We start from the raw sequence: 61,917 nt of genomic DNA, 5'->3' as shown, positions 1-61,917 counted from the left end.
TAGTTTAACTTGTAGTAGTAATTAGTCATAATGCCTGTGTGATTAGCTGGTGGATCTGAATTAACCGAGGCATCTGTACGGAGCAGTACCTGTACTGGCCCCATTTCACTCTGCTGTCTGCTGGGTCACTGACCTACCTGCACACACGCGTGCATGCATGCATGGATCCACGTACCTGGACACGGGCAAAAAAATAAATCGCGGAACCCGACAAACAAAATAAATCGCGGATCCCGGCCAGTTATTTGTTAGTACTACATCCAGTGCTCCGAGGCATCCAAAGTACTCCTGCTACTACGAGGGATTAACGCGACACGCGGAGTAAATTTACCCTGTTTCGCTGCTTGATGAACAGGGAAGAAATTTACCCTGTGGTTAAGAGAAGGGATAGAAGATCAGAAGTTGACGAACCGGGCAATACAGTTCCCCTGTGCTTGCAATGGCAGTGGCAGTGCATCGCCTGTGATCAGGACCACCATACCGTTGCGACGTCCTCGATCTCGGAGCTCGCCCCCATCTAGCTACTGCATCAGCAGCACGGCTCCATCGATGCCGCTCGCTTTCGCACGTACGGCCGCTCCGCCACCACCTGTCGTACGTGGCGGTGGCGGCAGGCAGGCAGTGTCGGCGCGCGATCCGCGGCGAAGTTGCCGTCCACCGAAAAGCTAGCCGGCCCGCACCTCAGCTCGGCTAGCCTGGAAAGATCCGCCTCACCGACGACGAACTGATGATGACCGAACCCATGTACTTGTGGCTTCTGTTCGTGTGTGCACTTGTCAGGTCATGGCGGCCATGGCACATCGTCGAGTGAGGCCCAGCTGCCGATCATCAGCTCGCTCGGCCGCTCGGTCCAACGTTCGTACGCGATCGAATTCCTCGGCGCTCATCAGCAGCTGGTAGTTGGTAGTTAGTCGCCGATTGGAACTTGGGGCGCGCTACACTCTACAGACTTGTGCCCGACGTTCACATGCAGCTCGTTGGCGCACGACTTGCTGCTCCGTTTGTGTACGTTGATCCACGCATGGCTGCTGCTCGATGAAGGGGCGGATCTAGTTAAAAATTGAGCGGATATGTACTAATAACCGGATCTTTACAACTAAACACTACGTGAAAAAAATGCTAAAATTGATAGATCATAACAGATATAGATAACAGGTAAGGATCCATCATCAATAAAATTATCGGTGATAGGTGGTAATCGTGACCCGTCACCTATAAACGCCTCCCATGTACTGGGGTGACAGACATAAGTGACGGGTAACTAGTTTATCCGTCACTTATATCTGGCATCCATGTGCTAGAGAATAATATATAAGTGAGACGCAACTTAGTTACTCGTCACTTATGTGTAGGTTATCATGCTGGATTGATTTGCTTCCTCGCTGCATCCTAGAACGTAGCCATGATTTAGAAATCGTCTTCTCCATACAAACAACAACAACACATTCAAATTCATATCGATAAACAACAGGTCGAATAGTATTGATCACAGAATCGCAAATGTTACAAAGTTCCAATCAATTCATTATAGAATCACAAATATTACAAAGTTTCGATCAACTCATGTCGCATAATACCTCACAACCTAGGGGTTCTATAATGGAACACGCCGTGTGGACTGATGACTTCAGATACCAAGAAATCGGCGATCCGCCGTCGAATCTCCGGGAGTGCACCGTTGTTAAAAAAAAGAGCATCAAACTTCTACATAATTTGTGTCATATTATCATGGAATTAAACTAATTACTAAAATTAGTTAAAATAATATCGTATTGAACTTACATCGAAATATTTAATATCCTTCATGCGGAGCGTGAAGAGCATGTTACATGTAACATAAATCTGCATGAATATATACCCGAACTTCACCTAAGACGATATAAGTGACATAACTCGTCACTAAATTATATTTCCTTTATTTATTTAACACGTAGTGTGATAATAAAAAACATCTAAATCCTTTCAAAATAAGAAATTGAGCGAAGGCACGTGCCCTCGCTCCTTAGACACGGGTACGCGCATGGCTCGATGTAACAGCCGGCTGGACGAGGTCCCAGGAGAGATATCGAGTTTAATGCCGCCCTGGCCCGAACAAGATTCGGCGACGTGCATTTCCCAATCGGGCGGTTGGATGAGTCGATCGGCTGCCGTGCAACACCCCAGTACGTACGTCCATGCAGCTCGACTCGACCGCCCAACCATCCATATGTACGATGCGTACGTGCGCCCGCGGCCGGTCGCTCCTGTGCTACTCCTGTTCTCTTCAATGCCGATCAGTTGGAGAGCTCAGCTCGCTCGGTCGTCACACTGGTATGCCACAGTGCGATCACACAACCACCGCCTCTGGGTGTTGGTCCATTCTGAGAACGACTTTGATACGAACGGATTAGAAGCAATTTTAGGTTATTTTAGCTTAGCTATGTGTGAAGGGTCAGCTCAAAGATCGAGCTCGATCAGACTTAGCTGGCGTTAGTTCAAGCTGCAAATCAGACGTCATCTCCTAGCTGGGAAGTTCCTGCGACGACGGTGCCTGCCGTGCGTGGATACGTGCATGCAGAGGATCAGCGATTAGGTGCACTGAGCAATCGACCAATCGATGGTCAATGATTAGCGGTGGTTGCAGCTTGGAATTAGAAACGAGAGCCGCTGCGGTTCTTAACTGACGACTATTTCCTGGGGACCTCTGGGCTCTACAAGTTTCATGTCGATTTGCAACTTGCTGTACGGCTGGAATCTTGCCGTGAACTGGTTTTTACTGCTCATTTTCGATCGGATCTCATCGTTTATCGGACTTGTACCCTAACGACAAAAAAGCTAAAGGGAAATAGTTCTTGATAGGTAATATTACTGCTACTCTCACAATAAAAAGGAAAAGAGACGTTTTACTGGTACCACCAGACGTCGCATCTGGAAATTAAATTCAGTGATGTTGCCACTTGCCACCCATAGCAAGCACTACTGCAGCAGTGCATATCAATCAGCCCAATCACCGGCCGTCACCGGCATAAAGGAAGGAACACGTAAATCCCAGCTACAGTAGTGCCAGATTGACACGCGACTCACGAGTACTTCTGCAAGGATCTGGTCGCTCCCGAATGCAGTGCCCGGGCTCTTGAGTGCGAGCCTGAACGACGGCGTGTGAGCCAAGCTGGATTATTTGCCTTTGCGCGGCCGACCTGTCGGTCCCGAACCGAAATACGCGCGCACTGGAAAAACGTCCACCTCGCCGGGAAGGACGATGGACCTCATAACCCCAGCAGCCGCTCTACCGATCGAGCTACTCCACTGCCGCGCCGTCCCGCGCCCGAGCGCATTGAAACCCAACGGGCAATGGCCCTCCTCTCCTTCTCGGCCGCTAGCTGGTCACGCCTGCACGGCCCATGCCGCGAGACAGCCTCAGGTAGGGCAGGGCAGGGCATGGCATGGCCGCCACAGTGCCTGGCCCGTGCAGCGCGACGGAACAACCGACGAGACGGGGGGCTAGCTGTAGTGGAGACTGACCCCGGGTCACAGGGGGCGGGAGGAGGAGCATTGCCATCCGGGCTCCGGCCCGGCCCTCGTACGTCCCGCAGCGATTCAACGCGCGCAGCGCCGAGCGGCCGACCGGCCGCGCGGTCCCCGTCCCTGCCTGCCGCGGCCAGCTACGGGGCTAGCTGGCTCCCGGTTCCACCTCCCGCCCCGGGGGCGTACGCGCGCGTACGGTACGGCGGTGGCGTCGGCGTCGGCGCGCACGGGCGCATTCAACCGGATCTGGGTCGGGCAAGCGCACGCGGGATCCTGTGGCGCCGTGGCGATGTTGGCTGGTGTGGGCGCCGTGCCGATCCACCGACCGATCGATCTGCCGAGCGAGCGGACGCGGACCTTCTCCCCGGCTTCCGCGCCGCGCGCACTGTTTCCGTGCGTGCGCCGCGGCCCATGCGCGGGCGCGTGAGGACACGTAGTGCCGCGCTCAGTGACGAATCTGCAGGGGAGTGATACAGTAGATTGTTGCGTTTAGCGAGATCCGTGTCGTACGGGCTGGAGGGATCTTGCGCGGTAATGGTCGGCGCGGGGCATCTCGGCGGTAGGCGTACGGAGGCAGTACATGTGCGGCCTGCCTGCACGGGCAGTGCCAGGCGAATCAATGTGGGTGTGGTGTTTTGGAGGCATGCGTTTTATTTACTGGCAAGTACGACCGGCGGTAGGGCAGTAGCATCCGGTACACCACTCCTCACAACAACCATGGGAACCGGGCGCGGGAGGAGAGCTGGATGGGTCGCCTGCCTCCGTTCTGCTGTGCCACACACACCACGTCAACACGGCGTCGCTACTACTCCATGCAGGCGCGGTCGGTTCCAACGATCCGAGCTGAAAAGCGTGAAAGGTCGCGGTCCCGCGTGCGCGGCTGGCTGGCACGAGAGGAATCTCGGGCCGGACAAGGACGGGTTGGTCGGAGCTCTTCACGATCGGACGGATGGCCCTTGCTCGCTGGCGGAGTGGAGTGGCGGTGGTGGTCGACCGTCGGCTGATCGAGCCAAACACGTCGCGGGGCGGAGCAACTCGCCTCGCGTTAGTTGCGAAAAGGGGCGCCGCTGCTGGTGCATGGTGTCACGTCTCGGCCTCGCGTGCGAGCCGCGAGTGCGCTGGCCGGCGCGCACTTCGGCCACCGCCACCGCCGCACAGGAACGCGTCGCGTCGCCGCACTGTTTGTCCTTATTCGGCTCCAGGCGCGGCACGGCGACCTGCGCCTGAGCCGTCCCTCTCCCGCGAACTGTGTGAGAGAGCCTATGCTCGAGCGCTGCACGTGAACAGGCCACCACCGCCCACATGTTTCTCACATCGGCGACCAGCTGGTCCGGCTCTGTTGCTCTCGGTTTTCGTCCCAAAAGATCGCGGTGCTGGCTGTTCAGGACCCACGCCATGATTCATCCCTCAGTCACGGCTGCGGTGGCCGGTTCTAAAGTCCGGACTTCCGGTGGCTTCTGGCTATGAACGGGCCGTCGTGTTGGCCCATCTGGTTTAGGCGTCCTGTAAGCTGCGCTACTGCTGCTGCTTGATGTTGGTTCGGGAGTTCAGCCCATGGGTGGGAAGATGATGGAGGTGGCCTGAGCCCAGATTCCTCTAGGCCCCTCGGAGCATACTAGTGGGTCGAAGGCCTGGCGGCTGGGGGTGCGCGGGAGCTGCGACTTCGAACAATCCGGGGATTTCGCGCGGGCGGCCCACGCGGCGCAGGCTTACGAGTTTTTTTTTTACTTTTATATTTTTTAACATTAATATTTAAATAAATAGACCTTTGATGAAAAGATTTATATAAATAGACACATACCGTCCTGTAACCTATTTAGAGAGCGGTTAGCAATGCTATGGTGGCAATGATACTTCTTACCCCACAGCGCCCGCTTACCGCTTTCTGAGATAACGGTTAGTGTCCTTACCATCCTCTCAAAAGATGGTTAGCCTAGTTTTACTATGAAAATAATAAAAATCATATAAATGATCTAATATAAAAGTAGCAAAAATCTCAAAAAACATTAAAATGAAGATATAATAAATGCCTATAAGTGAAATAAAAAAAATCACACTAAATGTTAGATAGAATGTGTATATGAGATGAGTACGTAAAATTTAAACATTACTAATAGTATGTAGGCTACATTTAAAATACATACACAACTTAGATAATGTATTAAAAATGATATAACCACCTTGAATTCAACAAGTATACCATTTAGTAGCATAAATATTATGAACGAAATGACCCTTGAAGCTATCTGTGGCTTATCTCTAGTTCTAGCCAATGTTAATCGTATTCTGTGGATTTTGGTCTACGTGGTACTGGTATATACGGAAAATAATCAAAATTAGGATCTAGTCATCTGCACTGTCGTCAGATAATTCGTAACGGCGTGAAGTTCTCTGAGGAGTAAGAACGAATTATCATCATCGAAACCAACCCATTCGGTTGTGACGAAAATGGTAGAAGCACATCCTTTTATGATTATTGTCGAATGACCAGCTCTTTCACGATGGCTCAAACCACCACCTCCTTCACAACGTCGTGAAGGTCTCAAATAACCACCTCTACATCTCCAATTATATCTAGGTAGGCAGCCATCAGCAAATAGTAGATACAGCCTAAAAAAGTCCATGATAGGTTTGTTCAGCAGCTCTTCATCACAAGGGAATATCTAGTATAAAAACGAGTATACGGAAATATAAATGTGTCTTAGAAGTGCAATATAATAATTAATTGGGATATGTAATAATGATGAACGTATCTTAATTTGCTCATCGTACTGCTGAGTTGTATAAATATCGTGAATACTTGCTTGCTAAAATACTTTGCTATGTCAGCTAGTTTGCACATCTTAATATATCTCTGACGGCATTCTAACAAGTACGTCATTAGATACATGGAGTACATAGAAAATAGACACATCTAAATATATAAGATTGATTTACGAACATACTATTAGTAATATTCAAATTCTATGTACTCATTTCATATACATATTTTATATAATATTCGGTGTGATTTTTTCATTTCACATACATGTATTTATTTTATTTTCACTTTAATATTTTTTAAGATTTTTATTATTTTTATCTTAGATAATTTTTAAATTTTTTGTTATTTTTATAATAAAACTAGGCTAACCGCTTTCTAAGAGGACGGAGCACGGGGGGCTTGACATGAGCACTAGATGCTTATTTGTGTAAACCTTTTTATCAGAAGTCTATTTATTTAAATATTAATATTAAAAAATATATATAAAAAAAAAAACTCCAGGCTTACTGCGGGGGAGCGGCCGCAGGAGTTGCCTTGGCGGTGGACCGGGGAAGTAGGATAGGGCCTTGGCAATGCGGAGCCACATCTTCGTCGTCGCCATCGTCGTCTTCTTCATCCGTCCTCGGCGGCGTATGAATGCATCTCAGGATGGCTTCATCAGCCTGGGACCTGATCTGTTACGTTTGGTCTGGCATCCTGTGGCAACTAGCAACCGCTGATTACAAACTGGCATCTTCAGAGAGATGGGCGGATAAGTACAACTCTAGCAAGGAAGCCATGGGTTATTATCCAGATATCCTCACCGTACACACACCTACCATCATGTGATGTAGAGGATGAGATAATATTTATTCTATTATTAAAAAAATGCACACACACTGCTGGAAATATATCTCTTCACGCCGAAATCATCGAATCTTTCGTCATTCAGAAGCGTACGTCCAACAGCATGCCATGCACTTGATTACGGGTGTTGCACCGACGAAGAAACGCCCGCCACACTAGCTCATGCATGTTATGCTGATGTATCGGAAGTGATCTATATCTTCTGGTCACATATGACATACGTGGAGAGTACAGAAAATAACCGCGCAGAATGGCTAGCTTGATCTGAAATATATGAAGCCAGATTTGGGTAACAAGCAAGTGGCCACGTGGCTGAAGAAGATATTCTCTCAACTCGATCCAAAGTATGAACTAAAGACGTCCAAATTAGCCGTGTCTATTGGGCCGGCCCGAGACACGGCACTGTAGGCACGGTACGGCCCGATCACCGACAGGCCGGGCCGGCACGGCACGAGACCACGGGCCGTACCTAGGCCGAGCGTGCGGCACGACGGGCCGGCACGGCACGGCCCAGCCCGGACCGGCACGGTCCGGCCCAGCACGTATTTTCTATTTTTTATATATATTTTTAATTTTTAGCTATTTTTATCTATTTTTTATATTTTTATCTATTTTCTATATATTTTTTATTTTTTTTATTTTTTATCTATTCCGGCCCGTCGAGCCGACCGAGCTGTTGGGCCGAAATCGTGCCCGGGCCGATCCGGCACGACACGATCACCGACGGACCGTGCCGTGGGCCGAGGGGAAGGCACGCGAGCCGGCACGGTACGACCCGTTACTGTAGATGAGCCGTTTGAGCCGTACCGTAACTGAACCGTGCCGAATTGGACCCGTACCGGACCAGCACAAACGGCCCATTTAGTCATATTTAGTATGAACTGCGAGGCATCCATCCATCCATCATGCGTGTAGGTGTGCGTCAAGCGTCATGATCAACTCGATCCAAAGTATGAACTGCATATGTAGGCCCGTGCATGTTTCCTTACCACCTATAGTGATCATGTGCATCCAAATTAACTAATCAAGCGCCTGTTGCTCACAAAAGCCGTACGTGCATGGTCAATCGATCGAGCTCTGCAATAAATTAAAGCCCGCAAGGTAGATCGAAAAAAGTATCGCGCGCTTCCTCACTGCTCGCCATGATTTGGACGTACGTGTTGCTTGGCGAGGAATAATTTGATTTGTGATAACGAATAAAAGGAGCACGCGAGGTGTGTGTCTCTCTCTATATCGTGGCACGCTTTAGAACTTGTTTAATAGGAATTTAGCTCTCAGCTCTACATTAGAGTTTAAGTTAGTAGGTTAAGATAAAATAATTTAAGTATATATTTTTAAATTTAAATTAAATAAAGACAAAATGGTTCATCTTAAAATACTCGATGTACTAACAATTCTAACTCTATAAATTTCTAATCTAAATCTCTGCTAAACAAATTCTTATCTAAAGAAAAATACTGTAGCAACACAGTGCAGTGGCTTTCAGTGTCAAGGACAAAGGGGAAAGGTTATCTCATCTTATCGCACTCCGCACGTTACGACTTCATATCATCCTCCAAATGAAACATATGCTTTCCAACACTAGGAAGCAGCACGTAACCATCGATCGGAAGTGGCGAGTTTTCGGTGCATCACAGAGACGTGTTGATTACTATACAGAGCTTTGTTTCAAAGTGAAAATGATTTTAATTAGTGAGACGACAAAAGGTGTTGCAAAGCATTCTCCGACAGACCTGGTCAGGAAGGGCTCCCTGCCAAGAGGTTTCCGCGTAATAATAACACACTGCTAACTAATCCATTGTTTATGAGAATTTTATGTTTATGTCACTATCAATTACAGTTTCAGCATTTATCATTATTTAGAATATTTAGGATAATAACACTGATTTTAAAACTTGTTAGCTCACACCACTAGTTAGATCGAACCGAATAAACCGAACAAATTTTTTGATCCAACCGCATCAACTAATAGCAATGACAGAATAAGTTTTCAAAACCAGTGATACGTATCTAAAATTTTCATTGTTTATTCAGGAAATAGGCTTGATTCTGCGAGCTGGCAGAGCTGTACCGGTCAGGCGAGCTCCACATGGCGATACGATCGATTGAGGCCAGATGGCCACAAGCTCCAGCATCAGATCCCATTCCATTCCCAGTTTTCCACAGACCACGAGCCGCCGAGCGAGCTCAATCTGTCAGCCGATCGTCGCACGATATATGTCGGTCTCGTTGTTTAAAGGCATGCTTTTGCGTGCCATTACGAGCGCCTTGCGTGTGCGGCGTTTTCGTGCCATGTATTCGTGCACGGGGCCATCAGCCGCGGAATATATAGTGTGCGAAGAAGTGGACCTGTCACCTCACTTGCCGCAAACTGGCAAGCGGAAACCTCCTCGCACATCGTCTTCCACTTTTTAGACCATGGCCAACGAATTTTTTTTGACGAAAACCCTTTCATCAAAAGAATTTTCGTTCGCGCTCTAATGATTTTTTTAATAATTTTTGTCATAAAAAGATTATTAAAATTATTTTCTTTAGGATAAAATTTTCTCTATTTTCCTTTTACGATTCCTTTAAAAAAAATTATTAAAAATAAAAAAAATAAAAATAATGAGAACGAAAAAGAGAATCGAGAAGGGGAGAAATGAATGAAATATGGTTGAAAATGGTGAAACTCGTCGGTTCTGGAAGCGACCTTACGGGCATTTCTCGCTGCTCCTGTAGTCCAGCCGTCGCGCACTAGGAGAGGAGAGGAACCGCCGCCATTTCTGAACCCTGCTGCGCTCGGCTCCTGACTTTCCTGCCTGCCCTGCACGGGATGCACGCTGCCCCGTGCGTGCCGGACCTAACCTGACACGAGCCTCGCACGCCGCTCGCTCGGTGGTTGGCCACGGTCCACCGAGAAAATCAGCCTCCCCGGCTCTCTCGTCCACAGCGCCGGTGCAGGTATAAAGCGAAGGGCTAGCTTCCACTTGCCGCAGCATCTCGCTCGCCGGTGGCCGTGGTCACGTCCCGTGGAAGAGGAGTCCCTTTTCGCCTGCGCACCTCCCACTCGCGGCATATTTTCTCCTCCGCCGAGGAAGGTGCAGGCGTTGTTTTCAGTGAACAAAAAATTCAAGGCTTTCAGACGCCTTTCGTTCCGGTCCAGTGGCTTAAATCGATGGACTAGTTTACGATAAAACTGAGCTTGCAAGGGGCAGCTCAGCACGCTTTGCCGATTATCAGGAGCCCCCCTGTTAAAAATAAAATTATCAGTAGTCTCTGCTTGATCACTGGACCTGTTTGCCAGAGTTTCAGAATTCTTAAAGTTATTCATCTTAGGTTTAGAAATTCTTAGATTTGAAGCTATAGACAGATCGAAGGGTTTTTTTTACATCTTGTTTTTATTTTGAATTAAAAATATATATTTAAACTAGTTTATTTCATTCAAAAAACTTCAAATCCTATATAGATTTTGGAGATAGAATTCTACCAAACAAGTTTGTTACTGGATCCTATAGTTTTGTATAGACTATAAAATAATAACAAGAAATATGTGCATATTTCGAGTAATAGTATTATGTGTTTTTCTAAGGGCATGGTAGAGCTTTTCATGCAAGTGTGTATCCAATCATTTGTGCACATCCAGAAGTGGGATTTACAGAGCGCACTGTGATAAGAAGTAAAAGTGAGGGGTAAAGTGCAAGAGATGCACTGGCCAAAGTGACCCTTCACCTGCCCGGACCTCTGTCTCCGGTGCTCCCGAACAAGAACACCACCAGCCCACGGCCACTTGCGCGCGAGCTCTCTCTCTCTCTCTCTCTCTCTCTCTCTCTCTCTCTCATTGGATTCTGGCGGCTCTCCCTCGAAGTCATCGAATCCTACATGGAGAGCCCCGAGGGGCCGGCTCCGGAGTCCGGCGAACGGGCGGTGAGATTTCCTCGCCGTGCCTTCTCCCCCTCCCCCTGGGATTTTCCCATTTCTAATATAGTTTCGGTGATGCTCTGCTAATTTCTTGCTTTCCGTGCGGGGATTGCGCGGTACTGATTACTATCTGGTTCTTATTGCGGGTTTGGATCAAACTATCAACCTATTCTGCTGCTCGAACTCCAAAGATGCGAGCTTTGTGGGCGAATTGTGGTGGAGTTAGTTGAATCTTTGTGGGAGCTCTTTGCGTTTCTCTTTCATTTTTCTTTTTGACAAACTTGATTAGGACCGGAAGATCGAATCTTTCCTGCTTTTACTTCATCGGGCAGTTTCCCTCAGTTGTGATTAATTCTCTTGTTCGCCTAACTTGGCTCGCGTGTGAACTACAATTGAACTAGCTTCCAGTTCCTGCTTTGCTCACCCTTTCTGATGAAACTGCTGTATTGAATTATTATTGCTTGTTAGTAAATTAGGCAACAGATTGATCTACAGATACGTTGCACATGATTACAAACGACACTGAAGACATGATATTTGTTAACGAGCTTCAGCTGAAGCCTACACCTGGGTATGACTACGGGCGCTCCTCACTAACTAGCAACATTGACCGCTTCCCGGGTTCCCGTTGCCATCCCCTGCGAACCTGTTGCTATATCGTCGTATTTATAATAGTGACCCTCATCTCATATTTATGAGGGGGCTTGGTTACAGGAGTCCTACTATGATTCTACCTGAAATCATACTCTAACTACATCATGTGTCGCTAATACAACTTCAAGTCATATATATAACTAACTCCGTACAATTATTCAACACATATCCAACAAACTCCGCCTTGACGAATAATCTGCCACCTTGAAGCCGATATGCACGAACCTCCATGTACAACTTGAGATGTCGTCTTTGCCGCTCAACGAGAGCTACCCGATGAGTTTTACTCAGACTCACAACCTTCCAGAGACACTGCTTTACCTACAACTTCAGACTCCATGACTCTACCTTCAACTGAGCCCCTTCTCTTTTATCAGCACAATTTCTTTGAGCGAAATCATATTCGTCTTTAGCCTTGACATATGACTGACTCCCTGAAACACACAACTCTATTATAGATCTTGATTTTGATAGCACCTACTCCAATAGAACGGTAGCCCACATCGTCACATAAGTAGATAAAAACAGAATCACCAGACTTCATGAAGACAATTGCTCCCTATTGGGTGTCACATGGAAAAAGCTAACTGAATCCGATATCAATGCTCTTGATTGACTGCATTCTTGATACTGAGAATTTCACTGTTGCTTTCCGAGTCACATAAGAAATTACCACATTAGCATTGCTCCTTCACCCGACTGTTAGGTTACGATTCTATGACGTTTCACATCATAGCCTCCTGCAGTCCCAAACCAATCAGATTACTCCAGTTGCAAGTAAAGATCTCCGTAATCTCTACTTACTTCCAATTTAGCTCTTGATGCATCTTCACGCCCTTCGATCCACACTTTAGAAACCCGCATGTGCTACTTGAAGCGATCCGCGCCCTTGCAGATTTGGAAGCACGCAAGCCCTCTCAAATGCAAACCTGCATCTAAGCCCGCACCACGTGTTTTCCACACCACAGAGAACAACCATCACTAGCCCTCACACTACTATGTTGTTATTGCTAGCCTCTTCATCTCTAACACCCACGGTAACGGTATGACTATTCTGTCCGTCCTGCACCATGGTATGTTCACCCTCCAAGTGAATGTCCATCAACCTTCCTTGGACTGTCCGTCATGTGCCAGCAAATTGTCCGGCCACCACTGTCGAACTCTTATCAGTCGCCATGTGCATCATGACCAAACACCGCCGACACCCTTTGCTCATCACCGAGCACCGCAACACCGGCTTGAGGTCTAGCCAGTCGGCCGACTGCCTCTCCTCCTTTGCCTGTTGCAACATTCATTAGCGTCTCTGTGACCTCCTGTCGCGCTCCAACACCCACGCTTCTCGTGCACGTTTGCGGGACACACCTTGTCACCTGGACGCCAATCCCTCCGACGCTTGACCGAAACTTCGATCTTGCCTCGCCGAATACCAAACTATTCACCCTCGCTGCGAATTGTCTGCCCGGGTCTGTCACTGAACCCACCTGTCGTCGTTGAATTTCCCTGTGTGCCACCTCTGAACTGCCTTGTTGAGCTCTCGTGCGCTACCAACTCTAGGTCACCACACATGCTTCGGCAGCCCACCTGGCCTCCACCTGCCGTCTCCACCCTGACTTGGCCTCCACCGGTCGTGTCCATGTCCACCTGGGTCGTCCACACGGTCCACCTCCCTGCTGCTTTGCTGGCCCTCCTGACACCTGGCCGAGTTGGATGCCAACCAGCTTGCTCCAACAGTGCCTCTTGCGTCGACTGAACCTACAGCCAACAGGCCACACTGTCTCTTAGTGAAATGGCCCGCAAATCAGCCTAAGCCTGCCTCCCGCGTAAGACCAATCCCATGCTTGGGCCGACCTCCACGCGAACACCTCAAAGCCCGACCGCCCGCAGGCCACCTGGCCATCTCCTCCCGCACACCAGTAGATCGGCCTCTCAGGCCCAAGCTCGCTTGCTCCTACCACATGGGCCACCTAATCTGCACAACCCTGGTCTGCATAGTGTCGCTCGCACGTGGCCGAAGAGCCCCCCACACGGCCACTAGGCCTTGCGGACCGCCTGGGCCGCGCACCACTGACCAAGCCAGCCCTGCTTGGGCTGACTCAGTCACCGTTAGCCCACCTGGACCGAACTACCAGGCTGTCCGTGTCTGCCCTCCGCCTGCTTAGGCCGGCCCCACGCACATAGCCTGCTACTCCCGCTTTATAGCGTTGCGCAGACCCAGGCTGCGCTCACGAGAGGGGCCGTTGCACCCCTAGCCTCGTTGGGTCACCACTTGGGTTAGCCAGTCGCTCACCTAGGTGCCCCTCAGGCATGTTGTCGGACGCGCCTCTTGGGCCACCGTCGTCTGGGCCATCTCGGCACCCCATGGCCTACCTGGATGCCCCATGATGCGCATTGACGCCTCAGCCGCCCTGGCTATCTGCCGCCTCTGAGTCGAAGTTGGACTGAAGCAGCCAGCACCACAGCCGAACCACCAACATGCCACGGACTCCAATTGCCACACGGCTGCTCCGCTCGTCGCGCAACTGAAGCACCAACACGACCCACCTTGGCCTATGCTGTTAGATCCCCACGAGTCGACACCAGCCCGATCCTGGCTCCCACATGCCAACTCGACTGAAGCATGCACTCACACTTCGCGCCCCACATCTGTGACTCCTCGACAACATCTGCGTCGCCCATAACGACGCCATCCAGTTAGCAATCCTATCCACCGCTGACTCTCACATCGACCCGCCACGACCGTATGCGCACCGCCTTTTCGCACCGGCCGCCACTATGCTCCACCTTGCGCCGTGTCCGTCTTGCATCGTCCGTGCGTTGAACACCTTGTAGATGCATAATCCTCACGCCTTCATGTGATCTTCCATCCACCGTCTCTAAATCCAATCAAACCATGACTTTGATATCACTTGTTAGAGTATGCAGCAGCTTAGCTCAGCTCGCTATACCTACGAGCCGACGCCCCTAGCCCAGGTCTCAATGTGCCCGCTATACACATAGGCTCAACCGGAGCTACGACCAAGGTCCTAAACTAATTCAACCCAAAAGACTAGCCTGATAGGTGAGGGACCCTCCACCTTTTATGTCATGCTCACTCGTCACCAATTTCTGATGTGGGACTAAATCCAATAATCTCCCTCATCACACATCGGGTCCCAACAATCTCTCCCATCACACAACCCATGTGACCCCGGAGACGTTTCAGGTTCACCCGCAACTGTGCGACCCTGGAGATGCTCTGGATTTACCGACATTGGATTTTAATACCACCTATTAGGAAATTAGCCATCAGCGGAAGCAACGAGTCGATCTACCGAGACGATGCACGCGATCACTGACGACACCAGAGACACAATGTTTGTTAACGAGGTTCAGTCGAAGCCTATATCTCTGGAGCATGATTATGGGCGCTCCTCCCTAACTTGCAATACCGGTCGCTTCCCTGGATTCCGGTAGAACCGTTGTCACCCCTGCGAACTTGTCGCTATGCCATCGTTGTTACAACAGCGGCTCTTCTCTCATATTTATGATGAGGCCTGGTTACAGGAGTCATACTAGAATTCCACCTGGAGTTCCACTCTAACTCCAGCATGTACCGCTAATACAACTTTAAATCTTATTTGTAACCAACTCCGTATAATTTATTTGACACATCCTACATTGCTATATATCCAAGTAATTTTGTGATTTCCTAGCAAAAAAAGAGAGTAATTCTGTGATTATGTTGTCACATGCGTGATTCTAAAATTGCTTGCATAATTAGCTGAATCCAATATCTGACGAATGGAAGACCAGATTCAATATTGGAAATGGAAATGGTATGAGCAAACCAGCATTGAAAATGGTATGATCAATCTGTGGTTCTGCAGCAGTCGGAAAATAGGTATTAAGATTTAAGAAAGCCAGTAGAGATCAGGATTGTGTTTCGGTTAGGCATCTGAAGGAAGTCTGTTCCTTTGTCAACGTGTAAATTTAGACTCCATGGAAGTGTGAAGGGGCTCATGCAGCTGTGTCAGAAGGAGAAGCCTGATGTTGTCATTCCATGCGTTCATAGTTGAGATGAGTCTCATGAGCTTCACGAGGTGTAATGACTAACGACTCATGAATCATTATATGGTGCTTCCTTTATCATGGAAAGAATGGTGTCTTCCTCTTCTTTTCAGTTCATTCGTTTTGGCAAGCTTGATCCAACTTATTTAACATCGTTTGCTTGATTGTGTAGGCACCGGACCAGGATGGCAATGCCCAAACTGCACCTGGGCATAATTCGCGGAGGCCAAACCTTTCTTTGCAAATACCAGCTAGAACCTTGGATAACAATATTCCTACTTCAACAAGAATTAATATATCCTCCAGCCCCAGTTCGACGAGAGCTGGTTTGCCACCAAGACCTAATTCAACGAGAACAAAATCATCTATCAAGAACATCATACCTCAGCACAGTTTCAGGGCAAGGAGTTCAGCCCAGGAAGGTGATCGGGTGATCCTTCTAAATCCTGGGACATCATCTGAAGGGCAGCAGGATAACCCAACGACAGCAAGATCGTTTTCTTTTAGAAAGGTTATTAACTCTTTATCGGCAAAACGGCCCCATTCTCTTCCAGTCACACCCGTAGGAGCTACCGACAAGTCTTCATCTCCGGGAAGTCAGATAGATAACGTGCCAATTACGGCTGTAAGTATGCACATTTTTTTAGCAAAGCTGTATCCATATAAATGCTAGATAACATTCTTTTACATGGAAATGCTGAATAGACTTTTATACAGTGTATTAAGATGTCCCCCCCCCCCCCCCCCCCTGAAAATATGCTTTACGCTACTAGCAGAATCAAGAAGCTGAGGCAAAGATTAGACGTTCACTTTCAGTACCAGGAAACCGCAAAAACAGAAGTTTCAGGAGGGCGGATTCATTAGGTGTCATGCGTGTGATCTCAACAACCCCACGACCTGTTCCAGTTGACGCGACCATATCGAGTGATGGCATTGAAGAAACAATCGATGGTATATACTCTTACAAGTCTCTACTCTGATTTTTTTCATAGATCTAATCTTGTTTCACAATGCGCCATGTGCTCATTGAAGTGCATCTTTGAGTTCCTGGCAGTTCCTGAAGATGGAGGCGAAGATATTCCTGAAGAAGAGGCAGTCTGCAGAATTTGTTTTATTGAACTCAATGAAGGAGGGGAAACACTTAAAATGGAGTGCAGCTGCAAAGGAGAACTTGCCCTTGCACACCAAGATTGTGCTGTCAAATGGTTTAGCATCAAGGGAAACAAGATATGTGATGTCTGCAAACAAGAAGTTCAGAATCTGCCTGTGACTTTACTGAGAATACCAACTCAAACTGCGAACAGACGAATAGCAAATGCTGCTCAGCAGAGAGCAGCTCAACAGTACAGGTAAAGATACTTGAGAGAAATAGAGAACAGATCGATTCTATCATGGCACAATAATGGGCCTATGACGTATAATTGCTACCACGATACGGAGATAGGAGTGTCTGTTTTTATTTGTTCCGTGATGGTGTTGCATGTTCAGCGTAATCTGAATTTAAGTTTTAACAGATTTTGGCAGGACATTCCAATTCTGGTGATGGTTAGCATGCTTGCGTACTTCTGTTTCTTGGAACAACTTCTGGTTTGTGTTCCCTTGCTTCTTTTGTTACCGGTGCATTTGAGTGTTCTACCACGCTTCTATTTTGGTTTCGGTTTTGTAACATCGACTTTCATTGGAACAGGTTACTGATTTGCAGTCAAGTGCACTGGCAATTTCATTGCCTTTCTCATGCGTGTTGGGCCTCATTTCTTCCATGATAGCATCCACTATGGGTAATTAATTGTACTCTCATCTTTTCCGTTCATGCTGTTATGAGAAATACTGAGTATCATAAAAATAGCTATTTTGTTGAGAAAAGTAAAAGTCCTTTCGGTGTTTAGTAAGAGGCTGGAGATCTACTGTGTGGTAGTTCACTATTGCCCAACCTGATCTGTAACCCCAGTGCAAAAGAATCAGTAGAAATATACTTGATTTCAGTGTCTGCAGAAAAAAAATAGTTTTGTGATTGCAATTTTTTTCTTCAAAAAACTAAATTCTACTACCTGTTTGCTTAGGTTTTTCTTTGTTATTTGGTGACCTTTTTTTTTTCTTGCCACCATTAAAGTCCATCTTCTTTTTTGTTCCTACAGTGTCAAAAAGCTATCTATGGGCCTATGCTTCATTTCAGTTTGCTATTGTGATCCTGTTTGCTCATATCTTCTACAACGTGGTATGAAACTCTTCTCACTGATCACATTTGATGCGCATAATGTGTGTGCCACACTGATTATTATGTTCTGATCACTTGCAGTTGAGAGTGATTCCAGTCCTTGCGGTCCTACTCTCCTCGTTCACAGGGTTTGGGATTGCTATTAGTACGAACTCGCTGCTTGTAGAGTACTTGAGGTGGAGAGCTAGGAGAAATCAGCGTTTGGCTCAGCGGCCTTCCAACGATGGGCAGCGTTCAGAATCTGAAGATAACGGTGCAGATGAAAATAATGGTGATAGGCAGCAAGGGCGTAATCCAGATCCTGGTAACAACGCTGCATGATGATTCAGGTTTGTTAACAACAAATTTAAGCAGTTGCTTCTCTTTTCCTCGAGCAGTGAAAACTTCCACTGATCTTTAATATGTTCATCGCTTCTCTGTTTGTGTTCTGCAGATTAAGAAGTGTAACTGGTGTGAAGAGCTGGCTTTGATATGTGCAGTGGTATAGATTGTCAGACTTCAGTACCATGATTGCAAGAACAAAAAGCTGGAAAGAAATCGTCATATGGCAGCGTAGGAGGCTATATGCCAGCTGGAGGGTGCCTACAGATATATTTAGGCAACGCATAGAGATGAACAAAAATATTCAATGTTCATGCTATTAGTCTAGTAGTTTGACATCAAATTTGTGCTTTGGTCGGTGTAAACTTAATAGATATTGAGAAACGAAGTAGATAAGTGTCTTGGTTTGTATGTGATGAGGCATTGATAATGGTTGATGTATCTGGAATTTGGTTAGCTTATGTTTGTGGATATTTGTTCTTGTTCTTGTCTAACTCGAGTTGGCGGTGTTTGGAACTAACAAATTTTTCTATACGTAGAAAAATTATACACATCGAAAGTTCTAGTGTGAACATCGGATGTTTCGATGTTTACTGAAAGTTCCGGTGTGAGCAATATGTACTCGTCAGATTATTTCTTGTAGAGAGTAATTTTTCGGACGAAATTGGACATCAATGCACCGGAATGTCTGATGAATATGGTGGCTATATTGGAGGGTATTACCGGAACATTTTCAGTGTTAAAACAGAAATAAAAGCAAACACCGGATGGTTCGGTGATGGACTTTGAGAGCGTCGAAGTATTTTTTGCAGAGATGAGATTTTTGTCACTAAGTTTGATTATGTACGTCGAATAGTCTGTTGTGGTAATTGTGAACACCGGAAAATGCATTGGACTTTTTATTACAGAGAGGTTGCAGGAGGGTGGTTCGGTGGATTTGCACACACCGGATTATCCGATGATGGGCATAAGATCACCGAAAGCTTTCAGTTGATCTTTTTTTGCAGAGAGCAAAGTTTTTCTGGAACAGATAGTGTTATACTCACTGGATGGTCCGGTGTTCAGGAGCAAAACACACCGAAACATCCGGTGTTCACATTTTCTGCAGGATATGCTCTGAGTTGAAGTTTTTAATTTTGTACTAACCTAGAGATGTTTTAGACTGTGGAGAAATGTGTTTGCTTGTTTCAATATGTGTAGGTGACAGATGCAACTTGACAGTTAACGGTGTGTGATCGGGGCTAAGCGGGTGCTTGGTGCCGGACGATCAAGGAGAGTTAGACGGAGTCAAGGGTGATCCTAGCTGTACACATGAATGTTAAGCAAAGCATGAAACGGATAATGAAGATGGTGTGTTGATAAAATCAAGCGAATGGGATGCCGGTGCAAGTGACAAGGCAGCTCGAGGGATCGGGAGCGAAAGAGACTTACCGGCAGTCAGGTGGAAGCAAGTGACAGCTAGTTACGCTTTAAGAAGCGTGCTAGGGTTTCACGGTTTTGCCTCAAAACGTGGGAGGACTGGAGGAGTACATGGCACCATCACGAAGCTTGCGTCGAGGCGAAGCTAAATCATAAAGTCGCCACAGCCATCTGATGAATAGAGAAGAAAATAGATTAAAATACCCTCGGTGGTAGGTAAAAGTGTACTACAAGAGAGAGGTATTTTGAAAAATTTGACCTCTAAGTTTTCTAGACATATAAATAGAGGGGTAGAACTATATGAGAGGGTGAACCAGCCATTTAAACCCCTTGTGCCACCCATATGAAAGCATGGTGCTAGGGTTTAGTGGAGAAGATGATGTGTGCTTAACCTATGCAATAGGTGAGAGTTTTGAGAGGTAAATCTTTATAATCTGCTTAAAATAGAGCTGATCTTTTTGAGTAATGAAGTTTATTTTGTTTAATATGCTTGAATTCCACTCCTTCTAGTTTTCCTCTCTTAGTTCCCTTACCTTATGTGCAAGTTTTTCCTTTCCGATTTTGATTTTCGTTTTTGTTTTTGGGCTGAAATTTCAGCATCTTGTGAAGTCATTCTTCTTGTTTCTAGAGCCATAAAATTCATATACACACACTTATGTGATGAGGTATTAATTCTCTTACTTCCAGACAATCAACTTGGTCGTTGCTCGATGTTAATCTTTTCTTGTTTCTTTGCTAGTTGTGACCTTTTGAGTGCTAAGACACATTGATTGATCTTAAATGGAACCTATGGTTCATATATCATCTGTGGAGTTGTGTTGTCTTGATTTTTTCTTGTTAAAACTTCTCTCGATTTTTTTTTGCTTGAGTTTTGATGTGCGTTAGGTGATCGACATAGGAGAAGGCAATCGATTTTGCAAGAAATTTATTGATGTGTCTATTTACCCTCTTCTAGTCACCAATCTCGTTCCTACAGATTCGATACGGCAAAATTGCGTCACTATTAGTGAGTGCAGCTTATAGTTGTGAATGTACCAGCAACATAGAGACAGGTAAGTGGAATATAGTTTACCAGTATTGAGAGCTCCTAGTCTACGCGTGGGAAACATTCAAATTGTGATTTAGTCTGTTGTTTGTAATTGAGAATTGGGCTCTGAGGCACTGGAAATGTAAGGCCCCTTCACCAAAACTCATCTAGATGGAGAGCCATATGCTCCCAACCCCTATTCTTTTGTGGCACGACTAATCCAGTACTCTCTGCAGCTACCGAAATTTATGCGAGGATGGTTGTGAATTCAAGGACTTCTCATGCACATTCCGCCACTACTATGCTGGCAAGGATGAAGAGTTATCTTGTAGCCATGTCAGCTAACTGTTGATTTTTTGCCACTGCCCAGAAGTTGTTTCGCGTATTCGCAACTCTAGCTCACAATTATTGACTCAAATAGACCCATATTATTTTTTTTTGCTAAGGGTGGATGGATATTCATTGAAGCACAGAACAGTACATCCTAGAAATTACATAAAGGTCATCAATAAAGATAGAAATTACAAACAGAGGACATATCATCGTCCTTGTTGACCTCCCTCGGTTCATCGCTCGACGGAGCATTTGATGATGAGGAGAGGCAGTGGTACTACCAGGACACACTGAAGACGTAGAATTTGTTGAATGGTCGCAGTAGAAGCAAACGACCAGACACAACCGACCGGCTGAGGAGCTCTCATATGTGAAGAACCGGGTGAAGGAGTATTGACCATCATCTTTGCTGTCATAGCAGACCAGAACGCCGACGCCGTCGAGAAACTCGACAGCCTAGAAGACAAATCCCAACCAGGGAAAGAAAAATCCAACCAACCCTTCCACCAAAAGCTGGGGAAACTCAATACCAGCCCGCACGACCACCTCACTGACACCACCAGGGGCACACGTTGATAGCGCCTTCGTTGGAGAGGTAGTAAGAGGCAACATGCAGGAAACTCACATGCTCGGCACTGTGAAGCTCGTCGATGATGACCACATCGTCATGAGTCAAAATAGAAGAGCAAAATAGAGACAAACGGGTGAAGTAAAATCCTCACCAAATCCTTGGCAGAAGGCGCAACAACACCAACACCTTGTTCGGCGAGGATCCCAGACATCAGATCAGAGAAGAAACCTAACCTAACATAACCTACCTAGATCTACCAACCTAGAGGACCTAAGCTAGCTACCTAACTACACGCTGGCTGTCCAGAAGCCGCCCCCTCCCCACCCGACATCGAAGAAGACGCCGAAGGGGAGGGAGCGATGAGATCGGCGTTGGAAAAGCTCAGTCGCATGTGAAAAGGATCAGTGACGTCCTAAGAGTGAAGGTGAATTAGGACACTTAAAAACTAACCTAATTGGCTTCAAAAACTTCACAAGATAAACATATATCAATTTCTACCTATATGTGCTCTAGGTTTATATAACGCGTCTATTCTACCATTCAAAAGATTTGTAACATATAGCCAATCCTAGCAAACTACTCTAGGAAAGTAAATGCACAAAGGTAGATTACACGAATGTAAATGCGGAAGCGTAAAGATGGTAGAGAAAATAAACTCGGCATAAGAGATTTTTGTCCCGTGCTATCGATGGCATGAATGTCACCCCTAATCCATGTTAGAGCTCCACAAAGATATGCTCCTGGTCGTCAGGACTCTTGCGGTTACGACTCTTGAGTCACTAAGTCATAAAGATAAGACCTCAACCCGGATGAGTCACTAAGCCATAAAGGCAAGGCCTCACTACTAGCCTATCTCCTGGTCACTTGTCACCATCTTTACTTCGGAGCTTGTGCCACCAAGGCAAGTGTCTCTATGTCCCCATACATGTATCTTGCCACCACTTTACACCAAGTCGGAGGGTCAAAAAGCTTTAGTAACTCTGGCTCAAAGTGCCGATGAGTCACTAAGACTCCAAGACATCGTCGTACCACCTGATACAAGCTAGGATTACTCCTTGATCCACTCTCTCTGTAGCAATCACCTAGCAATACTCTCTCTAAGCCTATAGGTACTAATCACTCACTAAATATGTGTTTAATTACCTTGGATGATCACATTAAGCACTTTGGTGGCTTGGATGTCTTCTCAAGTATCTCTGTGTTTCTCTGGACTTCAGCAACATGCCACATCTTCAAATGACTGAGTGGAGGGGTATTTATAGTCTCAAACTCACCAACTAGTCATTTTCCCAACAGCTCAGAAAAGCTGTTAACATCGTATAATCCGGTGAGAACAGTAATACTAACACTGGATCATCCGGTGAGTACATCTTCAAAAACTAGCCATTGAAACCCCCACTCAAAGCCTCTATGAACATCAAATACTATGGTGCATACTTCATCTTCATCACCAGACAATCTGGTGAGTTATCCTGAGCCAGACCGTACCATTTCTTCTCTATGCAAAACACTCTGGTGTAAGCCTCCGATGCACTTCCTCTTGACACTGGACCATCCGACCAGTTCATCTTCGTTCTTCGACACTTGGAATCACCTCTACAAGAAATGCTCTGGTAACGCCTCCGGTGCACTCACTTCCCATCACTGAACCTTTCGATCTGTTGTTCTCCGATCTTCAACAGTTGCAAACTTATCTGTAAGAATTGCTCTGGTGTATATCTTTCCACTGATAATCGGACCTTCCGGTGAGTTTGACTTCTTCTGTCTCGAGCCAAAATACTTCGGTGTTCACCTTCTTCATGAACACCGGACTATCCGGTAGCTTCTTCAGTTCTGCTCTTCTCTGCAAATAAAGCTTCGGTGCTACACCTTGTTGAGTACCAGACTATCCGGTGAAATCTTTAGCCTTCTCTTCCCTTTTGTCAAAGATGCTCTGGTTAGTTCAATTTCTTCTGCACCAGACTATTCGGTGGCTTCTCTTCTTTGGGACGTGTCCAATTCAGTCCATCTTTATCCCGACTGTGGTGGCTTCTTCATGTATTGCATTCATGAGATCTACTAAAATATATACTTGACAAACATATTAGTCCCAATGACTATATTATCATTAATCACCAAAATCACAATTATGGCCTAATAGGGCTATTTTCGCTTCAATCTCCCTATTTTTGATGATTCATGACAACAAATTAAAAGTAAGTGACAAATAATAAATAATATCAATTACAGAGAGCACAAAATCTTACAACATTGTTTGGATGCATGTTTTTATCACTTAATCCCTCTTTTGCTATGAGTTCCCTTTTCTCCATTGCCACTGTCTCCCTTAATGGACCCATGCAAGAGCTTCTCCATTGAATGCTTTTGATACCAAATGTAGATGAGTATCCCTTTATCAACCTTGGTATCTTGTTTATTCTCCACTTGGCATGCCTCTTGCTTTTGCCTTCAAACTTCCCCTTCGTCAATAATCTCAAAAAGGACTACAAATACATGTTGAACTTGAGGAAGAGCGTTAGAGCATATGGGAGAGGGTTTCATAAATTATGATCCAATAAAATGATAACAATTGAAAAGATATCCCAATTATAAAGGTATGAGACATTTATATCAATTAAAAAGACAAATAAGAATCATAATTTATGAAAGTCACATGATATAATTTAAACTCCTCATATATGTGCATACATATAATGAGATTCACTAGTCAATACCACTGGTAGGAATATAGCAATATATGCACATCTAGACAATAAATAGAGATAGTAAGTTTAAATCATATCATGCATGGAGGTAGCTTAAATATAGAAATGAATTGACAATGATACCAATTGAAGTCTTTAAGCATTGCATATCTTTGAGAACGTGTTGATTGCACCATGAGACTACAAAAGATACATCTAACAACACATGCTAGTCTCATAATCACAACCTATATGATATACTCCATCTAAATATGTGCATACAAATATTGAATATTTGTGAGAGATGTGCACTTGATTTTGATAACAATGAGGATTTATCCTATATATTGGATTATGGTACATGAAAGATACCAATTATAAACTAGTGTCATGAAACAAATCTACAACCAATAAACCATGTAAGTTGCTAATAAGAAAGAAAAAAATATAAACAAACTATCATATGAAAACCTACACAATGCATTGCAATAAATTTAAATACTCACATGCAATCCTAGACAAGACAAATGAGCTATAATAGTTGAAAGATTTTGCATCTAGCTCTATTACCTTTTTTATATTTAGATGGGGATTTGGGTTTATGATGATCATGATCTTCATTAATGTGCCCGATCTTGTGTACTTGGCTTCTTCACTCCATCTTATAAGCCAAATCGCTAAATCCCCATAGTCGCCTCGGATTTCAAGTCTTTTTTGGAACCCAAACTGATTAACGTCCTTTCATATCGGTGATGACTTCCTTAGACACCCAAATGGGTTAGTTTCACCCCTAGTCCTTTCTCTCAACCATATGTATAACCACTTTATCATTGTTCTTCTTCTTGAGCTTGCAGTGGTTGCTCTTGGTTTTGATCTTGTGGTTGGGCTTAGTGCAAACGTTGAATGTCTTGTTTGAAAGGTTCATGATCTTCTTCTTGATCTCTTTCTTAACTTGTTTGTATTAGGAGGACTTGTGACTTTCTTGATGGTACTTAAAGTATATCACGGTAGACCCCTCTGTAATTTTTTTCATCATAGTGGTATGGTTATCTTGAGGAGGTTGGATATGGTTCTTGCTCTTTAATCTTGCTAAGTCCTTCTTGAGCTTCTCCATTTCTTGCTTGAGCTCATCATTCTCTTATGTAATTAGTTCATTAGATGGTTTTACAACAACATTCTTAATATATATCTCATTGCAAAGGGGTAAGATAGACAAATCAAATAAATTCACACAAGAAGTAAAAGCATATACTTTAGGCTTGAAACTAAAGAGTGGGGTAGATTGCTTCAAAAGGGCCTTAGGTTGAGATTTAATGCACTCAAATTTAGCCTTAAGTTTTTATGCTCCTTGTTTAGCCAATTAAATTTTCTCAATAATTGTTCATAATTAGAAACAAAGGTAGCATGAATGTCATTAAGTGCATTAAATTTTTAAAGCTCTTTTGATTGTTTCTTAATGGTTCTTTGTTGCTCATTTATCAAAACAAGAAGTTCTTTTTGAGAGGGGAAATTCTTATCGGATTCATCATCACTTACATTGTTTTCTATACCTTTGGCCATAAGTCATTTGTGTGATGATGACTTTGAGGAAGAGCTTCTCTTGGAGGAGTGATGGCGAAACTCTCATCACTTGAGCTTGAATCTTTATCTTCACTCACATATCTTCCTATGCTTGTAAATGCTTTGGCTCTTCTCTTTGTCTCCCTCTTACTCTTGGTCTTCTTCTTCTTATTGATGCGATCAATTGTTTTGACTAAATTTTTCATGGAGATTTGGTGATCATATTTGCATTGATTTTCTTGATGTTCTTCTCCACTTAAAATATGAGTTTGGCGACTTCGGAATCCACCTCTTCATCGCTCGAGATACTTTGCTCATCTTTATCGCTCTCTTCATATCCATATTCATCATCTTCGCTTGAGCTTGGCTCTAACTCTTGCCTCCTCATCCTTACCTTCATATGTGTGTATGATGCTTGCTTGCTTGTAAGATCAAGGTTCTTGGTATTGGATGAGTAAGATGCTTCTACCCCTATATTTATGGTCATCTCATAGGCGGTGATATTGTCGAACATTTGACTTGGAGTCATCCTCTCGATGTCGTTGTTATTATAGATGATAAAGACTATCAACTTGTACTTTGGAAGAAAAACTTGAAGTATTCTTCTTACCACTTGATCATCTTTAATTTGCATCAAACATAACCCGTTGATCTCATTGGTAAGAATATTCAAATGAGAGTACATATCATTATCATTTTTATGGGGTAGTTGTTTGATGTCATTGAGCTTAGTAACTAGCACATGGTATTTCTCATTACGCACATCCTTTGTACCTTTATGAATTTCAATGAGACTAGTCTAAATATCATGTGCATTGGTGAGAGAATAAACATGATTAAATGCATCAACATTTAAAGATGATAAAAAAATAATCTTTGCCAATGCATCTAATTGCCTCTCCTTGTTGATGACACGTGATTTCATTCCTTCTTCAGTGACTCTTCAAACTTCTAAACCTTGGGCTTGCAAATAACAAGATATTAGAATTTTTCATCGGAAGAAATTTGTGTTGTCGAAGAGTAAAGCACTATGTGAATTCATCATAACCTTGGGCGTCACAACTCTATGCGGTTAAACCCATCGAGAGCACGAGGCTCTGGTACCACTTGAACACGATTGATAACGTCCTAAGAAGGGTGGTGAATTAGGACACTTAAATATAACATAATTGGCTCCAAAAACTTCATAAGATAAACCTATATCAATATCTATTTAAATGTATTCTAAGTTTTTCTAGTGTATCTATTTTACCATTCAAAAGGTTTACAACCTATAGATAATCCTAGCAAACTACTCTAGAAAAGTAAATACACAAAGTTAGATTGCACGAATATAAATGCAAAAATGTAAAGACAGTAGAGAAAATAAACTCTGCACAAGAGATTTTTATCTTGTGGTATCGATGGCATGAATGCCATCCCTAATCCATGTTAGAGCTCCACCAAAAATATACTCTCGATCGTCAAGACTCTTGCAGTCACGCTCTTGAGTCACCAAGTCACAAAGACAAGATCTCAACTCGAATGAGCTATCAGGCCACAAAGACAAGATCTCACTACTAGCATCTCTCCCGATCACTTGTCGTCGTCTTTACTTTGGAGCTTGAGCCACCAAAGCAAGAGTCTCTGCATCCTCGTACATGTATCTTGCCACCACTTTACACCAAATCAGAGGGTCAACAAGCTTGAGCTACTCTGGCTCAAGATGCCAATGAGTCAACAAGATTCAAAGACACCGGCGTACCACCCGGTACAAGCTAGGATCACTCCTTGATCTACTCTATAGCAATCACCTAGCAACACTATCGCTTGGCCTATAAGCACTAATCACTCACTAAATGTGTGCTTAATTACCTTGGATGGTCACATTAAGCACTTTGGTAGCTTGAATATCTTCTGAAATGTCTCTGTGTTTTTCCAGACTCCAACAACATGCCACATCTTCAAATGACTCAGTGAATGTGTATTTATAGCCTAAAACCCACCAACTAGCTGTTTTGCTAACAGTTTAGAAAAGTTGTTAACACCAGACGATCCGGTGAGAACAGTAGTACTAACACCGGATCATCCGGTGAGTACATCTTCAGAAACTAGCCATTGAAACCTCCACTCAAAGCCTCTGTGAACATCAGATACTCCGGTGTATACTTCATTTTCATCACTAGACTATCCGATGAGTTATCCTAAGCCAGACTGTGCCACTTCTTTATGCAAAATACTCTGGTGTAAACTTCCAGTGCACTTCTCTTGACACTGGACCATCCAGCCAGTTCATCTTCATTTTTCGTCACTTGGAATCGGTTCTACAATAAATACTTCAGTAATGCCTCAGATGCACTCACTTCCCATCACTGGACCTTTCGGTCTATTGTTCTCCGATCTTCAATACTTGCAACCTTATCTGCAAGAATTGCTCCGGTGTGTATCTTTCATTGATCACCGAACCTTACAGTGAGTTCAACTTATTTTGTCTCGAGCTAAAATACTCCGGTGTGCACCTTCTTCATCAACAACAGACTATCCAATGACTTCTTCAGTTCTGCTCTTCTCTGCAGATAAAGCTCCAATGCTACACATTGTTGAGCACCGGGCTAGCTATCTCGTGAAGTCTTCAGCCTTCTCTCCTATTTGTAAGAGATGTTCCGATTAGTTCAATTTCTTCTGCATGGGACTATCCGGTGGCTTCTTTTCTTCAGGATTTATCCAATTCAATCCATTTTTGTTTCAGCTACGGTAGCTTCTTCATGTATTGTATTTATGAGACCTACTAAAATATATATTTGACAAATATGTTAGTTCCAATAACTATATTATTATTATTCAACAAAATCACAATCATGATCTAATAGGACCGTTTTCGCTACAGCCTGTTAGTCACTTGTTTGTTGCTGTAGGGTGAGGAAAGAAAGCTGCTCTCAGCTAGACCTACATTTCATTAATATGAATAATATCATAATTGAAGACTCAATTTTTTAAGTGAAAAATCATAAAAACATATTAAAATACATAAATTAGTAATAAAGCTATTGGATCTATTCTAGTGTCAGACAACGTTGAACTGTTGGGATCAGCTTTGTACAGTGTTGGTTTGCTTCGCGGCATTAAACTGCAAAGTCAAACCCATAGCCAATAGCAACCTTTTTTCAGCTTTTTTTCTGAGAAAAAGAAACAAACTTGAGAAATAGATTGTGGGTTTGTTAGATGAGTTAGATGATATGAGTCAGTTTTCTGTTTGATTGAATGGATTAGATGAGTTAAGTTAATTGTGATAAAAATATAGATAAATAAGTATTGCAAAAGAACATACTTTTTCACCAAATAAATTAGCATTGCAAATAATTTTAGAAATTATTACGCTACATGACAAATTTATTAGTGATTTTTTTTAGATTTTTTGGAATTTCTTTGAGGCATTCAAAATTGCTAGAATTTCTATGAGTAGTCTTCTTTGAAGATTTTTATTTTGAAATTTATAAGGTATATCAAAGTGACTCCTTTTAAAATGGATTCATCATAATTTTTATAGAACTAAAAAAGTTTCATTATTTTTGGAGTATAGCAACCTCACTGACCAAATAGAGAAAGAGAAGGAAAAAATTAGAACCGGATGGATACTGTTCATCCGGCGGCCTCGTCCGGCTGTATTTTTTTGATCGGATCATCCCGGATCTACCAGGAATATTTGGTGAGGTTGGATGGCTCTATCTACTCTCCTCTACGAAATAAACATCAGTCAGAGGCTAAAAACATTGGATAGGATCATCTCATCCACCTTGATACATCGAACCAAACCCACCCTGATCTGCTAGATGTTCAGGATTGTGTCACCAAGTGCATCGTAACCGCATAAGATAGTGGACAAAGCTGCGAACCCAGCCCATCAAGCATTTAGGAGATTAACATAGAATTATTAGCTAAGTAGCTGTAAGTTGCAACAAAAATATAAACATTGGATACCGTGATATTAAGTGTAAACTCAAGGTATGAAAATGTATTTGCGCCATAAGAGCAATGTAGACGAATACGTCAGGAGTGATATCGTAGTTTGATTTCAGATGCAATCTGAAAAAGGAGTAACATATTATCTGCTAATTTCCTTTATATTTTGCATTTATTTTTATTAGTAAAACGGATCCTATATTTGTAACTGGTAACGAGGCAGAGGCTAGGGTACAAAGGTGAATAGTAAAAATGGGTAAATTATTCGAATTTAGGAGTTTTTATTAGATAAGAAGAGATTAGGGAGAAAAGGTGATATGAGAATTAACTCGTATTTTATGTTGTAGTGATTTGGAAGATTAGAGTGGTGCTGGTCTTGGTTCTAGAATAACTGAACACTCCGGCTAATCGCGCATCTGAAGAGTGAAACATATTCGAACTTGAACATATGTAGGTGAATAGGCAAAATGCAAGAACCTCGAGATTTTGTACCAACCTTTGCTCTGTAGTCCATACTATAGACGCGAACTGGAGCAATGCGTCGATGTCGCCGATTACCTCTAGGCAATCCATGGTGGTGGCCGCCCCCATATCTCTCATCGGGATGGGTGCTCTAGCCGGCGGGATGACCGGAGCCGCCATACCCACGGTGATGGGGATGACATGGCCACGGCTCATAGCGGGTCAGAGCTCCATTACCTCAATCCAGGCCACATGCTTGTCATCCAATGATGCCATTTCTCCCGTCTAAGCTGGTCAACAATTTTCAAACACCACCCCTAGTACGATCCTACTTATTTCATAAAACCCATAAAATGATTAATCGTGATCCAATACTTTGCATTAAACCCCTTACTTTGGATCGCGATTATTAATCACGATCCATTATTTTGCATAAAGTTCTAGATTGGATCGCAATCCAATAAGGTTGCATTTGGTTAGAGGGTGATGTTAGATAAGATAGAGTCATTCATATTTTTCTAGATGGAATGATTCAATTTTTTATTTGGTTAGAATGGATGAAATGAGCTAATTTTCTATTCGGCTGATGTGATTAGAGTAAGTATGATTAGTCAGTTTTCTGTTTAGTAAGATAGTTTGGATAGGCTGAGTTGGTTGGATTGGATAACCCTTGGTTGTGAAGTATTGGATAAATTTGTGCATGTTTAAATTCAAATGAAATTAAAAAGAGAGTATTACATTAAATGATAAAAAAATATAAATAGAGCATTATAAAGGAACTCATTTTTTTACCAAATAATTTATGATTGAAAATATTTTATAAATTAGTACATCACATGACAAGAATATTAGTGAAATATTTCCAGATTTTTATGAATTTATTTGAGGCATTAAAAATTAGTAGAATTTATAAAAGTAGGTTTTTTTGAGAATTTTAATTAAATATTAGCTCAGGATTTTTAAATCAAACCAATTAAAATATATTGCTAGTGAGCTCTAATTCGCTCATGAAAAATATTTATAATTTTTTAGATGACTTTTATACTTATAGATAAAATAGAGAGTTAAATAAAAAACATGATAACTAATGAACGGATGAGATGAGCCGATGCAACCGGTTTCGCCAAACTCCATCCATCATAATAGCATAATAACATAATATTCTCTTCCATAGCAATCTCATTTATTTTCACCTACGAACCAAATACCTTCTAAAAGTGGATGCGTCATCCAAAGGCACGCTGATCATATTAAAGGGACAAGAGCTAAAGCAATTGTAGGGATAATTTACTGTAGCTAATGTTCATAGGTCAAACGTATGTGTACGTGTATATGTATGGGTATATGTACATATACATATACGTGTGTGTATGTATACATAAAATTTGAGATTTCCAAAATTTAGTTAGGTTTCTATATGTATATGTACATATGCATAGATACGTATACGTATATGTACATACATATATATATATATATATATGTGTGTGTATGTGTACATATGTATGTGTGTACATACACATATACACATACATATATATGTACACATAATTTTTTATTACTTTTAATAAAATAGCGAAATGAATAATAGTTCTATTGATAAATCATCTAAAATAATCTAAAACGCATAGAAAATATCTAAAACTCAAAAAATATAAAACAAATTTAATTATGTTTGTATTACTGTCGTCTATATGTTAAAATTATGTGCATATATAAAAGTATTATTGTTTTTTATAATTAAATGAATATGTTAAATATTAATAAATTCATAAATAAATATTGAGATGTCAAAAATGATAAATCTAATTTTTTATTTTTTTTTCTACTGTGTGCAAAAAAAAGGATAAGGCACGCACCAATCCGCTAGTTTGCATAAAACACCCTAACTTTTCGCAAATAACTCCCACTCCTCCTCCGGTTCCCCTCTCCCTCCGCCGCCGGATCTCCCGAGGCGCCCCGTCCTCCTCCGTCTCTACACCGCTGCTGTCTCCCTCCTCCCCCGCCTCTGCCTAACTCTCCGGCCGCCCCACCTCGTCGAGCGGTTTGCTACACACCGTTTAGTTCCCCGGTGCCCGGGTCCTCGTAGCGGCCGCCCCCCGAGGGAGGACGAGGAGCGCGTCATCGAGCGGGACGGTCTGGTTGTTGCATGCCGGACCAGACGAAGACGAAGAAGCAGGAGTTGTTGTCGGTCCTGTTTAAGAACCATAGCAGCGGCCGGGTGGTCGGCAGCATCGCCGGCGCGGGCGCGCGGAGGCCGCTGTGGAGGTTCCCCATCGGCCGGGAAGTCTACCCGTTCGACTTCGAACCTACCTATACACGAGCACTAGCCTTCCACTAGGACCTGTGCCCAAGAAAGAAAAAAAAGGCGGGGCCCGAGATCTAAACCCCCGCAGTCGCGTCGTCGCCGGAGGGAGGAGATGCACGGCCGGCCACGGCGCCCGGCCAAGCCGGAGGATGCTGCGGCGGCGGCGACGAAGGCCGCCAAGCTCCGCGACCTCCAGGCCCAGGTCCTGCGCAACCACCACGCCCGCACGTAAGCCGCCTGCGCACCCTCCTCCCCGTTGCTCCATCTAGCACCGCTTCTGGGGGCCTCTCAGGGCTGGTAGGATAGAACTCTGATGATCCGTGATGAATTATCAACTGTTCTCGTCGAGTCCGAGTGGAAGATGCAAATCTGGCGCCCGTCATGCCCTTTTGGCTGATTCTTTCTTGAAGCTAGAAGGCCGAGTGTTGCCCGTTTGCTTGATTTGGGTATAGCAAATTATCATCTATCTGTTGCTTAATTGATCATAGAGGAAGAAGATTGGGTTGTTACGTTATCTGTTGTAAAAAAATCACATTTCATTTCCTCATCAACGAAGGAGCAAATGTAGAAAAGATCCCAATTCAGGTTATTACAGCCGTGCTTAATAACGCAATGGACTTGGATGACTGGGGCCTGTAGGTACACCAAGGAGGCGCTTGGGCTGAGCTTCAAGCTGCTCGAGATAAACCCAGAGGCCTACACTGCTTGGAACTACAGGAAGCTTGCGTTTCAGCACAACCTCAGGGAATTTTCTGACCCGGAGCCTATCAAGTCTGCTGTTGATGATGAGCTCAGAGTAGTAAGTTCTATGATCCGTCAATGCTCTTTTCTAAACTCATTCACAGTGAAAGAAATAGCAGTTAGAGTTGGTGGAGCATGCGCATAATAAAGAGCTCTTGTGTTTTCATGCTTTATTTGTTTGAAGTGCCCGTGTAGCTGATTACTTAAATGTCTCTCAAATGTGGAGTTTTGCAGGTGGAGGTTGCTTTGAGGCAGAATCCAAAGTCCTATGGGGCTTGGTATCACCGGAAGTGGTTGCTGAACCAAAGGCTAGCCCTGGTGGATTTCAAGCGTGAGTTTGGCCTCTTGGATAAATTACTAAAGGCAGATGCAAGGAATTTCCATGGTTGGAACTACCGCAGGTAAGTTCCTATTGTTGAAGATTCAGATCAAGATAATCTGTCCAAATAAATTCCCTCCTTTTACAGGTTCCTTGCAAGATTCATGGGAGTGCCAGATGAGGAAGAGCTTAAGTACACAATGGATAAGATCAGTGACAACTTCAGTAATTACTCAGCATGGCATAATCGAAGGTATGTAGTTGTTAATGGATGTTTTTTTTTCTTCTTCTAAATGCTTTATCTGACTCCACATGTCCATCTGGTGATGTTAGAAATTTGTTATGAACTTACATTTGGTGTCAGTGGATGGATTTTGAAACATATGTAAGTAATAACAGTCAATTGAGTGAAAGTTTTGGCTGTAGTGAAATACACACAAGTTACTGGGCATGAGCCAACATTTGACCTATAGCAATCTGAGTGTACATCATGTTAAATAGTTAATGGAAGCGTGATGACTTTAGTTTATTGTGACGCAGACCGAATATTGATACCCTGCAAATATGCTTCCTTGTAGTTGGTAAGATACATTTGATTACTTTGCATTACCCTTGATCTCGTTTGTTTCCTCATGTAATATTATGTTTGCTTGTCAGCTTTGGTAGTTATGTAGTAATCATAAGTTTGCTGCTATGTCTTGCTCACTCAACGTATTGCAGTATACTTCTGTCCAATCTGCTAGTGCAACAAAGAAACGGTTTTGAGTCAAAGCAAAAGATTTTTTCCGAGGAGTTTGAACTTGTAACTCAAGCTCTTTTTACGGATCCAAGTGACCAAAGTGGATGGTTCTATCACCTATGGCTTTTATCTCAGACATCTACTCCAGCAAACCCACAGCTGATTGCTTCATGGCCTTGTAATGGTGCAAAGCTCTGTTTGTCTTCGGTCAGGGAAAAAGTTGAGCAGAACACACTGTCCTCCATGTGGTGTTACTCGTTGAAGGAAATGATTGTACCCATTGTTCTATATTTTAACGAGCCTGTCAAAGGATTAAATCCATCAAGTGTGAAGTTAAAATCTGATTTGGTGTTTGGCATGGATATTCACTGGAGGCCCCTTTCAGTGACAGATTCTGGGTATTCTAACTGTTGGGCCACACATCTTGAAATTACAAATGAATGTAGTAGCTTGCAGCAATTTTCTGTTGAAGTAAGCATACCTTGCTCAGATGACATTGTGTCTAGAAGTGGCTCTCGTTACAATTGTCCTGTGCATTTTACGTTTTTAATTGAACTGGTCAACCGTGGTGATACAGCTGAGGATATTAATCTGTTTCATGACCCGATCTCCTGGGATTGCTCAGAACCATTCCAGTCTCATTATATCCCTTTTGATCAGCTAAAGATCACTAGCTCCTTGGTCCAAGAGGATTCAAAATGGCATTTTGAAAGACTATCTGATGAAATAGACCTTTTCAGAGAATTACCTGATGAGAATAGGTTAGGCTCTGAGTTCTTTTTGAAGCAGCTGTTTAATGAATATAACCTCTGTTCTCATAGCATACTCTCTTTTCCAGCAAGTTCGTGAAGTTGACATTAGCCCGGCTATTGCTTGCTTGTGCTGCGATAAAGTCCCGTGGAAGATCTCTCGTTGAAAGGAAGGCATACTGTGAAGAGGCACTAGGGCTCTTCAGCGACTTGGTTCATCTGGATCCATCTCATAAACATTACTATGAGGATGAACGGAGCTTAGTCCTAATGGATAAGGTAGCATGAAGAATGTTTGAAGAAACTTTGCTAGAAAGTTAGGCATATTACTCAACTTATTGGTTTGTTAAGGCAAAAATGGGGTCTCTTAGCATTTGTCGAACTGCCCACCTAAAATACGCATGTACTGCCATTTTAGTATTAATATCTTACCATCATGCCATTTTCCATGCTTGAAATGGCTATTTGCTAGAAATCTCTTGTATCCTTTGTCTAGACAATGCCTTTCTTTTTTATAAAATATTTTTGACTTATATCATGAGGAGGATCTTAGTTGAAATATCGGTAGGTCTCACCTTTTACATGCTCCTTGGAATCATTTATTAACGCAAGTAAACTAATTCTGGTTTTGGCCTCCTGACATTGATCCCATCTAAAATGAATCAACCATGTGAACTTTTTCCCCAACACTTCCTGAAACTATGGGCACTCTAGATAGAAGGGTAATAATGTTAATGTAAACAGCAAAGTGCGATTAGTTAATATTTTTCAAAGTTCACATAAGATGTTTCCTTTGTGTATAGAGGATGTGCTGTTGTCTAACTTAACGTTTGCTTGCAGTTAACATGTGACATGGAGACTTTCATGAAGCACTGTTCAGTTCAGGTTCAACCAAATTCAGCTCCGCTGAATCATGTGCGACTTTGCAGATTGTCCTTCACACGCATTGGATTTGCTGAACGCCTGCTGTGGGTTCAAGTGCTGGACCTAAGCCATAACAGTCTTAGATCAGTCGAAGGTTAACTTCTTCTATCTCTTATGTCTACTTCAAAAGCATTCCAACATTAGTTTTTTAAGAAAAACATTCCAATATTTATCAGTGTAACGGGACATGCAAATTAGCTTCTCAAATGCAATCGACGGATGGATAGTTATATTAAACTAACCGCTATCTTTGAGATAAATTGCTTAAACTCATTGGCTAATGCCTGATGAATAAGCTTTGTTGAACAATGGATGTTTGTCTTTTCAGGTTTGGAGGCTTTGCAGCAGCTTGTGTGCTTGAACATCAGCAACAACCGGATCAGTAGCTTCACTGCACTTGAATCCCTTACGAAGATAATTTCTTTGAAAGTACTGGATTTATCTTACAATGATATTGGAGCTCACTCAATTGACACAACACGGTATATCTGCTCGTCTCCTTTCTCACACAAGGTTGAAGCATGTGAATCTTTTGAAGAGTGCCAGAAGAAAAATATCAACGTGGAGGAATACTGGGAGGCGATATTGTTGTTCAAATATCTGAAGTTGGCACAGCTCGACATCAAAGGAAATGCAGTTGCCAGTAAGGAGAACTTCAGAACTCTCGTCATGACACTCATTCCTTCTTTAAAATGGCTCGATGGCGAATGTGTCCATTAACTGATGGCTTTCATCAGAGGGTTGTGCAAACTTATGTAGTGTCAAAATTCACGCTGTAAACTATTTTTTGCTAGCAGTCATTGATTTGCTCAATATGTACTGCTATATTAAGTGGATATGAGACCCGAGCATGAGATGTTCTGATTTTGTAGCAATGAATTGTCATGGATCATACAAGAAAAGGGAACAAAGTCTGTATACATCAATTACAACTAAACTCAATGTTTAATTACAACATCATTGACTGAATAACTTTCGGCTAGTGAGCAATGCCCTTGATACAAATGTAAACAGTAGAAGTGTAGCACGGTTCTGTTCTATTTAAATGAAAAGGTAAAACATGAGCACCAGTTTTTCTCAGAGATGCCAGCTAGTACAACAAAAACATGCAGTACCTCTCCCAAATGACAGAACTGGTTGTAAATTGAGTCTTAGCAAGGCCTAAGAAGGTCCGCAAGTTTATCATCTAAGGTAGTGTTTGGTTTGTGAGACAGGATAAGATATAACGAATCTATATTATTTTTGAACTGTTTGAATGAAGAGCAGCGAGATGGAATAGTTCGGAATCAGATAATATTTTTCAAAAATTCGGATATAACCGTTAAAAAAAATGGTGAAACGTAACCGTCTTATTTCGAACGTAATACTGATGATAGGTCCAAGGTATTGAAATAAACTTGTTCTATCCTACCCACCAAATAAATATTTATATATAAATGAAATCATCTCATCCTCTAATATATCTTATTCTCAAATATATGAATAGAATTAATCCATTCTACCTCGCTCTTCTGCAAACACTACCTAAGCTAAAGGCCTAAAACAGAACAGCTTGAGAAGCACCATTATCTAAACGCAGGAGAGACAACTTCCCTTCAATAGAGCAATCAACCTGGCAAGATGAACGGCAAGCAGCAGAAATCAGGATGAGCCCCAGGCACCACTGCTCCGTCGGAGGCGAAGAAGAAGGGCGGGTGCTTCGGTACTCCACCGCTTCCTGGAGGATTATGTTCCCTTGCTTGTCGATGCAGTGGAACAGCCCGAGGAAGTAGCGTCCGTCGTTCTCACCGATCAGCATCCTCCGGAACAGCAGCTTCCGGAGTTTTGGACAGCCGGTGTGCTGCTACCAGCAGCATCCGCAGGCCTAGTGGAGCTATTGCAGTAAGCGTCTTCAGGAACTGGGATAGCTTGAGATGGTCCTTCCATTGTGCAAAGAAGGATTCCCACTGCTGCAGAGGCATTCCATAATCAGAAGCAGGTAGCAGAAGAATGAGAAATCACCAAATTTTGTAGTCTATGGCAACGGGTGAAATCACTTCACCATCCTGGTGGATATGGCACCAAGATCCAACTTAACATTCTGGAAAGTAAGCTGCAGCCGGACCTTGGGTCCCAAGTCCAATGGCGTCAACTGTGATAATCGATCTAGCGCGCGCTGAAGAAGAAAAGAAAAGCCTAATCGAACCGAGCAAAAGCCTCGGATGGATGGATTCCGCTACGCAGGAGAGAAATCCGCTACTAACTGATGGGGAGAAAGAAAAATTATATGTGATTGTTCATAGAAACAAAATCCCTTTTTTTAGAACTAGAAACAAAATTCTTAGACTCGTAATAAAATTCATCCGAGCAGGTTAGGTTCCTTACCAACGAAAGAACTGACACCCACGTCCGGATGGATCTCCACTTCGCACCAATCCTATACCGGAGCACTCCAGGCACCCTGAAGAGAACTGTTCCATCATATTCGTGGTCGGCCCCGTCTTCCTGCCCGCTTCATAGATGGGTTTCGAACTTTTTCAACCGAAGAAGACAGAAACGATATTTTAAAAATGGAAATAAAAACGATAAAATTATACAAAACAATAACGAAAATGATTTAAATTACTTACGATCGTTCAAGTTTTTTCATTTTTCATGGGTAATTCCAAATAGTAATTCTCGAATTTTCTTACTCAACCATGGGAGATCACACCAACGCTAAGATGTGGCATCAGGCCACCGCCATGCCAGCACAACGAGGTGCGGCACGACGATGAGCGCTCAGCTCAACCTCTAACAGATCAACGATAAAAAGCAAAGCACATCGGCACGCAGCGAAACGAACATGCACGCACACGACCGGGATAAAACGAACTCTAACGGATCAACGAAGACGACACGACCTGAGCGGTAGCAGGGCACCACCCCTTTCTCCTCTTCTCCATCAGGTGATGACACATGTAGAGACAGGCAGCTGTAGGGTGCTGCCACTCTGCTATTTTGCGTTGCCCCCATCAATGACGACAAGGGCAGGGCTCAGCCCTTCCTTCTCTTAACACCCCCCCCCCCCCCCATAGATCGATCCCAAGTTCATATATATAGGTGATGACTTGATTTACAGATTTCAATTAGGATTTGAGACTAACCAGACTCAAATCAGTTGGGAATAGATAGGGATTAAAATAGGTGGAAGAAAGAGGAGAGGTGGATCGTGAAGGAAAATTGAGTCTGTTTGTTTCTTTTTTTTTCTTTCTTTTTTTATGTATGATGTTATGTATGCATATATGTACTATGCAAATATACGATAAAATATTATCTTACAGTATGCAAGAAATTTGATTTTTCTTTTGAGTTTGAATTATCGATTTCTGATCGATACCGGCATGTTCCCATCTTGATAACACCATTTCTAGTTTTCTCATATTATCGATGTCATATTCGTTTTTGACATTATCGTTATCGACTTCGTTTTCAAACAAAAATGTGAAACTGAAAATAATTTAGACATTTTTTTTATCATTTTTAACTGTTTTCATCCCTTTTAAAAAAGTAGGAATGAAAATCTATCTCGTTGTAAGCGCGATTATTTTAAATTTTATGAGCAATGAAAATCTGTATTTTTATTTTTTTAAAATGTAATCTATAGTTGCTATTTGTTTAAACGGCTGTCTAAAATTACTAAATTTGGAAAATTAAAATAAAAAATAAAAAGTTCAGTACACGCCATTGATGAATATGATAAAAAACAATTTTAGTATTCCGCCTTTCTCTCTCGCGGAAAAGATAAGGCGCAGTTCTGCCGATTTCGAAACCCTAACATCTCCCCATGGACGACGGCGACGGCGGCCTCAGCTTCGACTTCGAGGGCGGCCTCGACTCGGTCCCGGCAGCCGGGGGCGGTGGCCCCGCGCCGTCCTCTACCGACCCCGGCGCTGGCGGCGGCGGGGACGGGCCGGGCCTGCACGGGCGCGGGCGCGGCCGCGGGAGCTACCGGCAGACGGTGTGCCGGCACTGGCTGCGCGGGCTGTGCATGAAGGGCGAGGCGTGCGGGTTCCTGCACCAGTTCGACAAGGCCCGCATGCCCGTGTGCCGCTTCTTCCGTGACTTCGGCGAGTGCCGCGAGCCCGACTGCGCGTACAAGCACTCGTACGATGACGTAAAGGAGTGCAACATGTGAGATCTCTGATCCCCCGATTCGCTCCGATTCCCCGTGTTAATTTTAGCACTTTACCATTTGGCCTTGGTGCGTGGTTGAGAGAAATCGGTGGGATTGAGGCATTCGGCGATTGTGATCTGTTAAATTGGGGGAAGTCGCTAAATTGGGTGCCTAATTTGTGTTGGGTGATTGGGGGTAGTCGTGATCATAATCCCTGGAGTTAGTCCTAGTTTTCGGTTGGTACATGTACTTCGATTCAATTTAGTGAAATTAAGCAACTTTCGTAGTCTCTGCTGATAGAAGCTAGTACTGACATGATATTGTGGGAATGCAATATACATGACAGTTTGTTGCAATGAAAATGGCCGTATAACTTGTAGAGCTTAGCAGGAACGCAATGTATGTGACACTAAGAAGCACTTTGTGTGTAGGCATGTGTTGTCACTTGTAAATAGTTAAGACTTAAGAGTGGCACTTACTGGCTTTCATCTTATTTGACATCTGTGCCATCTCATGCTTCTTTGCAGGTACAAGATGGGATTTTGCCCCAATGGTCCTAGTTGCCGGTACAAGCATGTCAAGCTACCTGGGCCACCACCTCCTGTTGAGGAAGTTCTCCAGAAGATTTTGCAGATGCGCTCTTTCAACAAGTTCGGTCAGCATAGAAACAGTAACTATAATCAGCAGATGGACAGACCTCAACATCCACAGGGTTCAGGGTTGCCTAACCAAAACTCGGCAGAAAATGCTGCTGCTACAGCTCAACCAGCTGGTGGGCAACAAGCACAAACGATGAATCAACAGCCACCGCCGCCGCCGCAGCAGCAGCAGCAGAAGCCAAACACAAACGACCAGGTCCATGGTGTTTCAAATGGGCATCAAGCCACTAGAATTGCCACATCCCTTCCAGAAGGGCCATCTAGGTGTGTGTGGAGTTTCTAGTCGATCTTGTAAAGCTTTTAGAACACTGTGAAAACGATATACATAGTCTTAGTTACAATACCGTATCTCATAAAACTGCTATATTATGTTATCTGTTTTGACAATCGGTAATTAAATGTACTTATTCTTCCAAGATTAATTTACATTCTTCTGTATTGACTGAGAGAATTTTTTAGTCACTTTTTTTTTGGCTAATTGCATGAGCTAGCTAGCAGTGTTCTTACTTTTTCTGTTTTACGAATCTAGGTCATGTGGTAGCTACTAGTTATCTCAGGTTGGATTTGCAATACTTAGCTCTTCAACAGAAGCTTTTGTGACTATCATTGCTAAGTTATTACTCTGTTTGTATAAAAGGTTTTCATCATGTAAAGTTCGGGTAGCACATGAGATGATGAGAGCAGCGTGAATGGTTAATTTTGAAAACATATAGTCCAATCCAGACCCATACTGTATTGTACACATGGTAATGAGCTTGCCTCTGCAGTTTCAGAGGCAATACACAGGATCATTGACATGTGCAGTGTACTCTTTACACACTTTAATCCGAATTTGTATTCGTTTAGTAATTTTCAATGCAATTCTATGAACAAACTATAGTTCCTTAGTTATTACAGAATTTGACCCTGTATTGTAGGTTTTCATACATCTTTAGTGCAGTCTAAGTTTTTTCTATTTCTAGTTCATGTGCTATTATACTTGAGAAGCCAACATTTGTGTGATGATATAGCAAATATATCAAAATAACTGCGGCTATTTCCACCTCTTTTTTATGTTCTAGAGGTATTAGAAAAAAAGGGGTTAGAAGATTTGTTGTATTACTGATCTAACCAGAGTAATTCCAGTTGCTTATTGATTTTTTTTCTGGAATTTAACGAGTTAGTTTCATAGATAAACAGGACTATGGTTTCTTCTGTTATGTTATTTGGTTTGTTGTCAATTTTTACTTTTTGCAACTTATCCTTATGCCAGAGTGATTTCAGTATTTTTATTAGCTAATATTATGTTATTATTAAGGGGTAATTGCTTGCCCATATTTTGTTAATACCATAACCTACAGCATTATGTATCTTCTGTTTTCTTTCTGTTTGTTTATTTCATGGTACCAGGTGTGCTATTATACTAGTGGTTTGCTAATTGAGTCTTGGGTTGGTAAATGTAAAATATCAGGTACTTCATTGTTAAAAGTTGCAATCGGGAGAATTTGGAAATATCAGTTCAGCAGGGAATTTGGGCCACTCAGAGGAGTAACGAGGCTAAACTTAACGAAGCGTTTGAATCCACTGAGAATGTTATTTTAATATTCTCAATTAATAGAACTCGCCATTTTCAGGTGAGGTTTCATCATTGCTATGAATACATAGTGTAATATTTGGTCAGCTGTGAATTCATCTTTTAGAATCCTATTTTGAATTCTTTCAATCAAATGTACTTATTTAGATCAAATCATGCTATGCTTTTCAAGGGATGTGCAAAGATGACTTCTAGGATTGGTGGCTACATTGGCGGTGGAAATTGGAAATCTGCTCATGGAACGGCGCACTATGGTCGAAATTTCTCTATACAATGGCTCAAGGTGCAGTTTTTCCTGCTGATCCTCTACTTCTGTTTGTTTGTAACCGTTTCAGTTGTAGCTTGGCCCTTTCCAGATGATGGAACATAGAACTTTGGAGCTAATAAGCACACCATATGGTTATGAATTTGCATCATAACACATGGACATAAATTTGTATGTTTTGCTTTTTATTCAGTTAGTAACAAAAATACTGTCTTTTACTGCTCATCCGACCATCCACGCAACCCCCACCCTTCCCCCAAGCAGGTCTGGATTTAATTCTCCGCTCGATGCTCCATTTAAAGTTGCCAAGTGGAGGTTTACGAGCATGCAAACGTTGAGAGAGTGAGGAACTTATATATTGATGTGGAGGCCGAGCCTCTTTAGTTTGTGGTTCAGATATGCTTTAGGTCCAGGCAATCTATTTAGAAACTGGAGCTATTGTATTAGTGCATTGGAGTGTCAGTTATTGGGTGCTGTCATCTTGTATATCAAATTTTAGATCCGCCATTAATTCATTTCACAGATAAATAGCTAGCTCATTGGTTCGCTTTACTTCTTGCAAGCACGCATGCCTAAGGTTTTATGCTATCATAACATAACTGAACAGAGAATCTCCCTAAGATACATTGGCCTTTTTTGGTTCAGCTTTTTTCTGAGGCGCTTTTCTGATAAGCTGGCTTTTTTGAGAAGCAGCTGTCTGGAAAATCAGCTGGTTGGAGAAGCTGGCCGTTTGGGTACCCTGATTTTCTTTGGAGAGATTGTCTCCCCTGAGTGTGTAATGACTAATATGCCCATGAATACTATGATGACATGTCTGTTTACTGATTAATGTAGATATCGTTATTTTCATTTATCGTTTTTTTGCATTCAAAGATGAAAATAATCTAGTATTAATAATTTCATTTCAAGGTAAAGTTCATTCTCCCCATCCATATCACTAAGTCCAACAAAATAGTACTCAAGTTTATTAGAAATTTATTAGTAATTTTATTTAATCAGTGACAACATTCTAGTATTAGTAATTTTATTTAATCAGTGACATCTTTCATAAACATTCAGAGTGGCAATCTGAAATTTCACATCATGCAGAATTTCTAAAACCTCATTGTATCTTCTTCCTGTCAATCTGCAAGGCTTCAAGCTTAACACAACACACATTTGGTTGTTTACTACACTCTACAATGATATGGCTAACAAACAACACAAATGCTAGGAACCATGCTACATGTATAGATGATACAATTTTGTGCACCACTCAAATCGATCAATACCAATCTTATTGTTCAGGTTGTCTTCCTCTGTTCGAGCTCTCTCCTCTCCTTGAGATCAGCCTCTATCTTCTTGTCCGCAGCTTGTTCAGTATCTGTGCACACAAGAATCAGCAAAAACTACTCCATGCCAATTCCTAGTTACATGTTTTTTACTTCCATTTAAGCATATAACTGAAGACTTAGTACACCTCAGGAAGGTCACTCACAATCAGCCCCTTCTGCAAAATTAAACAGTAGAGATTAAGTATAGTTGTGATCATTGACAAGTAACAAGAAACAACTAAACAATTGCCATCTGACACATATGTGGAGTAGAAATAACAAGAAACATCTAAACAATTTCCATTTTCTAACAAGAAGCTTCTAAACTATTTCCATTTTCTAATCTCATTATCATCAGATAGTGAACAGGCCATTTCAACAAGGAGCATGGTTCAGTACCAAAATGACAGGACAGAGAACATTCAGAGCATGGTCCAGTAGCAAAATCAGATTGCACAAGTGAATAACATTTAGAGCATGGTTCTGACTAGGGAAAAAAATTGAGATTGCATAACTGCTCAATCCCACTGTATGATCAAAACTGTACCAAAATAAATTCGGATGCCAGTTAGTAGTGTGATCTCTGCACTATCCACAACTACAGCAGAAATGAGGCAGTCCAATAGTCCAGAGTCCAGACAGCTTCAGTAAGAAACGTGAGCTTAGCACATATGTCGCCATGTTTCAAAATAATTTGCAGTCCATGAACCCATGATTCACATATAACAAAATAATGTTCCAGTACGTCAAATGTCAATAGATCTCTACATTTCACATCAGGATTAGGGTGCCATTGTTTAGTATGATTAAAACAGCCAGCATGAACTTTCAACAGAACAATCATAGCTTAAAACAGCCAAGCTGCGACCAGTGATACAGCACACAGCAGATTAGGTACTAAAATCAACAAAGCTTAAGCTAACAAGTCACAATTCAGAGATCCGGCTGGCGTGGGGATGGAGTTCTTCTGCATGGGGAACCGGCGGGCCGCGTCAATTGAGCTAGGAAGACCGTCACCAAACTGTGGATCCGGCGGTCGCTGGCGGCTAGAGCGGCGGATCTCGACTAAAGATGCAGATCCGGCGATCGCTGGTGGCCAGAGCTGTGGATCTCAGACGGAGGTGCGGATTTGGACATCCCACGGTGGAGCAAAGGAGGAGTTTGGGGAGGAGGCGGTGGCAGGATGTGCTGATGGGAGCCGGCCGTCGTGGTGTCGATGGAGGACGGAGGCCAACACGGGCGGAGGAGCCTTGTGTGCGCACGGTGGAGCGTCGGGAGAGGAACGGTGGAAGGGGTAAATGAGTGGCAATTGCGGGTAATTACCCTCGAACTGTAGGGGTCTCTTGAATTTGTGATGCGGCTTACCACAAAAGCGGGGTCAGGGACAATTCTGCGTCCGTGTGTACCGAAGGGTGTCCGTTGGAATCGAGTTTGAGAAAAGTGAGCAAGAAGCGGGCTGTTTTGGGGACTAAACTTGCTTTTTTGGCCAGAAACTGCTCAGAAGTGGTCCCAAACAGGGCCACTGGCTAGTCAAGGTGATTGTCACCTAGCCAACCAGGGTTTAATTCTCACCTTCTACATATTAATGCTAACCTTCTACATATTAATGCTAGGGTGGACATCTCTCCCCTTAGTCGAGTTTTATTTTTGTTTTTATTATTGTTTTTATTATAACATAACTGAACATAATACAACTGAAGATGGGTTATCACATTCATCGATATATTCTTTTTGTGTTTTTAATGAACTGAATCATAAAAGTGATGTAGATTTTGCTAGTATGGTTTAATTGTCAACTTAATTGTTAATTGCAGTAGTGGCCAACATGCTAAGTATTGCCTTTTTTTTCCTCGACCATGGGGAGGAGATGTTCCCGGGGCTTTGATTTTTTTAGGTAGGGGGTTACCGAACCCTGGCTGGCCAGGATCAAGTATTGGCTTCTTATTGAACCCTTCCTGCCTTTTGTTTTTGCATGAAACTCTTAAGAATATGTCTTCTATCATCATTGTCTCTACTTACGACAGTTTTGCACTGCAGCTTTGTGAGTTGTCATTTCAGAAAACTCATCATCTGCGCAATCCATACAATGATAATCTCCCTGTTAAGGTATGGCGCATCACCTTGTTCCAGATTTTTGCTGACATTGGATCCTTGAAATATTATACCTTTTTTTTGTTCAAGTAGAAATGGTGGAAATTGCCTGTCTAGCTTACACAAATAACCTGCCTTATCTCACTAAATCAGAATATGCTTCTTTATCACTATCCTCTAGGTCTATATTGTTACCACAAAAACTATATAGCTTTATGAGTTAAAAAAGCATTTGGAATGTTCATAGGGCAGAAAGAATGAGTAACAGAAATTAGAATGACATCCTCAGAGTGATGATTAGCTAGTCAATCCTCAAATAAAAATAAATGTTCTGTTCTGTAACTAGCTCCAGATGTGATTATGATTGCTACAACTCTCTATAAGCAGCTAAACACTTTTTTTGAGGAAATAAACAGCTAAACACTGATCACCTTCTACCAAAAGAGTCGAGTGACTCGGACTTTCTGATTTGAAAACTACTTCAGGATATTAGTATTGAAGTTGGAGTGATGCGATATTGTGCTCCTTAATCTTATCAGCTCTCAAAAGTGTTCAGGATTTAACTGCTTAGCTCACTTTTGACTAATACAGATCAGCAGAGATTGCCAGGAATTAGAACCTTCCATTGGTGAGCAATTGGCTTCCCTGCTTTATCTAGAGCCAGACAGTGAACTTACGGTATGCCATGCGTTTCTTGCTTTTTTATAGCGTGGACACTGTCATTGTGTACCTAGACCATTGCAAGTACAATTATAAGTGTTTTTTCAAACATGAATTATAAGTTGGTTACCCATGGCTTCGCTTTGGGTTAGTATTCCAACATTCTGTACATGATTCTAAATTTTCTCTAGTCACATTTCAGCACCATTTGCTAAGTTAAATTTTAGCCATATACTTTCCATTTTCAGTCAGCACCTGGGGATGGGCTGATGGACTTTGTTCTTAGACTATTGGCAGTCAAATCATAGTGAGGGAACAATGATTTAAAATCTGCATATATAAGATTCATATTAGCAGCATTTTTATAAAAAGAGGCGGAAGGTGGAAGATATTACCAAAATGTAGAATCTCCACAGTTTTATAGTGGTCAGTAGTAGTAGTATTTGTCTTGAGGAAAAATGTTGCGGGGCAGGCTAGTAATTGTCTATGATTGGTCCCTTCTTTTAAAGGCCTGATCCACTTGTATTTACTTGGTCCAAACATTTGTTTTAATAGTCAGATGTCACCTTTTTCTTCTTTTTACTTGTTTGAAGTGATGTCCATATCCAGTGGCTGATATTTACAAATGTGGGTTTAGGCTATGCTAATTGCAGCAGAGGCCAAGAGAGAAGAGGAAAAGGCAAAGGGAGTTAGTGCTGATGAAGCTGCTGACAATCAAGATATTGTGCTGTTTGACGACAATGAAGAAGAGGAGGAAGAGGAAAGTGAGGAAGAAGACGAAAGCAATGGCCAAGAATCTCAAGGAAGGGGAAGAGGAAGGGGGATGATGTGGCCACCTCAAATACCAATGATGCGTGGCGTTGGGCCGATGATGGGAGGTCGTGGCTTCCCTCCCAACCTGATGGGTGATGGCTTTGGTTTTGGTGGTGGTTTTGGCATGCCTGATCCTTTTGGTGTGCCTCGTGGTTTTCCACCATTCGGTGGCCCAAGGTTTCCCGGTGACTTTGGCAGAGGAGGTCCTATGCCTGGTATGGTCTTCCCCGGCAGGCCACCGCAACCTGGAGGCCTCTTCCCTATGGGCCTTGACATGATGATGGGTCCTGGTCGTGGACCTCTCATGGGAGGCATGGGAATGGGCGGGCCTGGACGACCTAATCGTCCCATGGGCATGGCTTCCTTCATGCCCCCACCACCTCCAAACAACCGTGCTGTGAAACGGGACCAAAGAAGGCCAGGTGGTGACCGGGGTGACAGGTACGAGACGGCATCGGACCAGGGAAGTAGGGGCCATGATAATACTGGCAATTCTGGAGGAGACGGAGCCAGGTCTCAATCTGGGGACAGATATGGCAGAAGCGCCCTCCGGGATGATGACAGCGAGAGCGAAGAGGAAGCGGCTCCAAGGCGGTCAAGGAAACGATAGGGCAATACTGAGAAGCTGGGCTCCATGCTGTTACCTCATCAGAAGGCTACCTGTATAAACTGAGTTCAGGATTTCAAAATAGGTTTCTTATCTTTTTTGCTGAGATTAGAACCAAATAGTGAGACATGGATTCTATATAGCTGCATGTTGTGGGCGGTCACATTGGTAGCTGGAGTTTTTCTCAGGCGGCTCGTTTTGGCAGGTCAAGATTAATCTGGTACTGCACCAGTTAGGATTTGTACGATAACAATGTCGAGAATGATCTGTTGTGCTCTTATATGTGCTTATTATAATGTACACGGCTTACAAGTATGCATCATCGTGAAGATGCCTATATAGGGCACAATCATGCAGTATGAGCGAGCGACGAGCCTGGAAATGGCCCTAGCTAGCCGAAGTGATACATGCTGAACCGTGCGTGATTTCCGCGTTGCAAAATGAGCTCGTCCTTGCGCAAAGTTCGATTAAGAGCACGGGCACCACTGCCAGGCGCCGTCTTAGGTGAGCATCTTGACGCTTTGCAGATACAGTCTGATGCTAAAATATATCGTGGCCTGGTGATTGGAACAGGGCAAACTGTAGCAATGCACTTGGAATTGTAGCTTTTTTTCGATTACATGGATTACGCATACAAACAGCACACTATGCTCATCCACGAGCACATCTCCTATTATACAGCTACAAATAAAACTGTTAAAAGTACTTACGTATGTGTAAAATATAGGCATCAGGATTTGACCCTTATTAGTTGAGTTGTATATGCTAAGGGTGACAATTTGAGTCCCAAGAACACCAAACTGACCACATGGAATACAAAAATTTGCAAGATAATTTAATAGGGAGGGGTTCAATTCTTGTACGAATTTAGAAAAAAAAATGTCCTTCACCCGAGATCTTATTTGCGGATTTTCCGTTAAAACCATTACATGCAAAACCCTGTAAAGTTCACATGACTTAATTGTTAACCGGTGCCACAGGCATAAAGCCGGGCTCAGACTGCCGGCCACGGCCCACCGTCGAGGAGGCTGGAGGCAAAAGCGGCAGGGCCGGCGGCCGCTCGTGTTACCATCCTTCATTCCCAAATCACAGTAGCACTAGTACCAAATACAATATAGCAGAATTGATAGAGTTTAGATTGGAATTTAGCAAGGAATCATGGGTAGGAAGCAAGAGATAATTGGGATACAGGGAGGAGCAGTTCAGAGGCTAAGGGTTTTCTTTCGGGATCCAGATTCTCTTCACGATAGTATTTTCGTTCTCTTCAGCATTCCAACGGTTTTGCTTTATGGTTCCTGTCAAAAAAGGATTCTCAAAGTCATTCCCTCTAGAACGGGATTCTCTCTCCTTTCTCTTCGTGATTCCCTCTGAAGAGAAACTGTTGGAGATGAGAGAAAATAAAAAGAATAAGAACGGAGAAGGAAATCAGAAAGAAAATAAAATGAAGGGAATATAGTTGGAAATAATCTTATGTTCGATCCCCTTTAGCATTGCTGCTCCCTTTTGTATGTAGCTTCCTTCCTTTGGATGGGCCTGCGATCCAGCCCAGCTCAGGTCCGATGGTTGTGGTAGTGGCAACAGCGCATGAATACCAACTGATTGTAGTACTGCCATAGCACTGTGTGTAGTAGTCATGCTTCTAATGCTTCTAGACTATAGAACACTAGTATAACTGCACTGCCTTGAGGAGATCTTCTGGACATTAACTGAATTTCAGAAGGGCAACAACAATCATTGGCGGTGGTAGCTGTTTGAGCTGCACTTTGGCTTCTTTGCACAGCTCCAGTCTGAATTTGCAAGTGGGCAAGGAACTGCAGTTCCAGAACTCCTCCTTCAACAACACAACACCACCCATGTACCAAACCACCTAGTGAGCGTATGATTCCAGTGCTATCACACGTCTTCTTTGAAGCATAATGAAAAAGTTGCGATTCATTTGCAGAAATTCAGGCCATGCAAACTGAAGGATAGATTCACCAGGATCCCAAGGTGGTGGTTGTTCCATTACTCCGGCCTTGCGTGCAGCCACTAGAATTGAGTCCACCAATAGAGATTGCAGGTTTACAAGATCCTCGTTGACGTGTTCCAACAACTAGCAATTTCTTGATCAGGTGCCGTCCTGCATGTGATGACGACAATGGTAGGAGTGGTGTACTGCTGCTGTAGTTTTCAAGCCAACTTCCCATCCCTATTAGCATATTCTTCTCACTAATTGCTTGATCAGGTGCAGCCCAGAGTGGTAGAAACCTGATTTCACCGTAGCAGTTCATTAAGAATGGCCAAGATTGCAACATACTCGCATTAGTTCTGCCACTCCCATAGTCTCGAATCTGTGCTTGATTGGGAGGTAGGTGGCCATGGCTGTCGTACCTCAGTACCATTTGAGAAAAACTCAAGCTCCCAAAATCCAGTGCACATCTCCACCCTTTTCTTGTCTGATGTTCCATGAAAAAACTCAAAAGCAGTAGGATGGTACCACAACCTAGTAGTGAGACAAATATTCCAACAGTATACAACTTTAATCAGAAATGGAGGCTTCTCATTCACTTTCAGAAAATTTCCATTGCCCATGGATAGGTGCTCATCATTGCCAACCACTCTATGCGGTGCCCTTTCATTGTCTCCGCCTGTATCAGAATTCGCCCCAGCCATCATTGCCTACGCAGCCGTCTGCATCAGCCTCTCGACGCCCAGCCGTCTGCCGACGCCAAGATGAACCTACGCCGTGGCTCGTCCAGACGAGAGGAAAACACAGCAGACATCGCGCCTGTTTCCTCAGACCAAAACAAGGCCGAGCTGGACAGATAGATTCCTCGGCGAAACCGATGCTTTCACGGTTTCACCTGGCCAAGGAGGACAGCCACCTGAAGCTGCAGACAGGCTCTGAGCCTTCGACGCCTGCCATCCATTACTGTCGCTGATGCAGACGCATGTGATGCACATGGATTATCCGAAGAAGATTAGAGGGATAAAATTGTGATGCAATGCTGCACTCAACTCCACCACTTGCGTGTTTTACTCCCCCAGCCTTCTCCTGTTCTCAACTTTTTCCCAGTGCTGCGAAAAGGCTGGTGACGATGGCGAGAGGACACACGATCTCAGTAGGGGCCAGCCGGAGATCTGACTGTGACGGAGGAATCATCAAGAGGCTGATCGATCGATGTGGGGAGAGGAAGATGCCCAGACCCTTCAGAAGAGTGGGTGGTGTGTGTTATTGCACTCCACATGCTGCTCCCACTTTCGAGCTTGTCATCATCCAGAACCCAACCAACCAGGCCTAGGGCAGTCAGACACCTCTTGCCTCTTGGGAGGCCCATCGAGCCAGACACATGTACACAGCAGGAGAGAGGATCTGTATGTATTCTCGCAGCATTTTGCACGTGAGAGATGGATGATGGATGGATGGGTACTGGATAGTAGATGAGCATTAAGGCCTGAAGAAATGGATGGATGGAGAGGGGTATCAGCATCACATTCACATACACAGTCTGCACTCACCACTGACTGACCCCCGGTAAAGGGAGGTCAGGCCCAGGCCATCTTCCTCTTCATTTGCCCTTGAGAATTTGCAGCGCCATTAGTTCAGTGTGTGGGGATCAGGTCAGATGGGGACCCAAACCTCACATGGGGATGCTGGCCCAGGCCAATTGCAAAGTCACCGGCTCAAAGAAATGATGCCTCATTCCTCTTCCAAATCAAAAATGGTTGGATGACTTCTGTCCCAAGGTCTATCCATGATCTATCTACACGGTTAAATTACACCAAACTACTTTTTACTGGTATGGGGTAATGGGGACCAGTAGCCATTGAGGTAGAAGAAACAGTTAACTTTGATCAGTACTGATCTGGAAGGCCAATAAGGTTTACAGACGGAATTCAGTGAGAAATACTAATTTAGTAGTAACAGTTTGGAACTAAACTATGTCTAGGATGCGCTACTTAGATTGAAGCACGTTTGTACTTACCATGGTGCAAAGGACCACCCTTGTACTCATGTGGAACCAAAAATGTCATGATTGTGCAAGGATATGAACAAGAGGCATGTGCATGCAATGCAAGGCAACAAAAGAGTTGATCATCACTTCATCAGAGAGCCTACATTCACAGGATTAGTATCCATGGAACAAAGCTTTGGCATGTACACCAATGGTGCTCGTAGTTTCTACTTAGAAGTTGATATCATATGACATAATTATTGGATGGTACAGAACTTCAGAGCTAGGCTTGATCTACGTTGCTTTCAGTTCCAGATCTCAAAACTAGGGAAAAGCTGCAGATACATGGGTCACACACCAGCCATAAGCTGAGGGCAGACGAATTGCGCCCTCTCTTCAGAACTCAACTGAACCGACCGACGCGATTCCAGTGCTTAGGCTTCTCGATTCCTGCCTGCTAACGTAGTCGTCACAGCTGCTACCTAGCCTCCTCGCGGGAGCCGAGCTCAGAAGCTCAAGGCCCTGTTTGCCCATCTGCTGCACCTCCTGCGGTGAGAGTATCTTTATGCAGGACACGCTGTTCACGAATTCCCTGCAAGTTCCAAAGTTCAGCACTGTAAGAGAGAGTATGAAACAGTAACACAGGATTGCTCAAAATATATCAAGATGGTCACAGGAACATACTGCCAAGGGTCATCGCCAACAAGAAGGACATCCTCCTCCCGGTCGACAAATACAAGCTGCCAGCCTGATCTCAAAGGGTCTTCCAACTGGCCCTCAAGGCCAAATAGGCGCCCTAGTTCCCTACGGAGCTCATGATAGCTACTAAATCTAGTGATATCAAGCGACCTTCCATAGGTTCCAGATTTGTACACCTATTGTTCAAATGGAAGCAAATATGAAGATTAATATCGATGTAGGCAACAAGTTAAAAAAGGTAATGATTTTCAGAGACTCGTATAATGCTCTGAAAGCTCGATCGTATGGTTATCAATTATATTTATACCGATGTAATGGTTGAAAGAATGGGCAATGAACAGTTGTCAATAATCAACTAGTGAGCAAATAGTCAAATATCTGAAAATCACATATGATGATATGAAGCTCAGAAATAAAGCTAGATTCAGAGAAGAAACATGAATTCCTTTTATACAGAGAAGGTCACTCACCTTCACAAAGGTTGCAGGTGGTCGATTCACTTGATCAGAATTATCTGAACATGGAACAAACCCTGAATCATCTAAGCAGCCCGAAGAATTTAGTGTGTGATCCAAAGGGAAATCATTCTGGGAAGGGCTAAGGAAATTGGAGGTGGAATAGGGTATAGCAGTTGAATCACTCCCGTTCTGGAGGCTTGGGATGCCTCCTTGCATTATAAGTGACTGTGAGTCAATACTAACACCAAACAAGAGATGATTTTGAGGATCAGGGTTCCCATCTTGATCCACCAAACACCCTCTTCCAGGAAGTGGCGCCAATGCAGAGCTTTGAGGCATACTAGGTGGTGTAGAATCCAATTGTTCTATCTGCGACATAACATGGGGCCGAGAAGGAAGCAAAGACTCCACTGCAACTCGCTTCGATGACCATGGATCAGGGACAGGTATCGCAGTAGGTCTTGGCATACTCCGGTGAGAAGCTGCTTCTGATGAGAATGGCCTCAGTGTATTTTGCATGGTGGAGGCGTTGGATGGCGACAATGAGCTCATATTCGTGTCTGCAAAGCTCTGCACCTGTGAGAATGGTAGTACTGTTTGCAGTGCCATAGGTGAAGACTGAGAGGCTGATGTCTGTTGAGAAAATGCTGACATCGCATTAGTTAAAGACTGGTAGTTGGTCATGTTGTTCTGTTGTTGCATTTGTTGATGTTGAGGGACTTGTAGACACTGTGATTGCTGCTGCTGTGGTTCTTGCTGTTGTTGCTGGGGTTGCAGCTGGGGCTTCTGCTCGCTGAATGATTGGCTACGTTGGATCTGCTGCTTCAGGAACTCAGACTGACCCTGCCCTTGGATTGTGCTCTCAGAGATGTTTTGAAGGTATGACTGCTGCTGAAACTGAGGCTGCACTTGCTGCAGAATCTGACTTGACAGAAGTGGTGCAGCTCGACCAACTATGTTCTGCGGCTGCTGGAACTGCAGTATCGTGGGTGAAACCTGCTTCGTTGGGTCCTGGAAAGCAGCCATGGCCATCGTCTGATACATGTCAGGTTGCAGACCTAGTAAGGAAGCATCCAGCCTTGGCTGCATCCAAGGACTCATTCCAAGTCCACCGAAATTCAACGATTGAAAACCAGGGTTTGTGGTATCTCGAAGCCACATGAGAGAGGAAGTCAAGTCATCATCCTTCCCACCTACAGAATTACAGATAGACATCATATGAAAGGTTATTAGCGTTAAAATGCATGTTGCACAATTATTTAAGAATATGTATCCACAAAGGCTAGCTAAACATCAACTGCACCTCATACCATGCAGAGAAGGCAAGCCTGTTGGCCATGGACGCTTAAGCCTGAGTGGAAAAGGAGATGGATACATTGGAAAAGTTGTCAGGGGCTCAATCTCCCATAGCGACACCCTAGGCTGCCTCTCTCCAGCAGTTGACTCATCCCAGCCAACCTGCGTTATTTGAAGGCAAATTTTGTGATCATGCTGAACCATGAGGTGGGTGCCGGAAGGAGCAAGAAATTTTTTAGGGAGTGATATCTTGTCTAACTGAAAACTTGCATCGGATATGGTTGAACAACAGGTCAAGTGGTTGTAGTGAGTTAACTAGAGGCCACAAGAGAAGTGCAAGTCTGAAATATACCTTAACAGAACGCCAGTGTGAATTTGGCCACCGAACAGCATCAAGATCACTAATTCCAGTAATTGTCCCCATATATCTGGAAAAGAATGTTTATCAGGTTAGATTGCTCAAACCATGTATGGCTGCACATATGTTATTTTATTATTGAGTGAATGGCAAGAAGTTCATCAACATACGACGAAATCCAGAGTATCTTAGAGATGCACTAACCCACAAAACTAGACAAAGGCAATGAGATGGAAACTGATAGAGCAAGAAAAATTAAGACAGCAAAAGAAAACTATAAGAAGCTTATGCAGCGGGTAGCTAAGTCTGCCTAGCTAAAATATACAAGGTAAACACATTTTTGACCTACCTCCTAACACTTGACTCTTCTGTCTCAAAAAGCATCCTGAAACGCATCCCCACAGATATACGAGTATGGTACACAGCCTTTACATACTTCGCAAGTGGTATGACAAACTCTGAAGGGCTTGCCCTGCAAAAGCAAATGTTAAAACATGTGAATGGAGAAATGCCAAACAAATAAAGATATATTTCACTGTACCTTGGGTTATAGAAAATTGTAAACCGGCTATTTGTTGAAGCAGCATGAGCAGCTGCAGCAAGAAGACCAATGTGCATGCTATCACTAGATAAGACTGAAGATGGCATTACAGTTTGTGGCCGATTTGCCCGGCGAATTCCCAGAAGAAGCTGATTATTGTCATTCCTGGAAGACAAGGAAATATATAAATACAACCCAGAAGAAACTATCTGATGGACAACAACAGTGAGGAAGAAGTTAATTGATTATTTTGAATACTGGAAGGATGAACATACCAAATAAATAGGACAGAGTCTCCAGCGACGAGTCTCTTTGCACTTACAAAGACACTCCAGCCAGTAGTTAGAAGATGTCGCTTTGGCTGACCTGCATTAAGAATGATATTTTAGTGTTTTTTTTTCTTAATTGTAGCCCATTACTTTTGGCCCACATAAAAAAAACGAAAAGAACAGCAATAGAATCATATAGATGCTTGACCTTTTTTCTTAGCTAATATTGATATATTTTTCCCTTATTTACATGAGAAATTCGAAGAAAACCTTCTTTTACTAGTCGCCACTAGGTGAAAATCTAGAATTGCAACTGGAGTCTACGATAGTAGGTTATAAATAGTCCTAACCACAGAATCAAGAGCTGGCATAGTAAATAATAATTAAAAAACAACTCACCGCGAAAGATGTGACGGAATTTCCACTCGTTGCCATGAAGATCTTTTGCCATCAACTCCTGTGCTGGAGGTTGCTGAGTGAAATCCTACAGAATTGTTGGCGAATTAGAATTAGTAATTTAGTTCACTTTATGCAACCAAATCAGTTCAAACACTGAACTGGAAACTGGAGGGAAGCTGTACTGACCAGTGGAGGAAACACTTTCTCAGCTGCTCGGCGAGGAACAGAGAATCCTCCATGTGTACTTGTGTCGCTTGCAGTTAATGTTTTGCAAAAATAGTTTGTTGGCTGCTTATTGGCAGTACCTAATTCAGCAGGTAAATACGGGTCCTTCAGCTCTTGCTGCACAAAAATCAAGCACAAAATTACTCTCATGGATACCAAGGAAGAACTTATTAACATTCAAGTAGGTACAAAAAATATTAATTACCGGGTTAAGTGGTTGCAGTGTCATCTGCGCATAGACCTCATCTGTTTCTGCATCAGCCTGAAGGAAGGAAATAACACAGCTGATGAAACACAAAATAACACTTAAGATTACTTAGCATAAGGAAAATGTGCCCCAAAGCTCCAAACTTACATGCATGGTCACATTATGCAGTTGGCATATAAGCTGTGGAGGCAGATTAGGATAGTTGGGAATCTGAGACTCCATTTCTTTGTTTGTTGATGCTGCTACCTGCAGCAGAAATGCACCCAAGAATTAAGTAAGAAGGGGCACTTTTCGAGTTCTGATAGAACAAAGTCAGATTTGAGTTTGACAATAAAACTGATACATGATATAGGATTCAGGGTCATGCGAAATTTGCGCTGGAGTGTAATTGTGCTAACCTGCTCACTGTGACCCTGAGGGAAGTACACCACCCGGCTACCCACAGCAGGCAAGGAAACAAGAGGACCAGCACAGGCATGCCACAACTCCGAATTCAGGCACTTCTGCTCCTCAACAGCTGTAATGGCAAAAGTATTTTAGCAGAAGATCCAAGAGTGCAAAATTTAATGAACAAATAACTCAAGGGAGAACGAACTGGTAACATCTTCATATGCTTATCTGAAGATGGTCTCGGAAGGTGGATATGGTACGAAATGAACTTCTAAGTGTCTTAAAATTGGCAATCAAGAAGGGGCTATTAACTTCCAAGCGTCCTTAAACTGAAAAAAAGGGGCCTATATTTTTGCACCTTATTACTTGAAAAAAACTAACTATTCGGGTGGAAATACCTATCAATTTATTCTCAGGAAAAGAACCGTTTCAACAAATCAACCTTACTACCGAGCTGGATGCACCAACCAGTTCACCTAAAAGCCTAAGCTGATTGGAAAAATGTATAATTCACTTATACTTCAACACTCCTCACGTGAGACTCCCTCATGCCTCAGTGGAAATAGAAGTTGGCTGTAATTTTTTTTAATTACGCCCGTTAGAACTCAAACTCGAACTCAAACTCGGGACATTTAACTCTGATACTATATTGAGCTGCATGTACTAACCAGTTCAAAAAAACCTAAGCTGATAGAGAAAGATAGACAAATCCCTTATACTTCAAGGCTTACTGCAAGAATTGGATAAAAGAAAACAGGCCAAAATCGAAAATATTTGTTCATGGCAACACCACCTTCAATAGAAATCATCAAAATAAATCCAGATAATACACCGTAAACAAATTCGTCGCATTGGGTCGCTGCAGAATCACACGGCCACATAGCAGGTTTCAAGCAAGGCATACGAACAAACAACAACCAAATACTAGTGCTACAAACTTCAAATTACACTACAGAAAAAGAAATGAATGGAGAGAACATAAATGAGCAAGCCACGGAGGAAAGAGAACTCGGCCATCACAAAGAAGTACCTTCCGGCGAGGACGCCTGAGTCGGGAGGACGCTGCCGGACGACGACGAGAGCCTCATTTTTCACCCTTTCCAAAGGCCCAATCAGACTGCCGATCTGAAGGCAATATAAGAGCGTGCACGGAGCGGAGAAGGAAGGGGGAAACGAAGGAAAGATTCCTCCTTTTCAGGACAAATCAAAGCGCCTTCCCAAAAACCATCACTTTCCCAGTTTCTCCTCGCGCCTTTTACCGCGCGCGATTACGCCTTCCGAAGATTACCGCGCAAGCTTGAGCTTTTCTTCTATCAAAGAACCCAAACTTGTGACTTCAAAGACCAGCAAGAACCAGCGAAAAGATACGACCTTTGGGTGGGGGAAGCAGCGGGAATGCGCAAAACAAGTACCTTCTGGAGCCAAGAACCGGCACTCGGGCAGAGAGGCGCCGCTCGATCCAAGAAGCCGCGCCGTCAGATCTCGTGGCCGCGAGGTCGAGACGGTTAGCTCCGAGCTCCCCGCTCCCCGGCCGCCGCTCTCCAGCAGATCCGACCGCCGCCGCCGGAGAGGGGGGCCATGAGCATGCTCGCTGCTGCTTCCTTTTCTCTCGCTTCTCGCGTGCGGTTGCAACCTCGGAGCTTCTCGCGTGCGGTTGCAACCTCGGAGCTCAAACAGTTGCAGGGAGAAGTGCTCCTGCTTCTTGCTTTGCTTTGGTACGCTTTGCTTGCTTGCTCGCTCCTCTCGCTGCTTCCTCCGCCCTCCGGCTGCTACTCCCAAGTTTGTTCTTGGGGTTTTAACCCCACGAGTGGTGCTCACTCTTTTTCAGCTTTTGCCCTCTCTCTCTCTCTCTCTCTCTCCCCTCCTCTCTCTCTTCTCATGCGTGATTTCTGTCAATTCTCTGTGTACCCTCCTCCCCTTCTACTACTGGTTTTGTGTGAGACGTGCAAGCACTTGCACATGTGCAGTGTGTACATGCCGCCTTACTCGTCAGTCCATCCTCACCACAGGTACGCAACAGCTTAACCGCACTAATGGCTCATCATGTACGGTATCACGATTAGTACAGTACTACAAAATTTGTACTAACTATAAAAAAAATCGCAGATAGGGCTGCTACGCTACGATGGTCAGGAAACTCATAGCGAAGTGCACTGAAACAACTCAACAAGAGTGACGCAGGCGACTGTTTTTTCTTGGCGTTTGCAGTGAGTTCTGACCGTCCATGTCATGCTCATTCAAGCTGTGCGTAGTTACTACGGCCTGCAACGCTTTTTGACTTCAATTCTCGCATCCTGTAGGAGTAATTCGATTGGAGTGGTTACCTGGTAGTGGCAGTCACACCAGCTACACTGAAGATCGCTGTCTGAACATCGTATTTGCTGTTACTAGCAGCTCTCGATTGGAGTGGTTACTGGTTGTGGCAGTCGCACCAGCTACACTGAAGATCGCTGTCTGAACATCGTATTTGCTGTTACTAGCAGCTCAGTGACACTAGTAAAAAACTGCATGCCCATACAATCCCTATCCAAAAGAAAGGCAGAGGGAAATGAAATCAAATTTTCAGCGACTGATTGAACCAAAACTGGCCACATGTGTACTAGCCCCGAAAGAAAACGTAGGAATGTCCATACGCTCCATGGTGAGTTGAGATCGAGATTGGTGATGCTGCTAGCTGCACCCGTTCGTTCGCGCTGGACTGGAGCCGAACTGTTCCTTTCCACGAATTGTTCGAGATGCGCCCGTCAGATGCCCATCCCCATCGCGTGCGTACGTACATGGATCTCTCTACCAAATACGGTACGAGGACAGGGGAATCCGTCCGTGTCATCGTCTCTAGTTTTCCGGAGACAGAAACTGGGAGCTCCGATCGATCGGTTGCTCACCTTCCTCTACACGATCGAATTCTCGAGCTCGCTGGCCCGGTGACACAGAATCTACATCAACCATTTGATAAGGATGGTTCTGATCTTTAAAGAAAAAGATAAAGTTGGTTCGAATTGGGGAATCGTGTTTGCTTTTTTTAATGTATAAGTCGACCATTTGTCGAAATAATTGGGAAAACAGATATCCGTGCTCGTGGTGGACGTGTCCCGGATACGATAGCACATGCGCCCCGATCGGTCCTGTTTCCTTAGTTCATGCTGTTTCTAGCATGTGTCGGGAATAAGTTGATTTGACCAGGTTCCTCTCTTTTTTTGAACGAAAGACTTCGAACCGGTTTCATAATCCAGCTTCTCTTTCGTTTTCTACCATGTTCAGAACGGACTGATGTCGCAGCAAAAAAAAAAAAAAGAGGATTTGCACTCGCCGGCGAATCACTCGGTCGACACGTCCAACCCGCGGCAGCCGTGCGATCCCTCCGCCTCGCCGGCCGCGCGGCGCGCGTGGGCAGTCAGACGCGACGCGCGGTAGTCGTATCCACCCATCGGCCGCCGCCGTGCGTGCGTGGCGCCGTGCCCGCGTCGTGGGAATAAAGAAGAGGAGAGAGCCTGAAAGCGGCGCGTCCGATAGAGCAGCGCTCGGCGTGGCAGCAGGGAGGAGATCGATATTGCTCGCGCGGTATCTGGAATATGCCGCGCGGTAATTTTTGCTTTCTTCCTCCCAAAGCACACGTCCTGTCCGCTCCACTAGTTACTCGTCCGACGGTAGCTGTCCTGCCCGTCCTGCTTTCCTCCTCCGTCTCTAATAGCTCTTGTCATCCTTACCATATTAAACTGGTATTATCGGACTGTTAATTTGATGTCGACAACCCTATCTATTGTCCTCTTATCACCCACAGTTCCAGTGGTCTCACCATAGCCTCGCAGTGTCACCATACCGCCTAGCTGATCTGGCCATTGGCCTAGTCCTCCCTGCTCTGGGATTCTCCATCCCAAACACTAACCTTGAACCCTAAACCGCCTAGCGACGGTGCTTTGATAGTGGTGTGGAAGGTGGCTAGTTTGCGCAACAGGAAGGAAGGAGGGGCGACGGTGAGAGGCCAAGAGGAAGAGGATGGGTGGTGTGTCACGAGGAGGACTACTACTAAAGGATCATATAGTAGATATGGGATACCGTGCGTGTGGTATATAGTTTTTCCATGGCAGCACGTTGAGACATACAGGTGCCTCCTAGGCCAGGCGCGGACATGCCACTTGTTCCCTAGCATCGACGCGTGCAGGCTTCGTGTAGGAAGCGAGCGAGAGTCAATGGCAACTCGCGCAGTCATGCCTTCCGCATCGCACATTGCGCCATACGTCCATAAGGGTAGCACAGTGGAGGCGACAGCTCGCGTCACAAGCTTTGTTACTAAAATCGTTGCAAATTTTGCGGTTTGAAGAGGGTAATCTTGCCGAAACGTCGAGACGGAACTAGGTTCATGCCGATCCTAGGAAACATCACTGTCGATGTAAAGAATAAGGGCCCCCATAACATGTGGGCCCACACCGATAGATACCAGCTGGCAGTTGATATTTTCAAAACTATAGCCCCACCGTGCGACCTGGTGGGCTCGCACGACTAGTCCTCTAGTCGCAGAAGGGCTGGTCGTGGGGTAGATACACACCTAACTAGTCTAATCGCATTTAATATCGCATTTAATATCATACGCTCATGTGTTTTCTTTCCCCAGTCACCCTTTCAGCAGACGAAGTCGTGGGCCGACGTAGGGACAGCACGGCAGGCAACCGTGACGGATTGGTAGGTAGGTGTGACGGTGTTTGGCGGATGGAACATGGCATGCAAGACGACCAGGGTAGGCCGGGCATGCCCACTCCCTCTACTGATTACCTAGGAGTACCTGTTTTCGTCAGGTATAGGGCGGTCATCGTATTTGGTACGGTTAGCTTATATGTATACCTCACCTCCTACTATATAAAGGGGAAGGATCAGACTTGTAAAGGGGACACTTTGGATAAGTTTATCTAACTTATAAGAAAATACACATGACGTAGGGTTATTATTCCACGGGAGGCCTGAACCTATATAAATCCTAGTGTTCTTATGTTTCTTCGACA

General features: G+C 43.8%; 4 protein-coding genes, 1 long non-coding RNA gene and 1 pseudogene across 8 annotated transcripts; 3 read left to right on the top strand and 3 right to left on the bottom strand.

Annotated features, from left to right (window-relative positions):
* The first annotated feature begins 10,837 nt into the window (after positions 1-10,837).
* On the top strand, positions 10,838-18,707 carry LOC133883178 (uncharacterized). Of its 2 annotated transcripts, none has more exons than XM_062322409.1 (9): positions 10,838-11,020; positions 15,888-16,340; positions 16,489-16,666; positions 16,770-17,064; positions 17,230-17,302; positions 17,403-17,493; positions 17,851-17,930; positions 18,012-18,259; positions 18,364-18,707. In XM_062322409.1, the coding sequence occupies exons 1-8, from the start codon at positions 10,976-10,978 to the stop codon at positions 18,249-18,251; spliced, it is 1,455 nt and encodes a 484-aa protein (XP_062178393.1). In that variant the 5' UTR covers positions 10,838-10,975; the 3' UTR covers positions 18,252-18,259; positions 18,364-18,707. The 2 variants fall into 2 exon arrangements, with proteins under 2 accessions (XP_062178393.1, XP_062178395.1); XM_062322411.1 differs by having other exon boundaries at positions 10,840-11,020; positions 16,492-16,666.
* Positions 18,708-23,684: 4,977 nt separating this feature from the next.
* LOC133883179 (uncharacterized) lies at positions 23,685-30,471 on the bottom strand. Its single transcript, XR_009902826.1, has 2 exons — positions 30,281-30,471; positions 23,685-24,084 (listed from the first exon to the last, which is right to left on the bottom strand). It is a non-coding gene; the product is annotated as an uncharacterized LOC133883179 (long non-coding RNA).
* Positions 30,472-32,129: 1,658 nt separating this feature from the next.
* Positions 32,130-36,884, top strand: LOC133883175 (geranylgeranyl transferase type-2 subunit alpha 1). Its single transcript, XM_062322408.1, has 8 exons — positions 32,130-32,782; positions 33,194-33,353; positions 33,530-33,696; positions 33,763-33,867; positions 34,335-35,114; positions 35,192-35,381; positions 35,943-36,120; positions 36,355-36,884. Exons 1-8 carry the CDS (start codon positions 32,667-32,669, stop codon positions 36,744-36,746), a joined length of 2,088 nt encoding a protein of 695 aa, XP_062178392.1. The 5' UTR covers positions 32,130-32,666; the 3' UTR covers positions 36,747-36,884.
* Positions 36,885-37,441: 557 nt separating this feature from the next.
* Positions 37,442-38,532, bottom strand: LOC133883174 (uncharacterized; annotated as a pseudogene).
* Positions 38,533-39,762: 1,230 nt separating this feature from the next.
* Positions 39,763-48,457, top strand: LOC133883173 (zinc finger CCCH domain-containing protein 45). Its single transcript, XM_062322407.1, has 7 exons — positions 39,763-40,178; positions 40,689-41,084; positions 42,271-42,433; positions 42,566-42,676; positions 46,009-46,077; positions 46,654-46,740; positions 47,360-48,457. Exons 1-7 carry the CDS (start codon positions 39,832-39,834, stop codon positions 48,143-48,145), a joined length of 1,959 nt encoding a protein of 652 aa, XP_062178391.1. The 5' UTR covers positions 39,763-39,831; the 3' UTR covers positions 48,146-48,457.
* Positions 48,458-52,190: 3,733 nt separating this feature from the next.
* On the bottom strand, positions 52,191-58,823 carry LOC133883170 (auxin response factor 17). 3 transcript variants are annotated; one of them, XM_062322402.1, is made up of 15 exons: positions 58,333-58,821; positions 57,951-58,230; positions 56,929-57,047; positions 56,678-56,776; positions 56,528-56,584; positions 56,284-56,439; positions 56,098-56,182; positions 55,705-55,795; positions 55,430-55,594; positions 55,238-55,360; positions 54,883-54,958; positions 54,545-54,692; positions 53,247-54,427; positions 52,762-52,952; positions 52,191-52,669 (listed from the first exon to the last, which is right to left on the bottom strand). In XM_062322402.1, the coding sequence occupies exons 2-15, from the start codon at positions 58,006-58,008 to the stop codon at positions 52,474-52,476; spliced, it is 2,745 nt and encodes a 914-aa protein (XP_062178386.1). In that variant the 5' UTR covers positions 58,009-58,230; positions 58,333-58,821; the 3' UTR covers positions 52,191-52,473. The 3 variants fall into 3 exon arrangements, with proteins under 3 accessions (XP_062178386.1, XP_062178383.1, XP_062178384.1); XM_062322399.1 differs by having other exon boundaries at positions 55,238-55,594; positions 58,333-58,823; XM_062322400.1 differs by having other exon boundaries at positions 55,238-55,594; positions 57,951-58,227; positions 58,333-58,823.
* Between the last annotated feature and the right edge of the window lie 3,094 nt (positions 58,824-61,917).

Source organism: Phragmites australis, chromosome 10 (genome assembly GCF_958298935.1).
Source record: "Phragmites australis chromosome 10, lpPhrAust1.1, whole genome shotgun sequence".
In the NCBI taxonomy this organism is placed as follows: Eukaryota; Viridiplantae; Streptophyta; class Magnoliopsida; order Poales; family Poaceae; genus Phragmites; species Phragmites australis.
This window is presented reverse-complemented; position numbering and strand designations above follow the sequence as displayed.

Excerpts from the sequence above, each read along its gene's own strand:
- LOC133883178 (XM_062322409.1), top strand. The coding sequence starts at position 10,976 with ATGGAGAGCCCCGAGGGGCCGGCTCCGGAGTCCGGCGAACGGGCG. Across the intron at positions 16,341-16,488 it reads ATAACGTGCCAATTACGGCT|CAGAATCAAGAAGCTGAGGC; the intron begins GTAAGTATGCAC and ends TTACGCTACTAG. Across the intron at positions 17,931-18,011 it reads CTCATATCTTCTACAACGTG|TTGAGAGTGATTCCAGTCCT; the intron begins GTATGAAACTCT and ends GATCACTTGCAG.
- LOC133883175 (XM_062322408.1), top strand. The coding sequence starts at position 32,667 with ATGCACGGCCGGCCACGGCGCCCGGCCAAGCCGGAGGATGCTGCGGCG. Across the intron at positions 33,697-33,762 it reads CATGGTTGGAACTACCGCAG|GTTCCTTGCAAGATTCATGG; the intron begins GTAAGTTCCTAT and ends CTCCTTTTACAG. Across the intron at positions 35,115-35,191 it reads GAATTACCTGATGAGAATAG|CAAGTTCGTGAAGTTGACAT; the intron begins GTTAGGCTCTGA and ends TCTCTTTTCCAG.
- LOC133883170 (XM_062322399.1), bottom strand. The coding sequence starts at position 58,008 with ATGAGGCTCTCGTCGTCGTCCGGCAGCGTCCTCCCGACTCAGGCGTCC. Across the intron at positions 56,777-56,928 it reads CTCAGGGTCACAGTGAGCAG|GTAGCAGCATCAACAAACAA; the intron begins GTTAGCACAATT and ends TTTCTGCTGCAG. Across the intron at positions 56,183-56,283 it reads AGAAAGTGTTTCCTCCACTG|GATTTCACTCAGCAACCTCC; the intron begins GTCAGTACAGCT and ends ACAATTCTGTAG.
- LOC133883173 (XM_062322407.1), top strand. The coding sequence starts at position 39,832 with ATGGACGACGGCGACGGCGGCCTCAGCTTCGACTTCGAGGGCGGCCTC. Across the intron at positions 40,179-40,688 it reads GACGTAAAGGAGTGCAACAT|GTACAAGATGGGATTTTGCC; the intron begins GTGAGATCTCTG and ends GCTTCTTTGCAG. Across the intron at positions 46,741-47,359 it reads AGCCAGACAGTGAACTTACG|GCTATGCTAATTGCAGCAGA; the intron begins GTATGCCATGCG and ends ATGTGGGTTTAG.